This window comes from Eleginops maclovinus, chromosome 3 (genome assembly GCF_036324505.1).
Source record: "Eleginops maclovinus isolate JMC-PN-2008 ecotype Puerto Natales chromosome 3, JC_Emac_rtc_rv5, whole genome shotgun sequence".
Taxonomy (NCBI): domain Eukaryota; kingdom Metazoa; phylum Chordata; class Actinopteri; order Perciformes; family Eleginopidae; genus Eleginops; species Eleginops maclovinus.
The window spans coordinates 18,155,748-18,227,836 of record NC_086351.1 but is presented as its reverse complement, the minus strand read 5'-3'; the positions used below and the strand labels follow the sequence as shown (position 1 = coordinate 18,227,836).

Sequence of the window (72,089 nt, the reverse complement as noted above, 5' to 3'; positions counted from 1 at the left end):
ATATTAGTCTGATCACCCACCAAAAGGTGCCAGGGAGAGCGTCTCAGAAAGAGCTACTCATCCTGTGATTAATCAGCGGGGACTAGATATATTGTCCACAAGGTGCCCAAGGTGTCATTGTGCGTGGGTCTCTCCAGTTTGGAGCTGTTATGTGTACAGAGACGTACCATTCAAAAGATGGAATGAAAACATGATACTTTAGAGACCAGGCAATGGAAGAAAGAGAAAGGGGGATGGATTTAAAATCAAAAAGTACCCGGGGGGATATAGGTACAACGATATTGCTGCAATTTGTTAAAAAATGTGAGCTGAGCTTTTTTTTAATTAATGATGACTCAAGACCTCATTCTGTTGAAGAGCACGACAAGCATTAGTTTGTCGTTCTCCATTGACTTTGTATAACGTGAAGTTACCTCAAGTGATGTTGCTTGGTACACACCCAAAAGGACACTGTAAACTATCAACGTTTGCAGGGGAAGCACCCTATCTTTGCCCTGATAATCGGAGGTGTTTGATTTACTTGAGAGGCGGTATGAACAAAGAGTGTGTTATTGCGTGACACAGTTAGATACCCATACCGGACGCAGCACTGTGTGACGTGTCTGAACAGTGAAGAGCTCTGCGGCGTGGCTCACTATCTGCAGCAAGTGTTTCTGCGCTTGTCAGATATATTTTGTCCAAAAGCCTATCTCTGCCATTTGTGATTGTGTACCTTAAGTCACAGACTTATTCAGGTTGTTTTGGACTGGCTTTAGCGAGCCAGAGAGAGAAGCCAGGAATCGGACAACGCTGCTTACAAGCAATCGGTGACAGGCCCTAAGAAGTTCTGATTTAGCACCATTTAATACATTATAGTAAAATGTGTTTCAAGTGGAGTGGATTAGATAAATGAACATCATAGATAAAACTGCTTAAAAAAACCATAGCACTAAAGGAGTCACCTTTAGTGCTATAGGGTTCTCCTTCCCTCTTATACATTACATTATGTCATTATTATGTTTGCAGCCTAAATGATAGCAGTAAAATGTGCTTTAATGAACTATAAAATGTTATATTTTCACAAGTGTACAGTATACAAAGTCTAATGATTTGCTTTGCACACATACATCGAGCACTGATGCATAGATTATACAGCACTCTGCTGTGTTTACTGTCCTCTCTCATCTGCCATAAATAACATTGAAATCGTGTGGATAGATAGTATACGCTGTTCTCAAGTACACACACACACACACACACACACACACACACACACACACACACACACACACACACACACACACACACACACACACAATAACACAAAATGACCTTTGTGTAACCACAAGGATGAGATTTGCTCCTGCACATACGCACTGTACACAAGATGCACTTAGTCATACATTGTCTTTATAAGTAAACGCTCACAAATCAAACACTGTTATCATCCGTGTGTATTTATTGGTCAGTCATCATAATGCAGATCAGCGTTGAATGTGAGTCATACGATCAACAACCCATTGTTTCTCTTTCCTTTATGTAATTTGATAGAGAGCAGCTGGATGAGCAGCGCAAATATTCCCCATGATCTGCTCTCATGATGAATTAAATGTTTTCGTGATGGGTCAGGGCTGTTCATTCAGCATTTACTCTCTTATCCTGTTTTCAGCTTTAGTGATTTTTTTCTTTTAATCAAAGCCTTACATTAAGTCAACCAGGGGGCCACTAGCTTAGCTACAGTATTTAATTTTTGGTTGTGTTCTATAATAGAACTTCTATTTCTTGTCCTGCTGTACTCATATCTAGAAATGGCATTGAGCTTCTATTCTGCAGCACAATATTGAGCTATTCCTTTAAAGTTATCTGCAAGCTTTTATAATTTATTTTTGTATAATTTTTTTTCATTGAGATTTAATTCAGGGGCCAGCCACTGACAAAAGACACATTTGTATGCCCAGTTCACACAATGAATTACCTTTTTATATCCACTCCCAAAAATATATATATATTTGAATAAAAAAGTACTATGCTTTTATTAATTATTTTATATAAAAAATGAAATCTCACTTCAAAGTGCCACGTTTCTTATGCAACTATTTCTTATCAGTTAAACATGTTAAATAAAGGGTGTATCTTAAAGATATGTATCAATGTCTTTGCACTGATGGATTTTTAAACCTTTATTAATAAGAAGGAAGAAAATGAAAAAGATGACAGAAATGTTGACCGCTCTGGACTCTAATTGAAAGCATCTGGCTTTTGCTCTCTGGAACATAACAGATTTACATATATCTGTCACGACTGACTGGGATTTGGCTCCAGACATGCACAGGCGTGAAATATTCAGCTGGTATGTTTACCAAACTTTATTAAACAAACCTGTTTATCAACCAAAAGAGTCATTTATCTTTCAAAGTATATAATTTGTATCCTACACTTCTGGTTAAAGGCTTAATAGAGGCCGGATTGCTGGTCCTATTTCAGAAGGTTTACAGCACACAGCCTCAGGCTCTGATTGGTGAGATGGATGATTGGGGAGGATCAATGAACTTAGGGACAGTGAGGGGGAGGGAGGTTTAAGTGGATCTGAGTCACTCTGTAGAGTTACTTGTCTCTAGAACAAAGAAACACTCATCTGACACACACACTTACAGGGATTTAAAAGACACTTGCACACACACTGCGCTAAAATCATTGCTCTGCCACCCTAAATTGGAGCGACCTTGTTTGTCTTTCAGTTTGACTAACAATGTCTCTGAGCGTCAATACAATCTGTCTGAGGATAATCCTATTGGAACAGAAAGGCCAAAAATGTTTCCAATATTTAGATTTGTTTTAATTCAGATAATCTGTGACCAATTAGCTGATAAGTTGTTTAGAGGACAAAAAGAAAGTTGGAAGTTATAGAGAGGCTGAAATAAAACAGAGGAAGAGAGGGGAGTTCAGTCAGGGCTATTGAAAGAAAGAATACAATAACACTGTCTACATTTGTAAAGAAGAAATACAGTCATAAAGTGTATTAGTCGCCTGCAGGCATAGTGTACGTGCTGTGCAGCAAATCAATAAGACGATGGTAGATATACACTTCTTTACAGAAAACACACAGACAAAAGTTACAATGTTGCTTGATTGTGCCAAGTGACACGATCCATGTACAGTGCAGAAAATCCAATAACACACAAACTCTACAAGCATCAAATGGGTTATTTATGCCAAGGAGCCACATACTTTATTCTAAGCAGGTAATTAGATTACTATGTTCACAGTAAACAAGATAAAATGAACTTAAACCAGAAGTAGGACAAACTAAAGTAGATGTTTTATTTTCTTTATTTATTATCATCTGGAAAAGAATACATATTCCTCTTACAGCAAACCATTCAAAGGACATAATGAAAATATTGTCATTTAAATCCTATTTCATACAACTCCAAGTAAGCTAAAGTAAGTGCAACAACAAATTATTATTCACAGAAGTGTCGGGACTTAAACGTACGCAAGTGTCCTCTTGAGTTTGTAAAGATTTTGTACTTACAAACGTGAAAGCATATCTTGGCATGATGGTATTTCTAATGCTCTACCACATGTCAAATGGACAAAATGTAATTTTAGCAGAACAGACTGTGGTCCGGTCATCCTGCTGAAATGTCGGGGTTGTACATATTCCGTAGCCAAGAGGAATATCATCAAAACATATAAAACTTCAACATTACATTTCAATCACAATGTCCTAGAAATGAACCAAATGTTTTTTTTATTTCTATATAAACGTGTTTTTTTTTAAAGAAACCACTTTTTGGCTGACAGTCAAGGTGGTTGCTGTTGTCTCAACACAACGTAACAATGACATTCATTTTTTGCTCTTTTCTCATGGACTCCAACTAAATGCAAGTAATTGTCCCTCCATTCAGCTCTTACCACCTGCCATCTTCCATGACATATTATGATTCCCTATTAGCAACTAACAGGCTGCTCTTCTCTGTTGTTTTTCTTCCCGCAGAAACCATTTTTGCTGTGGTTAGTCTCGATGCTGTTGGTCCCTGACAAGTGAAAACACTTTCATTTAAAAAATGTTTTACACATTGTTACATGAAGCAGCTAATGTTAAATATTTAAACAGAGATTAAAATCAGTAAAGAATCTTAATCTCTGTACTTGGAGTGGCTCAAACTGATTTTGATGATGAAATGGTGCAAATCATCCATAACATAAGGCGTGTATGTAAATGTTTTGTCTGTTCTGAATTATTATACAATTTATAACTTCTTTCCACTGAGCTGTTGAAAAGTTTAAGCAGAAAACCCATTACCCTTGAGTAAAGATTTCAGCCAGTATATTTCCTATTAAGATGTAGATTTACTCTGCTAATCCATCTGTGTGGAACCAATCGTCCGCATCATCCGTCCTCCCATTTGTGCATGTTCCTATCGCTTTCCCAATCATCATCCATCGGCCAGCTCAGCGGATGTGTGCATCCATATCAAAGCTGCTAGTTTGGCACGTTTAAATGCTTAATGTCACATTTGTTTGACTCTCTGTGTGAAAACCAGTGAATGCTGTTCACTTCACTTAAAGAACAAGCCCAAATTATTGATCATACTTATTCAAACCAAGAGGAAATGTTTTTTTTAAAAAATCCATTACATTAAGGGAACCTAATCCTTTTAGCATGGAAGAATTACGTGGCTTGGTCCTCCACCAAGCCACGTTTTAAACTTTGTTGTTTAGTGCAGTGGTAAGAAATGCATTGATTTAAGTTTTACCAATTCAGATTTAAATCCAGCCCGACACAGTTTATTTTATTATAGCACAAGCACTTCAACCTGAGAGCAAACAAATAATGAGAAGCCCATCAGAGTCCATTCATCACCAGGAAACCTCACAGAATTGATTTAATAATTCCTGGTCTCTGCAGGCTGATTAGTGGTATAGTTTTCCCTCTGTTAAACTCTCTGTGGGGACCATTGAAGTTTACCATTGCAGTTTATCAAGTCCGGGGGTACCATAATCCATGTCAGTGAAAATGACTTTAATGCTACTGTAGATCAATTCTTTCAAATCTATAACATTAGACCAGAAAAAAACTAAGGCTTTCACAATGAAGCAATTTAGGACAAAGCAGGCAGCTAATCGGATACAATGAAAACTTTAATAATACAACTCTAATATTCAGTTAGTGTACTTTTTACATGTTTTATAACAGTTATATATTAAATGGAGGAGTGCACAGTCTGGCAATAGACAGGCTGTCACATTTTCTTTGACAGTGCTAACCCGGCCATCATAGTTGGTTGCTGATGTGGCCGGTTATATTCCTTCAGAATCAGAGTCACTTCATCTACAATAAACTTCCAATAACATCATGAAAATGTATGAATATATAGAGAAACTAAATACTTAAATATATTTTGGGACAGGAGCATTTTAAATTCATGTCATTTCCTAACCTATCACTGAAGAAATCTCAGTGACCCAGATACAATGTTTCAGGGTATTGAATAAAATTCAAACCACAATTTAACAAATGATCAAACCAGCCAGTTTAGTTACAAAATAATACAATAAAATCTGCTGTTTATTTTAAATGCTGGGGTGAGTTTTCAGAGGACCACTAAAGCCCAGGTAGGTAATAATAAAATAATAACATTTCATCTGTTAGTCAGTAAGTAAAGCCTCCTATCAGCAGATACACAGACACAAATACATGCACAGGTTCCCGTTGATTGGAACTAATTAATCACAAAACAGGACGATAATTGTTGTCCTTTTACAAGTAATCATAAATCTTCAGCTCCATCCATCACTCAGCGTACTACCCTGCTAAAAAAATCAAAGCTGCATATTAATGGGAACCCACATGCACACACACCACACACACTTCAGTACCTGCTGTTTCCTATGATTATGACCATATTGGTTTCCTGTAATAATGCTGTGCAGCATGATGGGTACTGGTCATTAGTTGCACATGTGGGATCATAAATCATGCTTAACTCTTTTGAACTTTTCATTAATGGTAACAGCATGCAGAAAATCAAAAGCGACTGCATGTGTTCACTTATGCAACATGCCTGGAGTATTACATAAAAAAACAGCTGCAATTTAAATAAACAGCTGGAGACAGGATTTCTTCCCAACCTTTCATTGGCACTTTACTGCAGGAATGGCATTATAGTATAAGTATAGAGGAACTTTCACTGAACCTGCCCATCTATGATATATCCCATTTTAAAGGAACAGTGGACCATATATTCCTGCATCTAAACACTGCAGCTTATACTTTATTTTACCTGCCTCAAATGTTAAAGATGTGTTAATGATTCCCACACTGGGCACATTGAAAGTCAACACGATGACAGCGGAATGATTAATCGCACAGACTGTGTTCAGTAAATACAGTATGGGGATTATATAAATGTATGTTGTACATTTATCAGATGTCTGACAGCATGAGAACAAGCACAGATTCATTCAACAACTGTATCAATGTTTATAATTGCTGTGGTAATGTTATTAGCAACTACTTTAGCCTTTGACACTTTAGAAAATGTATTGCCACCCTTTTTGATAATTGATTCAAATGCAAAAAAGGTATAGATTTGGTGTTTCTAGCACCTAAACGGTCCCGACATCATCTGCAAATGAAAAATGTTTGGGTTTTGGAATGTAGACTGAATGCAAACTCATGCATTTATTTGCATATTACTTACTTTTTAAAGATAGATAAATTGATAATGACGATGAGTTAGTTCTTAGTAGTATTCTGTTGGCATTTGCAAAAGGGTATACTTTATATGCACATAACATAGTAGAAGTATTGGTAGAAAAAAAGATATGCATACTGGGTAAGAACCATCTCGCTTTCATAGAAACAAAATTCAGATTTGAGTTCCTGCCCCCCCTCTTGACTCCTTTGATTCACAGTGTTTGTGATTCATTTCCTTTCCTAACCTTTAATCCATTATTATAGTCACATGCAATATTAATATTAACACAAGACAGCTTGTTCCACAGTTGGAAGGTCAACTGAAATGTTTGTATAATGTATGAGGCTCTGCCCAAACCACAACAAAAAATCACATGTGATGGAAAATGTATACATTTTAGTTCTCTCTTATCCCTGATGTATCCCAACCGAATTGGATTCTGCTGCGGTATCTTTTTGAAGATGACATTTTGATTTAGCCGACCTCTCAAAACTGAAATACTCTTTATTCATAGGATGTATTAGGACAGTTAAAGTGGGAGCCACTTCTGATTTAATAGCAGCAGCAGAGAAAGTGCAGACCCCCTGAGCATCACACTGAGGAGGGTCCTGTTTGATTAATCCCCTCTACTGAGAAATGAAGAAGCTTTGTCTCATTTACTGCTGGACCGTGGATAGAACATTATGAACATTTTAGCCTTTCAGCACACAGTATGACTAACAATCTCATTTTATAACGTCACTGTTTCGACTGTTTCACCAAAAACTTCCCAAGCAAAGGAGAATAAGTGGACCGATGCGGCGTGTGGTTGTGACCCACCCTGTTCTTACAATGGCAGATGGAGACAAAGAGAGTCCACTCATGATGTGAGCGGTCCTGATTAGCAAAGCAGCGTGCCTGTGCATAATAACAACCGTTGTGAACTAAAAGTCAAGTGACCACACCAAACAGTCAAACCAGCAGCAGCATGTTTGTGTGAGTGAGATTCATGGGAATGCATAAAACACATAAAAACAAAATGAGTTTAAGTGTGTGTGGTTTATCTGTTTGTGTGTGTGTTTGAGTTGTGTATGTGAGGCCGGGATTGAGTGTGTTGGCGTCAGCAGCACGCTGTTTATATGAACTTGCGTTGCTGATGATGTCATGATATTTGGTACTAGGGGTTCCTCTGCGGGAAACTCACACAGATGTTCAAATTAGTGCACCCTGTTCTATTACTTATAATAGAATAGTGCTACAAAGGAAAGACACTGCTACGAGTCTACAGTCATGTTCAACTATTGCTGTAAAATGTTTTTCTTTAATGCTTTGATCTTTATTTACAATCTTTATCAGAGTATGTGGTTCTTCTGTCAATGGGAAGTGTTGAATTGATATGGGGATATTGGCTTGATGTTGCTCAATAATTACACATGGGACATTTTTTATTGGAATGCCACTTCAGGTTAGAGTCGAGCATCCTGAACATGGTAATCTTGTTGGCAAAACTCATCACGGAAATAGTCCAATAACGGCTCCAGCTCTCAACAATTAGAATCACTGTATAAGGCCTTGGAGCTATTGTCTGACAAGACACACAAATACGCACAAACGTGTATTATAAAATAGATGATAATAGATTAACGTCTGTGTGTATGAATATGTGACTACAAGGAGACCGTATTAAAACGTTCAGCAGACCCTGCATCAGTATCACTTTGATGGCTCTGTCTACTGGTGTGTTACAATTCACTGCTCACACATCTGCCATAGCTATCTTCAAAAAAAGAAGAAGCATATTGCCAGAAGTTTTATCACAACACAATATTATATCAAGTCTTTGGACCACGATATGCTGTACATCAGAGTCTACCAGGATACAATGTTGATTGATTCAGGGGCCTGCCGATATATTAGAACATATCATTTGCCCTTTTAACATAATCAGTTACATCTATATCAACTCACAGGACATGGGAACAAGAGGATGATATGTATATATTTTTTTAGTTTGTATCAATTATATTAAATAGAATTGATCAATCAATCCAGATCGATAGTCACTGGCAGGTTTGTTTCTCTCAACAAATGAGAGACGGGTTGTTCTAAAAATATATAGTTTCAGGGCACCAACGTCACTTCCGGCCAAAATGATTGCATTGGAGTGGATAATAATAGTTACTTCATGTCTTCTAGCTGCTGAGTCATATATTGCACCTTAAATAGCAAATAAATCCAGAGTTACGGTTTCTTTACTCCCTGTACAGAAAAAAAGGAGAGTAAAAGAAACGATCTGATTCAGAAATCACAGTTTCAGTGTGAGCCTGCTGTCTGCCACTCGTCCACCGGCAGACCCACCGGACATCCATCCCCTATTTATTAAGAGCTCCGTAAAAACAAAGCTGTCTATGCCGTCTGACGGTGTATTTCACACGGTTTTCATATTTTTGGAGAAATTATACAGTTTTTGATGAACAGAAATATTGTTTTCCGCCATCACTTTAAAATTTTACTTTTTGAGTAGTAAGGCCGCACACTGGGGGAAGGGGGCGCAGTGCCCCTATTACCGAGTGCAGACAAAACCCTGAGATCATTTCTGACTTGGTTTTTGTTTCATATTGTTATTTCTTTCAAGCTAAACTGAAGCCCTCTCTATGTTATATCTGCTGCTCAAGATAAATACATGAAGTATTTGTCAGCAGTTGCCCTTCAGAGCAGATCTCTGATTGGTTACTTTATACATGATAGGTTCTGCAGAGGCAAATGCTGAACTCTTAACCCCAAAAAGGTTATGTAAGACACCCACGGAGCACTCTCTCCTTTCTCTTTGCGTGTTCCCCTCTCCGCCCGTCCATCACTTCTTCTGCTGTTGATGACCATTACAAGCAGCCATAAAGACATTAGGGCATAACCACAGGAGATGGCAGCCATAAAACACCACACTCACCCAGAGTCAAATGTGACCCTAATGTGTATTAAGTACACAGAGCAGCACGATTTATCTGATATCCGAATGGCCGGAGAGGAGGCCAGATAACAGCCAGCAAGCTTCAAGTATTACCATATGTAGTGTAGATGTAAAATCTGTGAGTACTGGTGGTTTAATAAAGGTTTGCAATAAAAATATCCCATTATCATAATTAATTAGTCAAGTTAGGATTTATTGAATGCAGTTGAGCTGTCACAGAAATTGTATGTAGTCATTAACAACCATTTTTCATTTAATTTTCCTTGGTCAATAATGAGAGAAAGATTGTGGATGATTCTGTAATAATGAATATTACTTTAAAAACGAGAGCGACATTTTTTCAGGTCAGTGATATTTAAGTTTATTTCAAATATCTAATAAGAAAATCATTGACAGTGATGATGATACAAATGCATATGAAGCTTTTTAGGGTTTTCAGTCCATTTAAATGTGCCTCTCATGGTGTGAGTGGGCTCAGTTGGTAAATGGATGGCACCGGGTTACACGGGTACTGTACTGTTGTGTAGTCACAGACTAATAGCAACAGGTGCATATGGCCATTTAAAAAAATGGAAAACAATTGACCAACTTTCCAGTCATTTAAAACACGTGGGAAATGAGAGAAAAAGTACAATTTCTTGCAAAATGGTTTCATATGGGCGTTGGGCATTGTTGAGAATTCGAAAACAATGAATGGGAGCCCTACTGTACGTGAGTCAAACATCAACTAAATACAATATGTTATAGCCGTATACAGCACGTCTTTTAAATGAGACAGAGGAACATACCAGTGTACGGAGCCATTCTTTTCTGTCGGATCAGCTAGATCATCACTGAAAAGAATCCCTGCAAAACATAGCGGAAACCTGTTTACTCTGACCTACAGCTGCCTGAGGGTTTATTTGACAAGGTAACAAAACATCCCTGGTTTACACTTTTGACCATCCTTCCCTTTCTCAATTTAATGCTAATCAAGCAGACAATATGTCAGGAATTACAGATGTTCTTACAGTGGGAGCAGTGCAGCTATAGATCCTACTCTTTACTGTCCTGTTGTTGTATCAGAGTAGCTTACCTGCTGTGATCACAGTGACATCAATGCGACCTGGCAGCTCTAACAGCACAGTGAAAGCACAGACGTGGGGACATGTTTAGAAAGAGCTGGAACTCTGGTTTAACAATTACTGTACATAGTTATTTGTTTGACTTTTAAGTTTATCCAATTTATGGCTACATTACAAATACAAAAACATGTATTAAATAAACACAAATGAAATATTTTAGTTATAATAAACAAAAAATGTCTATGGCAAGATAGACATGCTACCTTTAAACTGCCCTAGGTGTTTTATATTACTCACATCTGCTTCTACTCACATCTGTTTATAGTACACACATACATATATATTATACACATCTGCCATACATATCTGTTTATAGTACACATATCTATATATTGTACATATCTGCCATATACATCTGCTATACATAATATATGCATCTGTCCATACCTCCTCATTCAACAGTGTAAAGTATTTAAATACTTTCAATGTATTCCACATATGTATATATTTCACATCCTCAAATCTTTATTGTTAATATTGTAAATATTCTTCTCTCTTTTTGCACTACTTTATTTATCTTTTGCACCATGCATGTTGAGTTGTTGGAGGAGCACGCGACATAAGATTTTCATTGCCAACATATACGCTGTATCTGCTGTGCATATGACAAATAAAACCTTGAAACCTTGAAACCTTGAAACCTTATATGGGTAATACAAATGTAAAAATACAAATTTGACATGTACGTATCATCCAGGTATGGTTCCTTAGCTGAAAATAAATGGCAGCACAGACGCAAACTATGTTTTGTTTAAGAACAAACATAGACAACTGAACTAATAAACAGTAAAACAGTTAAATATTACCTAGAGCATGATACAAAATGTTTCTTGATACTCAATTCTGACAAATGGCATCCCACACAGACATAAATAAATAAAGGCCACATCCCCGTCTTCATGTCATGTCATCTTGTTCTACGTCCCACTGATGACGCAGGTGATACGAGCACGGACCGCTAAAAATAACTTTGCACTGGATATGTCATCAGTGTCACATTCATAAATAAAAACTAAACTGGACTGGACATTTCCGATGTGTACTATTTATTTACTTTTGGTATTATACTTCAATGAGTAGCTATGTATGTTGATGACAAATTCCAACCCAACCGTGTTTTATTAAAACACCAGGGAACCAGAATAACAAGAAACGGCAAAGAGAGGGGTTTTACGTCTCGGTTGTGTTTTTCTTTTAACAACTAAAAATCATAGTTTTCTACATTTCATTTATTATATTTGGTAGTCAGTTCTTCTGCAAATAAGACATAGGATTCAGGTTGAGTCATTCCATCTGCATTATGTTTTAATAATGTGCTGCGGCCCGGTCACGGGTGTGATTTTCTGTTTTATGAGCACTCCTCATGTTATTTGAAAGGTGAATGGGCACACTGCTCTGAAGTGCAGCTAATGTCACTTTCTAGGTTCAGCGTTGTTTGCTGTACCTGCATCCGCCCCCCCCCCCCCCCCCCCCCCCCAATTTCGCTGAACATTTGAATAATCTTAAATAGTATCAACTTCCTCTGTTTTGATTAGACCTACTGTATACAAATAGGGTCAGGATGTAGATGGACATAGTGTTAGTCTTTTCTCAATAAATTAATACTGATTTCAAGTATTCTGAATGTCATAAACAAATGTCACTTCACAACTTTCTAAGGTCCAAAGGTACATTTTCAAACAGCTGGTTTTGTCCAACCAACAGCCTAAAAAACTAATATATTGACAACAAATATAAGAAAAAAGAAAAAGAAAACAACATTTTTGGCAATTAACTTGAAAAAGCACTTATGACTTTAGTTTTGAGTCAATCGTCTGAATTCTAGTGTATTGACTTTATTGATTGCGCTATACATTTACAAAACTACTTTGAAAGACAATAGTAAATGACATTACTTAAATTTGGTCTTAAAAGTTTAATAAACTCCCTTTTCTGTAAGTTTGAAATAAATGTCCCAGCTCTACCTTGTTTGGTTTGGAAATAAAGATCATATTATAATAATCTTTTTTAATAATTGCTGTAGTAGCCTATTGTTGTAATTCAGATTCAAGCTGTTGAAAGTGTCAAAGGGACAACAAAAGGATTTTCACCCTGATGAGGCATCTGATGTCGGCTTATATTTTTTTTCCCGGCGGCATAATGAGAAAATGCAATTCTGCTTCATTTGACTTGATTCAATTTGTCATCTGGCAAATTCTAATAATCTATTGTAAACAGAGCTTGAAGGTCACAATGACGCCGTAATGAGGAGAGCATCTAGCATTCCCACATTTCGTTGAACCTTCAGGACCTGCTTCTAATCACATGAAGGAAATTGTTGCTGAAATGAACAACCATGAAGATGGTTACCTTGTGATCATACTCAAACAATCCAAATATTACACCTAGAAATGTTCTCAAGCTGCAATTGTGTTTTTGATAATGGCTTATGTTTAGGATATCAGTACGAAAACCCATTTACATTAACTTTAGCACACAAACCAATTCAAGAAGAACACTGCAGAGCAATGTATGGAGGACAGGAGCTGCCAACAAATATAAAAACTATATATATATATATATATATATATATATATATATATATATATACAGTGGGGCAAAAAAGTATTTAGTCAGCCACCAATTGTGCAAGTTCTCCCATTTAAAAAGATGAGAGAGGCCTGTAATTTTTATCATAGGTATACCTCAACTATGAGAGACAGAATGAGAAAAAAAATCCAGGAAATCACATTGTAGGATTTTTATGAATTAATTGGTAAATTCCTCGGTAAAATAAGTATTTGGTCACCTACAAACAAGCAAGATTTCTGGCTCTCACAGACCTGTAACTTCTTCTTTAAGAGGTTCCTCTGTCCTCCACTCGTTACCTGTATTAATGGCACCTTTTTGAACTCGTTATCAGTATAAAAGACACCTGTCCACAACCTCAAACAGTCATACTCCAAACTCCACTATGGCCAAGACCAAAGAGCTGTCAAAGGAGACCAGAGACAAAATTGTAGACCTGCACCAGGCTGGGAAAACTGAATCTGCAATAGGTAAGCAGCTTGGTGTGAAGAAATCAACTGTGGGAGCAATTATTAGAAAATGGAAGACATACAAGACCACTGCTAATCTCCCTCGATCTGGGGCTCCACGCAAGATCTCACCCCGTGGGGTCAAAATGATCACAAGAACGGTGAGCAAAAATCACAGAACCACACGGGGGGACCTAGTGAATGACCTGCAGAGAGCTGGGACCAAAGTAACAGAGGCTACCATCAGTAACACACTACGCCGCCAGGGACTTAAATCCTGCAGTTCCAGACGTGTCCCCCTGCTTAAGCCAGTACATGTCCAGGCCCGTCTGAAGTTTGCTAGAGGGCATTTGGATGATCCAGAAGAGGATTGGGAGAATGTCATGTGGTCAGATGAAACCAAAATAGAAGTTTTTGGTAAAAACTCAACTCGTCGTGTTTGGAGGAGAAAGAATGCAGAGTTGCATCCAAAGAACACCATACCTACTGTGAAGCATGGGGGTGGAAACATCATGCTTTGGGGCTGTTTTTCTGCAAAGGGAACAGGACGACTGATCCGTGTAAAGGAAAGAATGAATGGGGCCATGTATCGTGAGATTTTGAGTGAAAACCTCCTTCCATCAGCAAGGGCACTGAAGATGAAGCGTGGCTGGGTCTTTCAGCATGACAATGATCCCAAACACACCGCCAGGGCAACGAAGGAGTGGCTTCGTAAGAAGCATTTCAAGGTCCTAGAGTGGCCTAGCCAGTCTCCAGATCTCAACCCCATAGAAAATCTTTGGAGGGAGTTGAAAGTCCGTGTTGCCCAGCGACAGCCCCAAAACATCACTGCTTTAGAGGAGATCTGCATGGAGGAATGGGCCAAAATACCAGCAACAGTGTGTGAAAACCTTGTGAAGACTTACAGAAAACGTTTGACCTCTGTCATTGCCAACAAAGGGTATATAACAAAGTATTGAGATGAACTTTTGTTATTGACCAAATACTTATTTTCCACAATAATTTGAAAATAAATTCTTTAAAAATCCTACAATGTGATTTTCTGGATTTTTTTTTCTCATTTTGTCTCTCATAGTTGAGGTATACCTATGATAAAAATTACAGGCCTCATCTTTTTAAATGGGAGAACTTGCACAATTGGTGGCTGACTAAATACTTTTTTGCCCCACTGTATATATATATATATATATATATATATATATGCTATTTAATGTACCAAAAGTAATTATAAAAAATGTTGGCCTTAATAAATTCATATTTCTCTTTAATTTGCTTCTTTATTTATTTATTTTTGTATTTATTTGCCTATTATTTTACTTTAATTTGAATATTACAAGTAATATTTTTGAAACATTAAATGGGATATTTATTTACTATTTTATTAATTTTGAGTATGGCTTTGGTCATCCATAGAAAAGAAGCTGACTAATGAATGTAAAGGACCAACCATCAGTAGCCATGATGCAATCATTTCTTGTAGGGCTGCAGTTTGGGACCAGCTCAGTGTATGTGCCCAAACACTAAATGAATACAGCAAACAAGAAAATGTTATTAAGGATACACTCTCTAATAACAGAGTGCTGCTCTGTACTACTCAAGTTTTTTTTAAATTGATTTCCATTTGTTGTCAATAGGAAGCTCCAGTAAGTGGTTGGATGATCCATGGTCTGCTGTGAATAAAAGATGCTTCGTGCTGATGTAACCTCACTTAATAAATGGTAATCCACTGCAAGATATTCATGATAAATGGTTGCCCAAAGGGAGCAAAAAATTGTCTTAAAAAAAATAACAGAGTGAGAAACTTAAAAGATGCATGTCCGCACTGCAAGTTTTCCTACGAATGAGATGGAGGCTCTGACTGCGGTTTATTACCATGAGATCTCATCACTATTACATCTGATATGCACACCAGCACAGGGGTAGGGCTGTGAAAGGGAATGCATGTCAAGTTTTTAAATGAACTTCAGAGTCAGATGCTGCATTTAGAGAGTCAGCTGAAAGTACCCAAAAGCCACGGACAAACACTAGTCAGGCTGTGCACAGATTACCATGTTTCTTTGTATTCTTCAGAAGTATCAGGCATGGGAAGACCTACTCGATGACCTGATACTCAATAGTGTTATGGACTTTGACTGAACTATTTTAAAGTACCTTGGAAAAAGACACAAGATTACAGTAAAAATGTGAATTTAAAGGCAATTTTCACACATAGTTACTTGATCAACAATAAGTCAGCTCACACATGTTTTCCAAATATGTGTATAGTAATAATTTGATCATATTTTCATACTTGACAAATTGTAGTGTAAAGTGACATGTTGTATTATCTGTTACAGAGTGACATTCAGTTTATTCATACTGTGTTACATAAACAATGCATTGCACTGAATCATTAGCATCACTCAAAGAAACTTAGCGTGTCCCACAGTTTTATGACTTCCGGTTGTCCAGAGAACATATGTTAGATTTGTTTACACTGGACTAGAAAAACCTCTAATGGCTGCACTTTAAACCCTTCAGCTCGTGTGTGTGTGTGTGTGTGTGTGTGTGTGTGTGTGTGTGTGTGTGTGTGTGTGTGTGTGTGTGTGTGTGTGTGTGTGTGTGTGTGTGTGTGTGTGTGTGTGTGTGTGTGTGTGTGTGTGTGTGTGTGTGTGTGTGTGTGTGTGTGTGTGTGTGTGTGTGTGTGTGTGTGTGTGTGTGTGTGTGTGTGTGTGTGTGTGTGTGTGTTAAAGGAAATGCGAGAACGAGCCATAGAATCAGTCTAACAAATAGTCCCTGTTAGTTGTTTTAATGAGCTAAATAATTGGTGTACAGTCTTTACACTCATTGAATTTACTTTTGTAGTTTTTATTTTAATTATCTGATATCATTATTTAGCAGGGGACGCTAAATCCTTTCATTCGAATCAACACAAACACAAGGCATTCACCCATTTACTAAACAGTTTGACAAAAGATGGACAATGTAAACAAACTGCAGTACACATTCAGTTACCAAATGCTGGCAGCGTGTGTGCAGATTACACAAGCAGCAAAGCCCTTCTTCTGGTCATCATGTGAGTTGCTGAAGGACGTTGGCTCTGCAGCCCATCATGGTCCCCCTCTTGAGGACACCATCACACTTCCTGTCTCTAAAGTGGACCTTCTTTCCAAGCTGCTGTTAATTACTCCGTGCCTAAGAGTCTCATGAGCCATCTTTTGCTTTGAAACATGCACACAGCTGCTAAAGTAGAAGAGCCAAGTGGAGATCCAGACTGACTTCCCATCAGCATGGGTCAGGTCCTATAAATCAGGCAGTAAATGAAGCACATGCATGTTAAGATTTAAAGACAGTATTGATTTCAGCTTTAATCTTAAAGTCTGCTACGTTCTTGTCGCTCAAACTTCATTCACAGATGACGAGATACAACTGAATTCCCAAGTATTAATCTGCACAGACAAACAGCATCTCTAGATACGCTGACCAATACATGCCAGGGAGAGAATGTTCCCTCTCCTCTATCATCCCATTCTTGCTGCTTGTCTTCACTTCTCTGTCCTCACTGACTCAACTCTGCAGAATGTTTCATTTCCCCTGTGGGATCACACACACCTGCTAGTCCTCCACTCAGCATCAGAAAACATTTCAGAAGCAGGCAGTGCTTTCCAACTCCATCTGTCCCCTCTCTAAACGGTCATCTCCATCTCTTCCTCCATCCTTCAGGTTAAGAGGGCTTGGCTCTCAGTCGTCTGAGTCGCCTCTAAATCCCTCTCACTCAGTCTCTCTGCTACAACTCATCAATTGGGAATCAGTTTCTTGCTATACTTTGATAATTAATTCTAACCTTCAAACTCATTTTGAACCTTAAGGAGAAAACCCTATTTGCTTAGAGTAATCAGCATTAGTTTGAACAGTCTTAAAGACACCCTGACAGGATTGAGGCGAGGCCTGAGAGAAAGTTCTGCTGAGCTTCATTGTGAGTCCAGGAGGGCACATATGGATTTGCTAGACCAACATTTGCATTTCTTAATCTTCCTATGCCGGCTTAGAGTTGGCCGTGGTTTGTGTTTACGCCAGCTGTCACGTCTGTTCTCTGAGACACACTGCCTCACTGTGGAATAAAACTGTAACTGGCACAGAGCTACAAAAGTTGCTCTGTAGTCTTCAGTGCTTCACATTCACAGGGACAAATACCACATCAAAATACAGTGTTGATTCTTTACTATTTAAATGTTTCAGGGTAAATGTCATTCTCTTCTTTCACATTCATCGCTCCATGTTGTTGACCCAAGCACCAACTGTAGGATCTTCCAGTTTAAAGCAATTATTAGTTTTGCCTGCAATCAATCAATCCAAATCCTTTGGTTCTGAAATGAAGTTTAATATGTTGCAGAGTCAAAGGGTGAAGGATGTCATTTTTGACAGTTTCTTAACTGTCAAAAATGCACAAATGAATGCAAGCTCTACATCGGGCATCACCAAATAGCAAACCCCAGACTGCGGTTCATTTTATTTACATTTTAAAAATCAAGCACTTTATTTTAAAGATGCACACTTTTCACAAAGCTTTTTTATTAATTTGGTCTATTTTATTTTCAAATGCAGCCCGAGAAGAACATTAGACATATCTACAGTATTATATGTCTGTATAGTTCAATGTTAACTGTCAAATGTTTTTTTAAATTGTACTTTATTTTTCAGTCAGTTGTCGATTACATGCAGACATTAATACAGCTATTAGGTTACTTCAATATATATCTCTAATTCATAACACAGGATAGACATTATGATGTTTCAGACCTCTGCTTGCTCTAACTGGACCTCGTTGAATTTTATTTGAATACCCCTGGTCTACATTTTCTCAGGTGTTGTGAATGGTGGTAGTAAAACCTGAGAGGGGCCTGGGGACAAATGAATGGAGCTGAAGGACTTCAGATGGGAAGCATTAATACAGTGGGTATCATATTGCAGTGGGGTTGTATTGTGATATTACGCATTTACAATATTGCGGCAGACAGTATATTGGATAATTGTTCTGGTTAATGTGGAACTATTTTCCCACATATCACCCAGCCTTATACTAGAATACATTCGTTGCTACATCCCATTACTTTACATTTAGCTGATGACCTACAATAAGTGAATTCAACCTTGGAGAGAGAAAAACTTCCGATGATCTAATAATCATAAACGCTTCTACATTGACTTAAAATAAACAAAAAATGGCTACTTGCATAAGTAAGCATTTATTGTATTTCTTTTGCCAAGGTGCAGCTTTCAGTCTACATAATATTCACTGTTCCCAGACCTGTACAGCAGAGGGAATCTGATCAACATGCTTGAAGCAGAAGTTTATATGCAGTTTAGGATGAGTAAAGTTGACTCACAGTACACAACCTTATAGGATGCTGAATGAGGCAAACAAGTCAGTCTTCATGTTTTTATTTTTATTGACGGCACAGTCTGTTCTGTAGAATAGAACACATCAGTCCCTGAACAGAAAAGTTTATTTCCTGCTTCACTAATCATGAACAACTTAGTCCCTGTGTTTTTGTTGAACTGGTATGCATTTCTTTTAAAAAAAAAGTACGCATGAATACATGTGTTGCATACATTTACAATGTAGTAATAGCCCTCTGTCTGAGGTCAGCAGAAACTGAAGAGAAATCAACATCCTGTACACAAATATATGGCCCTTCAGCAGATTAGTGTTTGTCATAACTTACATTCAGATGATTCAGTGGACACACAGAAAAGCAAGCACACCCACACACACACACCAGCTCCTCGTTTCTTCAGTCTTAGCACTTGGTATCATAAATACTGTAAAATGTGCCTTTCCAACTGTTGGGAAGTTATTGGGCAGCGTTGGACAATGTGCCATAGAAATGTTTCTATGAAGTAATTTTAATAGCGCCAGTGAAATGTTAAACATCGATTCAAAATGTCAGTGCGACCGTTAAAAATATAAATACAATCTGCAAAAGTCCCTTAACATGTACAATGGACATTCAGTAATATGCGTGCTTCTAATAATCCAAGTTTAATAAATATAATTTATAATCTCCCACTCATTAACATTGCTAGTTTAACTCCTTAATTATTAAGGATTTCAGCAGATCACTGCCAGCATCAGAGCCACACAGTTTCAAAAATCCATTCACTGACTCGACAGTGGCCCAATCCCAATGTTTCCCTTCAGACTAAACTGATACCTGATCAGCATAATATCCATCACATTTCAATAATGAAACTCATAAAATAGTGTAATGAGAATTGCAGTGAGTACGCTAGATGTTTGGGCATCCCGAGGGTGGACACTGGAACTGGGTCAGTGATAAAAAAAACTTCCCTTTAGCAAGCAGTATCTCGCACCACAAAACCAACATTCAGATATTTCAAGTCACTCCATTTACAGTTACATTCAGAAACAAATGTGTTTTATATTGCTCATTTTTTAAACCCACGTGCTTGATTTTGACAAAACAAATGACAAGCTGTCAGTATGTATGCATGTGATCCAGGTTAAAGGAAACATGGGGGGGAAGTGAATCCGACGCAAATGTGTGTTCGTCACAGTGCTTACCAGGCGTGTGTTTACCAGCGAGTGTTTGTAGCTGTACCTGTTAATGCTGTCTGCATTACTGTGTATGTGCTACATGTCCCTGTGGATGAGAACATCGACTCAAACCCATTAGAAGATGAAAACAAAAGGCCAAAAAATAAAAGCATCCTCATTAACTCTCTCTACTGCATTCCAATCATAAAGGTATCAAATTGTACAATGACATACAGTATGATTTTAGGCACGTAAGAATAGATCACACATTAAAGCCCCAATCTGGATTAATCGTATACATATATTAAGCGGGAGAAAAAAAGAGTTGCTGGTAGAAAACGATCTCTAGTGCCGATACCTCTACATGTGACAATATATCTTCCATTTTATTCCAGTGCAATTAAGGGTTTAAAAATGTCACCTCGGCTCGAATATAAGATGACAATGGTTTGCATCAAGGGAGGGAATTTAACCGTATACAGCAAAGCCTCTTCCCAATGGTAGAGAGGGTTTTTTTTTCTCTTCCTGGTTTGATTTAGCATTAGCTTCAAGCTCGAAATTGTAGACTGACTCCAAAAATAACCATTTGCACTTTTTCAAATATGTTTTCAAAGAGTACAGACAAGATGCTTTCAATAGATTTTGGATTTTCAGTGTACAAACTTGCTAGCATCCCAACATGATGACACAGGACTTTTTTTAAAGTGCAGTAACAGTAACATCTGCTCAGTGAATGTGTCGTCCTGAAATATACATCTCACCACTTCCTCATAACTGATGTTATATTCTGGCCAGTACATTACATTTTAAATGAATATAATTTTTTCTAAATTATACTCAATCAGGTTGAATATGAAAATGAGAAGCTGTGAAGTACTTTCACCAGATTGGGTCTTTAATAATATACCTTGTATGACAGTATATTGCATGTACAACATAAATGGAGTACAATGGACCCAGAGGAAGGCAACACAGCATTAGGAGTCTGCTCTGACAGTTTGTGAGTAGAACACAGTGTTACAGTGTCAGACACGGCAGCATCTCATTTCACGTCTACTGATTGTAAATAAATGAGTCGGAGTTTGGACTGGTTAGGAGTACAGATGAGTGTTTGAGGACTGCTCTGTTCATCACACTACCTTCAGGATGTCTACAGTCATGTAGGGGTATTTGGCTTTGCAATGTTGTACGCGTGCACATAAAATGCTCGTCTCAGTGTGTGAGTGGACACACTGAGCGCTTCCCTTTATGTCCCACTGTAATCGTCACCGGGTTGGTCGTTCCCTATTAACTGCCACAGCCCGTCGTTGGGCCGGGCGTGTCTCTGCTTTAAAGTCTGCATTGTGACTGTTTCCACTTCCTGTAGAGTCTGTGGTGTGTGTTTTGCCTGTGTGTAATTGGTTTCCTGTGTGGACAGTGTGTGTGGGGTTTGCATCTTATGTGGTAGGACTATTTCTGCGTTCGGGGGGCCTCCTGGGTCCTTCATCGCCATACTGGCCCCCACCATGGCCGGATAGCTTCGATTCCTCCTCAGCCCAGCGTTCAGTCCTGGAAGCCCCCCCCCGCCCAGTGCACTGTTCCCCAGTCCAGTTGGACCAAAGGGGGCTAGCAAAGTACTCCCAGATGAAGCAGAAGCAGCATGATGGGGGAGCGTGCGGAAGCGTTTCAGTTTGTCCACAAGTCGCAGGTTCAGCTTCTCCGATTGGCTCTCATCATCTGTGTCCCCTGCTCGCTCCCTCTCCGCCTCCCCCAGTACCTCCCTCAGAATGGTGCGAGCTGGCTTTGAAGCGAGGAAGGTGTCGAAAAACGGCGGGTCCTCAGTGGAAGGGCTGAACTGAAAAATTGGCCGGGTGTTGGTAGAAGAGGCAGATTTGGAGCGAGGGGAGTTGGGCGGGGTGGAGGGCTGCAGGAGGAGGGAGTCCGGGCGTTTCAACACTCGCCTGCGTTCCGGCTCGGGAGAATCGGCGATACTCCGTGTTTGTGCTCCTCTCACCGGTGTCGAAGCGCCGCTGGTGTCCAAACCCCGGTCCCAGCTGCACGGGTCGTACACTGAGGCGGAGATCCCATGCTCCAGCAGGAGGTGCACCAGGCCCAGGGACGTGCTGGTGGTCTTGGTGGAGTCTCGGAGGTTGGTGGAAGACTCGGCTAGTGAGAGGGATAGGGAGAGGCGGCGTGGGGTGCAGCAGGGGGTGTAGGAAGGTGTATGTGGTGTAGAGGAGGTGGTGGTGGTAGGGGTGCTGATATAAGCACTGCTCTGACAGGAAGACAGAGCTGAGCTGAAGATGGAAGAGTGAGGGAAGAGAAGGGGGAGGAAGGAGAGGTGGAACAGGCAGGTGTGCATGGAGAGCGGGTGATGGGACATAAACATGAACAGACATGAATTAATAAGTATTAACACTCGACTTTTAGTAACAACTAAGACTCATTAATAATTAAGTCATGCAGGAATCAACACTGTACAGGCAGCTGAGGTGTGTAGCTCAGTTCAGGCCGCATCAGTCCAAGGTATCTGTTGGCCCCGATGTCTTTTCAAATGACTACCAAAGTCCGGAGCATTAAGGCTTGCACACACATGAGATTCTTCACGGCACAATAAGTTAATTATAAGCATAGCTACACCGGAAAAGATCAGAAAGAAATCCACTTAATCCTGCAAATAGATCTGACTCATCGGGCATCTCATGACCTTTATATGGACCTTTGGTCACATGTGTAAAGTGGCCATTTACAAGGAGGATCATTACCCCTCCAGCACCAGGCAATCCCTGAGGCCAGCTATGAATTACTCTACCCACTCCAAACTTGTTACCCACCCTCCAAAAGACTACAGCAAAGTGACGTGAGGACACCTGAGCCATGAATAAAGAGGCTAGATGTGGTTAAACGCTCTCATAGCTAGGGTGTGGATCTCTGACATCAGGTTATTATCAGAGCATCCACGCTCAAACGCTGACACAGTTAGATATAATCAGTGGTTGGAGTCCTAGCATTGTGTCAAAAGCCATTAGGAAAATATTGAGAGGTAGCATTAGAGGCTATCTGAATGTAGGTGTAAAGTTAGGACGAGCTGTTATTGTGGTTTACACACACACATTCTTAGGAATGCACTCCCATGCATTGCCTCACCCATGTACACCTGAGTGGGTGCACTCAATGGGTCTGCTCTACGCCGGGCATGACAACCACATCATACAACTCCACTTCATCTTCCTCATCACATGACCTGCCAAGGCCAATCAGACAGCAGGGACACAAAGTATGAAGTCAGCCAGGTGCTGAGGCATCAGTTTCCCTGCCTCAAAATCTATCAGAGGGGAACAAGAGGGGGTTCGCTCCTTGGATGAGAGGCGGCTATTTGATTTACAGTAGAAGTGGAGACTGTTCAAGAAGCCCTGTGAGGCAAGTGGGAGAAAAGATGAACTCTGGGTGATCCATTCCCTGAGGGTGATCTGAATTGCTTTCTCTAAGACACTCAGGTTTTCCAGAAAAATCTTTCTGAAGTTTTCTTTCATCTATTTCAGGATTATTATTCCATCTAAAAGGGTGTTATTGTAATTCTCATTTTGGCCTCAAGAGACAGTAGTGCACAACTTACTTACACAACTTTCTAAATTGGACTAAATTGATTTGTGTTTTCTTCCAGGTGAGTATTATTGTTTACCTGTAAACATGTTATATTAATGTCATGTCTTTTTGGCGAGACATTTTAATTTAATTGGTTCTTATCTGCCATTAGGAAAAACACATCAATAAGCATAGAGCAGTAACTTGACTTTTAGATTTTTCTCCTGGCTTTTTAAAATGTTTTCACCTGATTCACAGATGTAGGAGCTATGAAATATTCTTCTTCTTATGGCACCAGTTCTCAGCTCATCAGCACATGACAGGAAACATTCATATCAGACCTAGAAAAGGGATCTCCAGATTGATTCCTCACTTGTGGTCTCTTTACCTCTCTGGGCTTCCGTAGCTAACCTTGTCAGACATATACCGGTTACTACAGTTGGATGCCATTATTTTCTACTGAATGCTTCCTTTTACATCAGACGTAGCAGCAGCTCCTTCTCTTTATGGGCTATTTGGTAAAACATTAATGCAATAAATGACTACAGGTAGAAACATTTTCTACCCTCATCATTTGTCTATAACAGCACACTAAATTCATATAAACAAACAAAGGACTAAACAGTAATAAAAAAGGTCTGCAATTGAAGATATTTACCTTTGGGATACAGAGGTCAGCTGATCAGAGGGGTGGAGAATCCTGCAGGTGGTGTAGGTGTATGTAGAGCTAGTATGGGAGATACACTTCCCTGGGAAGTTTACTAGAGGAGAGGGGAGGGGAGGAGAACAGGAGGAGGCCGTTAGTACTGAGACAAAGGGTACCAAGCATCGCTGCAAATATACTGTACATAGAGTGGAGAAAATATAGATAATGATTATAGTAGGAGCCCCAAGCAAAAAGCACCAGCATTTACGGGACGAATGATTGAAAGCAAGAAAAACTGTAACTTTTTGTACACTTTGAGGCAGAATTCTTATTAAAATAAAAAAGGCAATGTGTAATCACTATCCCCTTGAGAGAAAGCTACACTGTTACACACACATTTTTATAGATGTTTCTTATTTCATTTTTAGTGATGTCATTTGTGATTTTGGAAATATTGTTTAGTTCTGTGGTTAATCCTAAAATTGTAGGACTAAATGTTCAGCAGGTATGCGCCCCATCAAAATTCATGTCCGAAGGTGACATACCATTCACCGGAGCTTCAGGTCAGCTCTAATATAAACCCACCGTGGGTGTCATGTGGTCATGTGACTTGGACAGCTGCACTAATAACACCTGATATACACCTACGTGCTCACATACTGGAGCCAAGCCATGGTATTTCTGGGCGTGCGTGTTTGTGTGGTGCTCTAGTGTTTTAGTGTCGACTGCTAGAAGACATTAAATAAGCACTAAATTCTAAAAATTACACCTAAACAATAAAACACTATTAGATTGTATTTATAAAAAGCGAAAGACACCATATGAAGTGGCCAAGTTGATGAAGAGGATGGTTATGGGCAAAGAGTAAAAAAAAAATTGTGATTGGTTGGAAAAAGCATATGTGGCAGCTAAAGAAGGTTTGAAATGAGAGGAAGAATATGAGGAGTTTAATTAATAAACAAAAAACATGTACTCTGTCCTGATGGGGTTTGATGGCTGCACACACAAGGACTGCCAGTGGGATGGGTGGGGGTTCGTGAGCATGAGCGTGCAGGTAGGGACGTCACATGGGGGTTGTGAGATGTCCGGTGAATACATCCCCAATCCCTTCCCCTCCCCCACCTCCCCTCTATCCCTATGCTCCAGGGTTACAAGGGTGGGTGCAGTGACCTCAGGTAAGTGCTCCCTCACCAGGCAGACGGTCAACTGGGGCGGCCTGTTGGGCCTGGAGCTCCTTAAGATCCACATGCCCATTCATCTCTGAAGAAGAGGGGAGAGGGGAAGAAGAGGAGCAGGAGAAGGGAAGGGGCGTGTCTGCAACATGTCCATCTTTTATGTGAATGGCTTCTCGAGTCCTGCACATGTCTCCCCGCAATGTTTCTGATTGGCTATTCTCATCATTGTCTTCAGTTTTGTTACAGCAGACGGGGGGAGAAGAGGTACAGCGCAGCATGTCCATGGGAGCCGAACTCTCGCCAGACAAGACAGAGAAGGAGTCACATGACACTTCGTCCTCCTCTGGTTGGTCCAGCTGCCAGCCCTCTTCCTGTTCATCCTGCTCTAAAGTGCGGAAGCCCTTTGTGACCACACCGGGCCGATGATCCAGCAAAGCGCCCATGTGGGGTTGAGCCAACTGCTGCCAGGCATGGAGAGTCGCAGAGCCTGGGGAGAACAAGGTCAGAGCAAAGCAAATAATGTTATAGAATTATATCTATCCAGTAATGCTCATCAGAATGATAAATTCTCTCCATACGGGGCAGTGTTGGGTTTAATTACAAGATCTGATTCAAATGTTATTTCAAGTTCCATCCTAGCAAAGAACTTTTATCTTAGGTTAAATGTTATCTAACAATCTGTATTTTGTTATGAATACTACACAACTACAGTCTTTATAATCCTTCACTGAACTTAAAACGACTATCCAACCTAAATTAGATCAGCTTCACATTTTATAAGAGTATCAGATTCCTTCAGTAAATGTTATTTCTATGTTTAAATGTGTACACATGTTCTCCAGCTGTCTCCTGGCAGACGTCCTGCATATTACCCATAGCCACACATTCCATGTCACATACACGTGTACTCAGACAGGAAAAGGCATTTATTAAACTCTCTGCACCTAGGCACATTTGTCTCATTTCAAGTCCAATGAATGCTTGTTTTATCTCGCAAAGGGGAAGGTTGCGTGAGAAATGTCAGTACACAAACAAACAAAATAAGAGTAGCCCAAAAAGGAGGAGGAAAAAGGGAAAGGTGAGAAAATTAGTAAGATTTTATTCAAGAAATCAAAGAAAACACACAAGTTGAACAAAAAGGATGTAAAGTGCAAAAACAAGACAAAACCAAAGTGAGGAAAAGGAGTGAAAAAGATGAAAAGTACATACAGTAGTACGGCACAAATATAGCAGGATGGCTGTTAAAATAGCTGTCTCCATTCTTGTTTAATTTCTGTTCATCTGACAGCATAATTACTATGTATTATTTTAGTATGAAGGCAGAACACTGACAAAGAAAAAAGAAACATAAAAATCTGAGAAAGCCTTTCAACCTACCATCATTAGACTTGAAATTAAACATTGTGTTTAGTTGACTCTTCTTCTGCCCTGCACAACATTTACCTGTCACAGCGTTACCATGCACCATGAGTGCTGTGACAGAGTTTGAAAACTAGGTGGTGCCAGTTAACAGAAAGCACCTCTATAACTGCACTTCTCACAGTCTTTTAGTGGACAAAATGTTTAAAGTGATAAACGTTTTACGGCAAAACAATATTGAAATTATTATGGCTGTTTGACCAACTAAATAATATTAGATAATGAGTACTTAAGGTACAATTCCCCCCCATATTCTATCATTGCATTATTGTCCATAACCATTACAGTATGAAAAAAAAAAAAAAGCCATTTAAAGTACAACATCCTACCTCAATGCAAAAACAGTAAATACCCCTTTATGTTGTGCTATACATTTTTAAATATCTAGAAGACCTGCTTTGAAAAAGATAAACAGCACAAGTCTGTGTGTAAAATATAAAGCGGCGTTAATGGCTTGTGGAAGGTGAAGGTGTGTTATGGATGGGTTATAGGGGAGGAGGTGGGGGTGCCGATACAGCACAAATGTATTATTTCTCGTAGTCTACATTTCAAACCAGCAGCGTGGCTGTGTGTGTCTGAAGTAAAAGGAGTGCTGGAGATTTAAAGGGCCCTCCTGTGGATCCAGCACCTCTAGCAGGCCTGTGACTAAGGCTAGTGGAGCTACGACGGGGGGCCGCAGGATGCTCAGGTCCGACAAACTGGAGCTCCTCTGCTGGCCCTTAAGGTCCTCAGAGGCTCTCACAAAGATTTGAGACTGACTGCTGCGTTGAAAACTAAGATACTGATCCTGCTGCTGGCTCTGAAGGGACGGGCTCTGGCTAGTGTGTAGGAACCTGTTTATATTGTGTGCTAGGCTCAGTTTCTGACTCTGCTGAGGGTTATCAACATGTTCCTTTTCTTTTGGTGGGGGGTTCTGATTTTGACTCTCTTTTTCCTTGTGTGGAGGATCGGGGGACTTGTGGCTCTCAGAGGAATAATCACCTTCTAGCGGCTTTACAATCTGCAGCTTATCCGGCAGGTAGGACCTGGCTGTGAAAGAGTACCCTGACCAGACGCTTCCGAAGGAGGGATGTGAGCACATCGACAGCAGGCTGTCTGTGGGCGTTCCCGGGCCCCCGCTGCTCCCCTCGCCCCCCTTTTCTTCATCTTTGGCCAGGTAGGCCAGCTTTCTCTCCCTCTCATCCTCAAAGAAGCGTTTCTCTGAGAGGTAGTTGTCGCGGCGGAGGGACAGACGTCGCAGGGCTGCCTCCAGGTCCCTGCCGCCCGGCGTCCCTGGGGTTCCAGGGGGGCGCTTGTTAGAGTCCTCAGACCTGGGGAGGAGAATGTAGTTTACAGTGTTGAGTTTTTGTGATGATTTCTAACATCAGGATCTCGGTTTTGTTAGTCACCTGTTGTTCGAGATTATATTTAAAATGAAGGAGCTGCTGAGGATTGAAGTCTGAAACTTACGCGGCAAACGGATATAGAAACTCTAACATTACCTATAGAAACACTTAGAAATGTTTCCAATAAACTAAGAAAAAAAAATGCCAAAGAAAAGTACGTCAGGTAAAGTGGAAAAACCTTTAAAAACCTCCAAGAAACAAAGAGGAGTGGATCTGTCCGTACCCGTCATCCGGACCCTCCATGATGCTGCCTGTCCTGTTGTCCAGGATGATCCCACTCCCGGTGTCGTTACCATATAAGGAGTTGCAGGGAGGGGTGCCCACCCTGCTTGAGCGCCCTGAGGTAAGGCATGAGGTCCGATTGGAGCCGGGAATGTTGAGGGAGGAGGCAAGGGATGAACGCTGCTGACGCATCAGGTTCAGATTCTTCACCGTCTGGAACACTCGCTTTGGTTGCATTCTGTAGGAACATGATCACATACATAGTACATTTAGAGGTAAATAATCCAAACTGAAGTCTTGTTATGTTTCCATAAGCATATGTTTCAATAAGTAAACCTATAAAATGTTCCTTAAATGGCAGACCTCTGCTCTTCTACATCCGGATCATCATTCTGGAGCTCCTTCCTCATGGTGCCCTCTATTTCTGCTGCAAGAGAGTCCTGCAGAAGACAGGGTAAATGATTTTGTAGCAACTGAGAGCATGGTGCTGTGATACTGACGGACGTGTTAATGAGTGTCAGCTCACCATGGGGAACAGACCCAGAGAATGGAAACGCCTCGTTGTGCTGAGCGGTAGAGTTTTATTTCTCAGGTTCTTCAGCTCCTCCTGAGCCTCGTGAAGCATCTCCATGCACTCTGCATACTTATCCTGTAACTCTAGCAGCTGGAGGAAGGGGGAGGGAATTATGAAAAAAATTACACAATTCGAATTGACTGGGCTAAATTTCATCATGGATGAAATTGCACTTAGTAATATAGGTTTTGTACCTGGAGTTTTGGTATATAGAGGTCTGAAATGTGCGCAAATAACTATTTCATACTGGATGTATCCCGTGTTGTGCTCCTTTCTTAATTCATGGTTTTATTTATGGCGTTGGTGGCTGGCAAGTTGATGATTGCCTTACCTCAGCAGTGAGTTGTCGCTGGGCATCTTTGGCTGCACCTAAGTGCTGAGTCAGCTCCTCGTTCTCCACTGCATACTACAATCAGGATATACAAAAAACATGCAATGTATTCTGCCTCTGCTTTATAAAACTGCAAGCATATAAATACAACAAAACATAATCAAGCAATGTTTGTATAGTCTACACATATTAACGGAAGATATTTAACATCATCAGTATGAAAGATGTCATTTTTTTCTTACCATCTTGGCCTTCCTCTGGAGGTCTACTATCTGAGAGAGGAGGTGTGTGATCTCCTCCTGCTGTCTGGAGGCGTCCTCTGTCTTTCTGGCCAGATCATCAGCCAGAGAGGAAATCTGCACGTTGGCATCACCTGGAAACATCACATACATTTAAAATAAAAATATCCATATTACATAACGCAAGTTTAGTCAGACCAATACTCACGTAGTTCTTTGACACAGTCATTGACAAGCTGCAGCTCTTTCTCCTCATAAGAGATTGTTTCTGTCTCCAAATGACTTGCCTGAAACAACAAAAAGGAAATTAAGTATCAGACATCACACAGTGGACATAAATGATCAGCCTAGTAACACATTTCAAGAGCTTGTAGTCGGGTGTACCTCAGATCGCAATGATTTGTTTTCCTCCTCCAAATCTTTAAGTTTCTTCTGCAAGGAGTCCAGGGGGAAAAAAATTGGAGTTGACACATTGTTTTCACTGGGACGCACACTGTAAAAACACACACAAACATACATGAGAGAGAGAGAAATGTGATGCAGAATCCATCCTGCAATTCTACAGAAAATGTGAAATGTCCATATATTATATAACACATCATTTATCACATTTGTCTTCACAAAAAGACTGAATTCCCATACACAACCGCACTGCATACTGTTCTAAAGGAGTGGTGTATGAAAGGAGACTCACGGTGTGGAGGTGGTTGACTCCCCCTCACTTTCCTCGGCTGCGCTGGTGTAGAACTGTAACAGCTCATCTTTCATGGACAGGTCGTGACGCAGCTGAGACACCTATATGTGTACGGAGACAGAGAACAATAGAGATGAATCTGATGTTGCACTGCTCTGAACTCATAGAGACCATAACAAAGCTCCAACCCCTGTAAGGCGGTATAAAACTGACAGTGACAAATGCGTACCTCCTCTCGTATGTGCTCTACTTGCTCCTCCAGCAGCTCATTCCTCTCACTGAGGGTTTTGTTTTTCTTCAGCAGCGACTGTCCGATGCGAGCCGCTAACTCCAAGTCGCGTTCTTTCTGCACCGAGATAAGAGTTTCGTTTAGCGTTCTCAGGTCAAAACACGACATCTTAATAAAATATATGTTTAACCACTCCAATAACTATTCCGATTGAATGCTTGCAGTGTGCATTCGTCCTACTGGTACAAACTAAGGCAATACAGTAGAAGTAATTACAATAATACCTCAACATGGTGAAATTAAGAAGTAAACAGCAGAGGTTAGAAACAAAACAAGGTGTCCACACAATACTCATGACAATCAAAATTTCTTGAACCCTTAAATGGTTTCTGTTGTCTGAGAGATACAGTCATCTGACAGGCTCTGCGCATGTTCAAAATGGGTTTAATATTGGCGTAACATGGGTGTAATAGCGGTCTACTAAGTGTAATATGGGTGTATTCATGTGTAATAGTGTTAAATTGGTGTAATGTAAAAATAGCAATCAATTATTCTCCAAAATATGTTTATGTGATTACCCCTTTGAAGGTTAAAATCCTCAACACCGAACTACAGTATAATTAAAGCTTATTATAAATGTGTACAAAGACTGCCAGGCACTCCTGTTTCTTGGAATGTCTGGTTGCGATCAATAACAATCACCATGGCAACATAGAAGTACACAACTGTTTAGAACACAAGGATTATTAATTAGTGTACAGTTACAAAAGTCTGCATAGTGAATGTTAATGCTTTCTGAACCAAAGTAGTTAACTTCTCACAGCAGTGCAGGTCAGTACCGTGATCTCTCTCAGGGTCCGTTTGTTGATGATGCAAAATCTCTGAATACCATGTTTAGGTAATGGCTGGCTCGCTGGCTTTTGAATTTCATAGATCATTTAACAATGACAGCATTCTGTTTCCACATTTTTCATTAATGCAGATAAAGCCGTCTGAGCTCCTTACCAGCAGCTGATGTGGATTACTTAGATTTGAATATCAGCTGCTGCCAGCAGCTATTTTATGATGCCATGAAGCTCATAAAGCTACTTATGATCAAACCACATACTATACAGCAGTAACAACATTTAAGTCTGCGTGCACCGCACTCCTTTGTGTTTGTTTCAGCTTGAACTGATCTCACCTCTTCCAGCAGTCGAGTGACAGCATCAATGTCACTGTAGGTCTTCGTCATCTGGCCCACTCTGTCAGCACACAGCACTGCACACAAGGAAAGACAAGGGCATATAAAGGCTCAATACAAAACTCCCCAAAGGTAACTGAATAGTTGATGGACTCAATAATAAACTACTATGTATGTAAAATGTGTGACCTCACCACATTCATCCCAGATTTCATGGTTTCTCAGCTGCATCTTTAGCTCCTCGTTACAATGTTTTAGACTATACTCCCCATGTTGGAACACACCCCAGATGTGTTTAAGTTTTATAAAGCAGGTGACAGAAAAAACCCTGTAGTGGCATATGATGTGTTACTGCTTCATGCTTCATTCTTTAAAATGATGGATCTTTTTTTAAATAATGAAACTAAAGTAGTCTTCATATAGACACCACTTTACTAGAATAAGGTACACCTACCTCAAGCTAATGCAGTCTAACGCAGCAGCCATTCAAAACAACCCTATCTTTATTAAATTCCGAATGTTAGTTTTTTCTTTTAACTGTTTTACAGATGTTGATACGATGGTTGTATTGCGTTATGGATGCGTTTCCAATATTTACTCTTCCGTGTTTGATAAAAAGGGTCAACTGAGGACTGAATTCACATTACCCAGCTCAAGATAACTCAAGATTCTGCTAACACGCAATTCTGCTACGTGACAGATAACATACTGTAGTTTAAATGATTGAGAAATAAACAGCCCCCCCTGGTGCCATGCTATCCATATTTATTGTTCCTAAGAAGTATACGCCCATAATGATATACCTTTCCTCCACTATTCATACCCCCTGGATTCAGAAAAGATAACTGACTTAATGTGAAGACAAACCACACGTACACAAGCACGGTCATTATCAACTCCTCCCCTTGATACAAAGCTCAGACTTTAAATGAATCATTTAACGATCCATAAAGGGAGATTATTTACCTCAGAAGTCAACATTAAAACAGGGTGTTGTTGATAGTCACACATAACTGTATGTCTCTTTTTGTGGCAAAATATCGATGAAGGGGAATTCTGAGGAAAAACACTAAACTAAATCCTCATCCCAAGAGTGACTTATTTAATTGGTCTATTAGATAATGTGGATTGAGTTGTTCTAGGTTACATTCTGGGTTGGGATATTTATTTTTGTTTCTTTAGTCACTTTTAACGCAGTCAGTTGGAGAGAGTGTATCGTCCAACATCACATGATGTGTCATACCAGGAAGCACAGCCAGATAATATGATCCACCCGTTTTCACAGATATAATAATTAACTTCAGTTTAGAAGGACCAATGTTATATCAGGCTACACAGTGGAGCTAATTCCGAGGCCTGGAATGTAAAACAGCGTCAGCTAATGCAAACAAGAGATTTTCATATCCTCTTTCATCACAGGCAGTGCACTGTATGGCAGCTCGACACAAGGCCTCAGTCGACTATGCTTTAGTTACAGATATTTTCCATCATTATCATCCATTATTTAATAAGCTTCTATTCCACACAGACAAGGTCCAATGAGCTGTATGACACAGAGGCATTTGTTTCATTAAATAAGGGCACCTCATGCATTTTTTCCCCTTAAATACCGACAGGATTTGAACAATTTCCCGTCTAAACCCAACACACTCAAACATACTTAGGGGTGCTAAAGAAGAACTACTTAAACAAGAGTCTACACTAATCATCTGCAGCCAAGCTAGGTCTGAGAGGCTGAACCTAAACGCATTTATACTTGCTAATGCTAAGATTAGCATGCTAAAATTCAGCTTTTTAACTGCACAAAACTGCAAAACTCTTTTGTTTTGTAAGTATTTCATTAAGATACAGACAAGGTAAATACATACAGACAAGTATAAAAACATCCACATGTATAAGCTTCTGTCCTGGGTAATTTGTTAGAGGGCCATATAGTGTTACCAAGGGAACAAGCAGGCATGGGAAACAACAACCAGGAAACATACTTATGTGAACATGCACACACGTACACAAAGAAATGCACTGATAAAAGATCTCTTTGTTTTTGACCTAATGAAATCAAACACTTGATAACACAGGGTGCAGCCTGTTTACCTGTCACACTGTGCATGTGCGAGTGCACTCTTTCTATACATCACCCCGCTACTTTATTTTTTATTTCCATCATAACGCCACCAAGTTAGATTAATAAGAGGGAGCAACTAAAAATAATAAACATTTAAGCTGGCATGCTAATATAGAGAGCCTTTACAATGACGGTGGACGTCTCCTGTCTACTTGTTGCTGTGTACAGATGCAGGTTAAAGGAAGCAGAGTTACTGATATCAGAGCAGGTCGAGTAGAAACAGCGATTAGCTATGATCCTCAGCAAACTGCTACTTATGAGTTCCTGCTATACTATTTTGTTCGTTTCATTTTATTTACTTATTTATTCCACTGTGGTCATAAATGGGCAGGTGAAAAGGACAAGACAACAGGTTAGAGGAGGCCAATGTCACCTGGATAGCATTAAAGGAAATGTAACTTAATATTGGAACGTGATCTGGGTGCTTTCTTGGTGTTTTATACGCAGAGCAGGTAACTTAAGATACAGCCAATCTCTTGCTCCATCTCTCCCTCCCTTTGTTATTTTTTCCAGGAATGTTAAAGGAGGGGAAAACTGTTTGGTTTCAGTCAACAGTTCCAAATGATGTCCCAACAAGTGTAATGTGTGAGTTGAAATGTAATTAAAGCTCAATAAAAGAGCCATGAGCAAAGCCAGGAGCCAGACGTCTACAGTTTGGCTCCATCAGCCCCCATGTTGCTACTGGGCAACAGACAACACACAGGTTCAAGGCCAACAAACAAACACCAGGACAACGGACGGTTAGAAGCCCCTGTTATTCTAAATCAATGCCCAAAACACAGCCAATGTTAAAATGTAATATAAAATATACCTCTTAGTGTTCCTTATCAGACTCGGATTGAACTTTTCTTCATGGCCAATATAAAACATGTTGGTGCCTCATATACATGTCATGTATCTGACCCCGATACTTTATGATTATGTAGTTTTTAATTTCAGGTCACCAGATGACTAAGAAGTCTTGCAGCTGTCTTCCTCATGAAGTCTGTATAGAGTATAAATTCCCAAAGGGATTATGCACAAGTGAAAACACGTTAATATAATGTAAGAAGCTTTGAGCATTATTTAACAGATTTACAATATATCATGATGCCAATGCAATTACAGCTGGAAAGAAAACAGCCCAACCCATATTTGAACATGTCAAATCAGACCAACATGAACATTAGGGACTGCACCAGCAAGATCAAGCCATCACCCATAGGAGACAAAACTCTGAAGGGTTACACAAGCATATTAATCTTCTTCAAGACCCTCATAGCTTCAGGACTAATCAATACTGAGGACTCAGGTAGCAAGCAAACCAGCAAGAACAACTCAAAAAAGACTACCTTCAAACAGAACCTGTTGCTCTTCATCCATCTCCTCTTCCTCCTGCTCTGTGCTCTCCTCACCGGGATGACACACATACTCCTCCACCTCTTCTTCTTCTTGTTCTCCTTCTTCCTCCAGCTCAGTGCTTTCATGACTAGGTAGACTAACATATTCCTCGTCCTCCTCTGGCTGCTGGGAGTACTCCATCCTCCCCTCTGGCACTGAGGCTATCCTCTAAACCGCAGAGCCTGCAGGTGTGCCGCCATGGCTCCTACCTGTTCTGTGTTCACTTCAGGGTGTTTCTACTGCTCCAAGCAATACCTAATCTGTGTGTGCCAAGGACAACAGCAGGTGTGTATACAGTAGCCACTGTACATGACTGCCAACGTATGTCTGTGTATGTCTGTCAAGTACCACATCATGTCTGCTGACTGACTTTCTAAAAGTGTGTGTTTCATTTGTTCCCAGAGTTAGCCCCATGAGACAACCTGATAACCTGACTCCTCCCCTTCTCCTCTGTGACTGGTCAGTGAACGGGCTGTTCCACTTTACCACAGACTGGGGGTGGACACAAACGTACTGTTTATAAAAATAATTTACTTTTTACAGTCAGAAAAGTAATTTTAACACAACACATGAGAGCTTTGACAGTAATCTGTGCTATTCATCTCTGACTTGCTCAACCTGTTAACTAAATGTAACCTGAAGTGGTTGAGGCTGGCACCAACAGAAGCAAATCCGGGTCTAGATAGAGAGACACCAGTTTCTCAGGTTGTCTTTAAAGCTAATAAAGGCAAGTCCTTTTACAGCACAATCCCCCCTCAAGTGAATCTGACTTGGTACGTTCCATTCAGCCTCTGTGGTGACAATAGTGCATAGCGAACAATAACAGACGTGCACCTGTTTCCAGGGCGTGCCAGTCACAGTGAAGCATTTATAGGTGAAAGTGTTGACACAAACCTAACCTGCCACTTGTGTCATAAGGTGAGAATCATTGAATAGTTTCAACTGGGCTGGAAGTTTGGTAAATGATCAAAAAAAATTAAGGGATATTCAAAACACATTTTAATATGCACCACACTGGGAAGTAATGCTAATGAACAAACATCTATAAAAAGGGACAGTTTAAGCATTTCCCCTCCTCCCAAACACTCATCAATAAGGATATCATGTGAAGGAGGAAGTGATAGCAAAACAACTCCTATTTTATTGGCATCCATGATTTATCATGTTATTAGTACCCATGTTTTCTTGGATTTACCAATTTTTTCACACATTTTTTTCTTCTCTTAGGTTATAGACAATATGATGTGTTTGAGTATTTTACTGTACATGTGTTTTGTCTTGAAATTCCAATAATTAAACAAATCTGTATAAATATAGGCTGTTAAACATGAGCACTGAAGACGAGAGAGACATTTGAGGGGGATCAGTAGCAGATGTTGTTACAGAGGCAATGTTCTGAGACAGTGAGTAGACACATCTTCATGCAACTACAGCCCTATAAATTCACTGCACACCTTGTGTACTGTACAAACTGGGGCTGATTTCACCCATCCACTCCATTCCCAAATTGGAATCATACAGGAAAGTGGATGCTGGGAAGGACTTTTAAATTATAACAAAATTATCAAACAAATCCAATTCAAAGACTACTGCCCTAAAACTGGCCCAGAAAGACAACCTTAAATGCAAGAGAAAACTAAACTGGGTAACATTGACCAGAATATGCCATGGCTTCAATAGGGGTTAATAAAAATGGAAGCTAAAGGAAGAATCCAATAGCAAACTTCCAAACCCGTCTATAAGCGTGTCCAATCTTTGAAAGTATGGAGCAAAAACTACTTTGGAAAATACAAAACTAGACCTTTTCTGACTTAAATTTCACAAGAAGAACTGAACAAATTAAAATGTATGTCAATTTGATGTGTCCACTTCTCTGCTCATGGGTCACTGCTCAAGTGTTAGAAATACTGTAATTGGTTTAGAAATCTGATGCCAGCTCACTGTCCTGCATGCTTGAGTAATTCCTTACAATGATCCTATGGAGACCATGACAAAGAAGCAGAGGACAAACAGCGCTTAACGCTTCTAGGAACTGTTTACACTATCCCATTGCTTTTCCGGTCACATTCACTCTTTACACTCCACTTGTTTCTCCCTTTCATGCACTCCTGCTTTTCACCACATTTCTTTGTTCAGTCTCTGTTGACAGACTGAGTTTGTACAGTAGTTTGGTAGCATTAATTGGACAAGTCCTTTACACTTATACCATTTAGACAGCTGGATGTATAAACCTGTTGAAATTAAGATATCCACCCAGCTAAAACAACAACTGTATGGCTCAACATCTCTTTACAGTCTTATTGGCAGAGAAACTGAAGCAAAATACAGCGGGACCTTTTTGAGTAAAAAGCAACAGAAAATCAAATCATTCTTCCAGTGAGGAATCTAGACTCCAAAAGCAAATGCAAACATGTGTGATGTAGGGGAAACAATTCCCATCTAAAATCTAATACTCATTTAAAGCTTGAATACGCACAAGCAATTTGGGATGGTTTCTCAAACCACATTAAGTACTGGCACACAAATCCATGCTTTGTTTCCCAGCTCCATTCTTGTTTCCTGTGATTATCCCTCAACCCTGTCACCCCGCTCCCTAGAGGAAGATTTTTGCCCTCTCCCAGCCCCTCTCTGTCCTCCTGGGTGCCCTCCATCCAAGGTGCCAAAGAGTATTTGGCAGGATGCTATTGACAAGTGTGGTTTAGAGCAGCATGCAAATCATTGAGCTAAATATAAGCTAACCTACTTCCGCATCGCCCCCATGCAAATCTCAGAATAACACAGAACCAGCTGCTTTCTATTTCTGCCTCTACGTTACACAAGCACCTTTATCAAAGAAACGGCATGTCCCTCGCTCATTCAGCAGAAATATCTCATTGTATAACCGATAGTGAGTGTAGCAGGACACATTTCAGCAAAGACTGGTAACCAAACATGTGTTAGCAGCTACGGCTAAATAACATTTCAGACATTTAATCTGCAAAGCTCACACGGGGTGGGGTGCTGACAGAGGCGTTCAAACTGTTATGTAAGGATCTCACAGAGCATCCCTGACACACATGCATAACATAGTGCACATAACAACTCTTAAATCACATAATCTCCCTTGAATCATTAAACCTTCACATTAGAGCACATATCAAAATATACAACTGTAAAATACACAAAAAATGCACCTTTGCTCAGCCAAATTGAGAACGATTATAGCAGGTTATATCTGAACTTATTTAATGGATTATGTAGATCATTAAGATATAGACTATAATAAAGCTGCCTTACAAGACAAGGGAGGAGAGGGCGACAAACGGAAGAGCCAGATGCAGCACCATCAGGCCTGTAATAAACCGACCACTGCTTTGACCTGCTATTAGTCACACATGTCACATGACCTGGTGCCATCAGCCCTCCTCATACCTCGACTGTGTGCGTGTCAATCTGTAGAATCATTATCCACAAAGGCTAAATACTGCTTTTAAAAGAAATGCAGGAACATTACAAACGTGCCTGTAACTTGACAGAAATCCACAATAAATATGTACATTTGTATGTGTTTTAGTTTTATTCATTTTGTTTTACCTATGTGTTTCTATTGCTAACTATGTTTTGTTACATTTGTAGGCTTTCTAACGTTTGTGTTTTTGGCCAGTTTCTCGCCACATTTGACAGACAGAGTGTAACAAAATATACAGACATTAACACAAGATGAAAACAGACGTTAAGGTTAAAATATGGATCTTTTTTGTGGGGGATTTTTCCGCCAATAATCAATCCTTATCAAATGGCATTTACATGTCATGTCAGGCTATTTCACTGCTCTCAATATCTCCCAACAAGCGTAACGTCCTTTTCTCTCAGCTACTTTGTCACTACTTTGACAATCTACCAACAGCCTCCCCCTTTAATACATTGTTCTCAACAAACAGCATCTGCCACCACTTCCCATACATCTCTTCAGCTCAGCTGGTATCTCTTTATCAGCAGCTGTGATACGCAGGCAGCTGACATCAGCATTATACCCATTCACTACATGCACAGAGGAATCAAAACTCACCACTCAAACCCTGCTCCAGCCACACTTCCTACACCTACAGCTAGTCATATGAGCGACTATTTTAGAAGCATCACTGACTCAGCGTCCACTGAGCACCTGTTACAACACCCACTGTATCCAGCAGACACTGCCCGCTGATATCTGCCGTGATATTTTATTTAGTCCTTAATGCACAAGGTCAAATTCTGTGTTCTCTCACATGTAGATGAAGACGAGTAGGAAGAAGTCAGTTTAATGCGACTCCACTAGGGGTTTATTTGTGAGGACAAGTAAAGGATTTGATCTTTTATGAGTTTAATCACTTTATAACCCACCGTTTCTATGTTGATGGGATAAATGTCTACCTATCACAAAGCTTGTTTAATATGAACTAATCCAGCTTGATCCTGGCACGATCTCTCTGCCTTAACGTCACTGTGGGTCAGCAGAGGACATGTTATACAATCTGGCCAGCGGTTATCAAACAACTCTACAACACAGACAGGTTATTATTAAAGCTTTCAATATATCAATGAACTTTAAATCCAAAATGATAAAGTCCAGGAGGTACTTTCTAACACTAAATCTGATTCAGTTTCTGTTATTATACATTACACATACGTGGAGATCTACATCTAATTGATTGTGCGGCTCACTCGAGTTTCTCGACAGCTTGTATCTTGTTTTGATATCTCAATGAGGTGATTCAGGTGAATTACCCTTATTGGGATATTCATGAATATCGACACGCGACTTGGGAAAGTTGTCTAGCTTACTTTCAAAGTAGGAAAATGTGAGATAGCTCTATTTAAAAAAAATAATTAAAAAAACATACAAGAATAAGAAGGTAATAAAGAACAGAATGATTTGATTAGATTTTAAATCAAATTTAGCGTTTATATAAAGAGTAATCCTAGTATTTATGAAGTGATTCCAGTGTATGGTACTGCCATTTTGAAAAAGTACGCTTATTTGGAAAAAGATCAGGATAATATGGTTGATTAGACCAAGATACTTGGGATATTTCACACAATTACCAACAAAAAGCACCATATTGTGTATAAAATCCACCTCTTATCATGTCTACAGAGCCAGTAACATGAGCGATGAGCAGTCAACTCTTCAACAACAGGTCAGAGCATAAAAGTGTCTTACCATCAGCACACTCGTCATAGTACCAGTCCAGCTCGTAATAGTCCCCCCTCACAAACCTCTGCCCTCTGCTCTGGCCTCGTCTGTTCATCCTCACTGTTTCCAATGTCCCAGCATGCTTTTTGAGACAACCAGTTGTGGCTGGGGTCTTCCGAGTTACTGATAGTGTCTGTTACTCAGTCAACTGTCCAGTTCTGCTCTCCCAGCATGCTTAGCAGCTCCCAGCTGGCACACAGTCATTATTAGTGACAGCCTGCCCATTCTGTTCATATGTCCCATTTCTGGCCGACACTCATTAGCAGCAAAGTGTCAGCGTGTTATGCTCCATATTTCCCATTTCTGCATGTCATCCCACAAAACCAGTTATTGCGTCATCAGTTGTCAGCAGAAAAAACACATAGCCACTTTATCATCCTTTTTTTCCATGGTTTGTTTCAGCAAATGTGTCGCTTATTTCGAATCAGTCGGTGTCCTCTGGTTTCTCTCCATTTCCCGTCCCATTAGTTTCCCTCTGTCACTCCAGAGCTTCAGCATATGTGCCAGACTCTATCCTCTCACGTCTCCATCCATTAATAGCTTCCTGTTAACTCATCCTCCTGTGCTGCTGGCAGTCTGTCCTCTGGCCCACTCTATCGGAGGTCACACTACAACAGTTGTCCTCTCTTTTGTAACGTCCCTTGCTCAGTCACAGCACTATATCTACACATGCAGCACCGCATCTCTAACAATGACTCAATAAACACAGGGATTGAGAGAGCAGCAGCAGCAGCAGTCACGGGTTTTGCAGCAGAGGTGAAGAAAATCATGACACAGTGGAGTGGGCGGGATTACAGGATGCCCACAGCCAATCAGAGGGAGCACTATCACTAGCCTGCTCCCGCCCTACATTCGTAACGCAAGCATCGCCCCCTCCTCTCCTCTACTTTGTCCTTCTGTGACGTTGCTATAGTAACAGGCTCAGACTCCCAAGGCCTGGTGCTGAGCAGCATAGCATGTAGAGCAGTTAGCAGCAAAGCAGTGCAGTGTTGGCAGAGGTGACGTGGCCAATCCAAAATGAATGAACACAATAGGCATTCAAGAGCTAGTTATTTTGGCTGGGGAGTGAGGGAATAAGCTCAACACACACCAACACTTCTAGGATGAAGCTTGCACAAGCTTACATCCAGAAGCTACAAGGCTAAAGGCAGAATGCTAACTGGGAGAAAGTTAGCTTTTATAATATGCCTTTATGATGTGTAAAAATGGAACTCCTGCTCGTAAAGTGACTTGTACACTGTTTAATGCTATTGAGCAAGAGAGAACATTTTCACTGCTCCACATACAGTGAAGTTACATAAGAGATTCAGCTACAGTTCATGTGTTAATCCTTTATGCTATCAAGGTTACACAAGTATAGGATATGTATTCCTTTTTAGATTGGGTTTTTATTATTGTAAGGTTTTGGTTTGATTTATTTTCATTTCTTTCAGTTGATTAGTTAAGGATAATAACCCTGAAGGGATACATGTATAGTCACTACTGAACGACAATAAAGTACATATCCACACTTTGTAAAATTAGAAATACAGTTTACTGGAAAATATTATTAAATCCCATGACTATTTTTAGAGGTAAATTATCAGTTTGTACTCTAAGATAAGACAAATAATACAAACTAAATAATCTCCATAATAAATTCAGATGTATTATTGTTGTTTGAACTGATCACCAGCCACAATATATCAGTGGTGGCTAAGGGAACATTTATCAATGACCCGTTTCCTCTAAATGTGGCTGTGATGCACAGATGCCTCTGTGTCCTCTTTTCTATCGTGTCTTCAACAGGTTACATGCTTAAATAAATAAATCAACACCTCTGATGTAACAGTGTGCACATGACCCTGTTCATTCATAAGGTGTTATGCAGTGAGAGCTCCAGGTAAAGATTAGATGTGTCCAGGAGTTTCATCACTGAATGTCTGAAAACAACTACCCACTGTGTGCGTACGGCTGTTTTAAGACGGGTAGTATGTATTTTATCAAAGACAAATACCCCTCGACCTCAAAACAGACAGCACCAGGGAAATGTTATGATCAGGATAAATCAATTTGAATGATATGTGATTGTTGTTTTACTCCTCGATTTTAATCTGACTTTTACTTTATTTATCTGTTGTCTGTAATTATTATTACCTCACTCCTTATTCATGGATCTTAGGATGTCAATACCCGGAGAGCTGTTGAGGCAATATTGAGAGGCAATTTGCCTCCAGGATAAAAAAAACCAATAATACTATTTATAATGTAGCGCAGAAACAATGTGGAAACATTCAGCACAACTTCTCATGCAAGTTGTTTCTTATGCAACACAACCTTGTTGTTGCCTCATAGGCTCTGATGAACGTCAAGTCCAAAGTGACCATGTCAGCATGGGGTGACAAGGTGAAGTTACAGTTCTCCGTTAAGCCTATTTTGAAGACGTTTGATCTATTTTTAGTCTCTGTATTTTACCCTGAGTCACTTCTTAAGTAGACGTGAAATAGTAATGAATTATTGATGGTGAAAAGAAAAAAACACTCTACGTCTCCTTGATTTATCGTGTTGCGTGTTTTTATGTGAGTATTTGCCTCTGATTGTGTGCAAATAGTAGTGTGTGGTTTACATCAGGAGTTGTCGTCAACCATAGAGTAGCTCTTAGTCTGATAAGATGAGAGCAGACACGTGCATGGATACACAACACATGGCTGAGTGGAAGCAAAACATCCACCAGCAGAGAGAGGGAGACACATCAAGTATGTTTGTTGTGGCAACCGGTCAGCTGTCGCGCCAACACTGATGGGCAGCAGGCCATCTCTTGTTCTTTGATTTCTACTTGCTCAAGGTCAGAATACAGCTCAAATTTCTCTCCTATCAAAGTTAAATCCTCAGTGTAACAGTGTCCTGGAGGTTAAATCTATAAATCTACTGATCTGTTCACTAGTGTCTGACATTAACTATTAAAGGGGCAATTCAGCTACATCTCAGGAAATATGATCACAAGTTGTCTTTGTCTGATGTGACAGATTTTGGGTTTGGATCGGTATTGTTAGTTACATTTCCTTACTAAAAAGACTAATCCTTACGTCAACAATCATCACCATCATATTTAGAAGAAAATGTGACACTTTTTTGTCACTAAATCATCTTTAACACACAGTATGTGGTGAACTTACAGAAGTATTTAAGGGTCTCCTCTATCTGTTCAGTAGTCAGCTCGAGGGCAGAGTTGGATTCCACCAGTGGTGTGTGCAGCCAATCATCTTGTTCGTAGCCGAAGACGGTGTCCGCCCTCAGCTTGTAGACTGGCAGCTGTTCCTCCAATAGGCTGATAATCTCGAGCTCCGGCAAGTCAGTACTGTTACACACATCTGCAAAGAGGGAAACAGACAGTTTATTTCTCTCAACGTAAACAAAACATTTCATGTTTGATAATATTGGCTTATACGGGAATGAAAAATGAGGCAGAGTGCTATTGTTATAAAAAACCTTGGTATTGTAACTGTAACAATCACTCTCCTCATTTTTAATACGTTGGTCCCAACAAGACATTTCATCAGACCATTACAGCTGAAAGTATATGCTGCCCTCTAGTGGTAAAGGGAGGCCCATACTATTCATTATTCACAAATCAAAACTGAAGGTCAGATTAATTTTGTATCCTTCCCCTTTGGTTGCATTGCAGCAAATGAAAATAGACTGCAATGTGTTGCATTATGGCTGCAATTATGCACCTCAGCCATTATTATTTAGACCTATTTTGTCTCAGAAGTAAAGCATTCTTAAAAAAGTACAGAGAAAATGTTACATTTCCGCCTACAGAAAAACAGCCTCTGATTCTTTTGTTAACTCCCTATGGGGTTGAATAATAAAAGTTCTGCCGCTATTAAGTCATCACAAGAAGTCCTCTCTGACAAGGCAACTAAACCAGTCCACAGACTCTTTTAACAAAGTCAACAGCAGCCTCCCACTGAAACCGCTCTGGAAAACTAAATAATCTGACCTAAGCTTTCAGCTATGTGCCTCTCTGGTGAAACATCAGGCTAGTGTGCTTAAAGGGGTATCCGTTTAGGACTCTGTTAGCATACTCTCTGCTCACACAGAATTTACCTTTTCAACTACTTTTCTACACAATTTTGAATTTAAAAGCTTCGAGAAGTAGCATCGAACCAGATTTAAAATACAGTAAAAAAATAATGTCCTTTGTTTCGCTGTCTCCCTCTATTTCTGTCTCTGCAGCTCTCTGCCGTCTGTCTCTAACAATGCTGTCTCTCACAGTTTGCTAATCCAGACTGAATGACTGACTGTGCTGAAAAAAGAGGAAACACACACACACACACACACACACACACACACACACACACACACACACACACACACACACACACACACACACACACACACACACACACACACACACACACACACACACACACACACACACACACACACACACACACACACACACACACACACACACACACACACACACACACACACACACACACACACACACACACACACACACACACGTTTAGCCACTGGGGTTTCAACACACAAGTAAGTACTGCAATGCAAATCCAACCAATGCCAGCCATTAGGAAAGACATTTTACTGTTGATTTAACTTTTATAATAATGTGTGCCATCGCAGAATAGCATTATGACTCAGAAGAGAGCGATATTATTGCATTAGGCTAATTTTACATTTGGTTGGAATTTTTCTGTCACAATACAAAATAAACACAAGTTTGAGCCTACCTACTGGGTAAATACAGCATGCATATCTTTTCTTTTTTATTTAGAAAAGCAAGTCTTTTCATATTGATCTGATTGTATCTAGTGTGTGTTTGCTGATTTTGGGAAAACAAACATTGTTTTCAAATTGCAACTTCTCTGTTTGAGCCACTTATTACAAATCTTTACACTAATTTAGTTTTCAGTCATTCAAAGATTACTTTCTGTTATTAAATATAAATCACAAAGCTAAATAAGTTGCAGAGATTGCAGTGAAAGTTAACCTGGACTGTCCAAAGGGTAGAGTATACAGACAGCTGTGTTGTTGACTTTCTGCTTTGAGACACTCAGCCATTTTACAGACCACTGAGCAATGCAAGGACTACCTTACGTCTAGCAGGAGAGAAGTACATTTATTATTTAATTGTTTTACTAAATAAATGTATGAAAGTAGTATTTTGTAGATATCCATTTGAGTTTTGTCCTTTCTAAACATTTCAAGTTATATTTAGGATCAATAGGCAAAGCAGATATAAGACCAAGAGAAGTTCAATTCCATGTCCAATAATCAAATTTAAATATAGACTGCTGGCACAGAACACAACGCGCAGGGTCATGGCAACATTAGCAGCAGCTAACAGCCATCAGAGAATGAAAGTTCAAGTGCAAGAATAGAACACTGTCAATATGAGCCTAAGCACACATGTCAACCTGTGCAGGGGACACAGAGTGAGAAAGAGTGTCAGAATCAAGCGATCAAGGCATTCTGTAGAAATACGCTTATGATAATCCAAAAAAACATAGAACTTGGTTTAAATCACAGCTAGGAATGAATGAAAACAAACAAATAGTGCTTGTGGTAAAAGAGAACTTGCTTACTTGTCTTACCTAACAGTTAACCCACACTAGGTCAATGAAGACAAGAAGGGTTTATACTTTAGGAGCACAAAGGATGGATTCATGTTGATAAAATGTTGCTAAACTGAAGTACAAATGTAAAGTCCAACACCTCTTTTGTCCAACATGGCTGCCTCCTGTCAACTAGTACAGTACAGAAGGGTAGGCAAGGGATAGTTATGGAGCCAAGTTGACCTTTTTACAATAAACTCATTCTAAACTTTTAAAACATTTCATTAAACAGATCATTTAAAGTTGTATGTTCTCTGTTGTTTAAACAAACATAAGCTTTAAAAGTTATCTAAAATGAAAGTATAACAGTTAACCGAATCCCTGCAGCTGCGTTAGCTTCACAACAGCTGATTCTCAGACAGAAAAAAAGACAAACAAACAAAGGGAACACAGAGACAGAGAGACAGCGAGATAAGACCTATGTCACCGTTTCCATCCAGGTTTTATCCAGGCTCGTGACTAGCGGAAAACTGTCAGAAACCCACGCTGTGCACAGTGTACTCACTCATGGTGCCTGAAGCCGACAACCACCAACTCTGCTGCCCCCAATCACATTTTCCACTGAACGGGGAGAAGGCAAGGTCGCAAGAAGTAACCCGGAGAGGAGAGAGAGTGTTGGGAGGGTGAGAGGCAGGAAGAACTAGAGAGAGGGGGTGCTAAAAGTTTTAGAGGACGACACTGGGTGGAAGAGTCAGAGAGAAAGACAGGAAAAGAGGGAGGAGTGAAGAGGAGAAGAGACCCGAGCCAAACTGGTTCGTCATGCCTGACATGCCAATGACGATAGCCACATGGAACGCCCTGCAGCTTGCCCCCCACCCCCTTTCTCTTCCTCTCTCTGACAGCCAACAAACCCAGCTGGACTCTTCCTTCGAGCTGTACACACACTCTCTTTCAGTCCTGCTGCTTCAGTATAAACAGTTCAGCAGCAGGACTGAAGCTGCTCCTGCAACAGTTTGTCTTTCTAGCTGCCCCACAGTCCATTTCAAAAGGTAAATGGAGATACCTGATGAGAGGTACTATGTAATGAAGTAGAGAATTAAAACAGTTTATGACTGCAAGATCAACAGGTCATGTGACAGATTCAGCCCATTGAATGCCATAATCATGAACACCACAAGCAAAGCTGCAGCAAAAGAACTGCCAAAAACACACTCAGTTCTCTCCTTGTAATCCTACAGATCCCAGTGTGTTTTGCAATCAAATGCACCTGATAAGTATGTTTGTTCCTAAGCTTGCAAACAATACTAATCAGGTTATAATTACAAAAAATCCTGTTTTAATAGGTCAGGTTATATCAAGTTCATACATTTAAAAATTGCAATGTAATCGTTAAATGACTAAAAGATGGTTTTAGAAACCATAATAAAATCAGTTTTGGGTCACTATTCTTTAATGAACTTGTGCTTGGATTCATCCATCGCCGCTGGTGTCTGGGTGTGGTAAAAAACATCCTACTAATTCAATTCAATATTAACAAGGCCAAACAAGGTACCAGAAAACAACATTCGAAGAAGCTAGAGGGCAGAAAGCATATATCATACAGAAAATAGCCGTGTTGAAAACTAACTAGAATTCTGTTGTTCAATTATTTTGAAAGTTTCCTGGTGAGAAGTTTATTTTGTAAAGGATTCAATGTATGAAATGGATTGGGCACTGTATGAGCGTGCATGCTGCTTTCCATACAATCTTAGAACATTTCATAATAATAATAATAATAATAATAATAATAATAGTAATACATTTTATTTATAAGTGCACTTTTCATTTGAATAAACAACACTCAAAGTGCTACAGAGTTAAATGGTTGAAAAAAAAGGAAAAAAAAGTAAACTGACAAAAGTCAATAAAAACAATGGCCAGACTATGAAATGTAATCCACTAACACTTCCCCCGGTATTCCCCAATGGAGACATTCAAACCAATACCTCAGTACTGTTTTAAAAGAGCTGCAGCACGACCCTGTCCAGAATTACACCGGCTGACATTTGAAAGCTGCCGCTGGTCACAGAGGTTAAGTGAATGGAATACAGGAGAGTACGTCAACGTGGTCAAATATCACTGGCAGCCTACAAAGTGTAAGTGTAGGGGACCATACCAAGGTGTTTAAAGGTCACTAACCCTATGAAGCTTAGAGTCCAGTAAGAGTGTCCTTCTTGTCTTTGCTTGTGAAAAAAAAATTACCACTAATAATCCTTCAGTTGCACAAATCCTGATGCAGATCGAAAGAAACCCTTTGTGATTATGTGCTTGAACTTGCTGGCAATTCTGTTAGTCGACAACTTGTAAGTTGTTTTTTACAATTGTTGCTGTAACAAGCTCATGCTATGTAAATTCAGACCGATTCAAGAGTTTGAAAGGAGGCATGGACATGACAGGACATGTGGCCGAATCGGATATGTAAACATGCAACGTCACAGGCTAACAACACCAGCTTTATGAGCCAGGTAACAAAGAGAAACCGAGCAGGTATTGTAGCATAGATGTCTTTGTCAAATCTGTTGTAGGGTGGGGTTCTTCTGTACGAGTTTGTCACAAACCCCCCTGGAAAAGTCTTTTGATTTGTTATAATCAGATCCTTACACTAAATCATTTCCCATTCAGCCTGCTCAGTCAAGTTCAGAGCTAGCCATTCTCCTTGCTTGTTAATTCTTTCTATGTGTATGTGATTCAGCTTTTTTTTTGTACAAAAAACACTGTATCCATGAAAATACTGTCAGATTCACACCCAAGGTTTATTCAAAATCCCACAAAAGGACTGCCTCCTCCCATAAACTCAACAGCATGAACAAACAAGCTTCAATTGCTAATTTATCCAAACACGTCGAACATTAAGACACATTTCCTGGCTCTGTCTCTCCTTTGTTTCTGTGCCTGTGTGTGTGTGTGTGTGTGTGTGTGTGCGCTTTGATGAGTCAGGAAGCAGACCCAGCAATTTGGATTCTTCTCCGTTTGACCACTTACGTAACTTTGCTTCTGTCTCTTTCCACTTCTCTGTCTGGTGGCTCCTGATCTCTCTCTCTCTCTCTACTAACCAGCATCCCATAATAATTTCCACAGTTACTCAACTCCTTACATCACTGCTGGCTGGTAACCATGGAGAATTAACCCCACGCCCAGGAACTGCCCCATGGCAATGAACTGCTCTATTCAGCTTTTTTGTGTTCATTCATCCTCAAGGCTTAGTGAAATGATACGCACACACACACCACATAGACTTTCTTTTTTGGCAGGGAAGTATTCAACTAGTTTGTTAGGCAGCAGACGTGCACCTAAAATGCAACAGGTTATAACAAAATATTACGTTTTTTTAGTAATCCTACATCCCAGCAGATGGCAGCACTCATCTGTCCTGCTCCAAATGACTACAGTAGATGTTACCACAGAATGGTATTTCAGCATCTGATTTAGAAAGGTCACACTGTTAGCTGTTGCACCAATATGTACCATCCATCCATCCATCCATCCTCTCCAGCTTTTCAATCAGGGTCGCGGAGGTAACAGCTCCAGCAGAGAGCCCCAAACTGTCCTTTCCCGGACAGTAGACAGAGAGTTTTGCCTTCTGGCTCAGCTCTCTTTTCGTCACAACGGTGCGGTACAGCGACTGCAGTACCGCTCCCGCTGCTCCGATTCTCCGGCCCATCTCATGCTCCATTGTTCCCTCACTCGAGAACAAGACCCCGAGATACTTGAACTCCTTCACTTGGGGTAAGGCCTCATTCCCTACCTTGAGAGGACAGTCCATCGGTTTCCTGCTGAGAACCATGGCCTCAGATTTGGAGGTGCTGATCCTCATCCCAGCCGCTTCACACTCGGCTGCGAACCGATCCAGTGCGTGCTGAAGGTCACAGACCGATGAAGTCATTAGGACCACATCATCTGCAAAAAGCAGTGGTGCAATCCTTAGCCCACCGAACTGCAGACCCCCTCCCCCACGACTATGCCTTGAAATCCTGTCCATGAATATCACAAACAGGATTGGTGACAAAGCGCAGCCCTGGCAATATGTACCAATCTGTGTCAATCCAAAGTTCGTCTGACTGATGATGCCAGGTTGAATTCACGGAAAATGACTGCAAATGGTTGAATGTGATCAGAACATTGTCATAGAATACTACACAAAAATTCAAAAAGATAAACAACATTCATCTGGAAATCTTTAAATAGTATCCGCACCAAAGAATGACTAAAGTGAAACAGTGACTGTGATTCACTGACATTTTTTGCACTATTTTCTGTTATGGTATTGACCAAGCGATTCATTTGGCTGATTATTGATAGTAAAAAATAATTGTAAGTTACAGCATAACACTATAATGCAACAGAAGCTCAAAGATCTCTAAAACATACAGCATTACACTTGAGACTTGAAATAATATGCTTCAAGGCCACTGTACTTGCAACACAAGTGTTCCTTATACTTTGTCCCCCATCTGCTTATCTAATCATGGTTGAACAGCATGCAGTAGGAAGTAGCCATAACTGCACTAATCCAGGGACCATAAAAACAGTTAGCGCCCTTTCCAGTCATTGTATGGACTTCACAAATCTACACACAACATTAAGCCATTGCTTCTCATGAAGTAACTCTTGCAAAACTGTTGTTGTGCTAAACTTCAACAGCGTCTCCATCTAGAAGGAAACCAGACAGGAAATCTGGGTGCTCTGGTGTCCTCCAATTGGTGACCTGACAACTCTGAACTGCCTGTAGTGAATGTAGCTCTGCTGATACCCTTTCCAGAAAGTATCCTGGCTCTTGCTGACTGTATGCCAGTGTAGGACCTTGTGAAAATAATTTGCACACTGAATAGATGTAGAGACAGTGGAGACACGGTGAGAGACTTCAGATTTTTAAATGCCCCGTCTACACTTCTGTGTTCAAATAATACAAGGAACTAAGGTCATGGTAAGGGGTGGGAGGGTGTGTGCAACAGGAAACCTCAGAAGGAGCCTATTTTCCTGTTTGCTGTGTGTAAGAGACTGCCAGAGTCTCAATCTGTTCAACTGAATGATTAGTCCGGTGCTGTACAATACATGGGAACCCTTGTTGATGTGGCTTTTACCAGGTTGTATTAAAGCTCCCTTTCCCTTTCCCCGGGCCCCTTTCCTTACTGTTCCTCAAGGTCCGAAATGTTTAGTTAAATCGAGGCTTAGCCCTGCTGAAACTTTGGAGTTGTCTTTAAAGTCTCATCACAAGACATCATGTCTCTTAGTGTATTTGTAGTACAACGTTGTAAGCTAGTCTGTCCAAAAACACATTATAAAATCTTTTTCCTGTCAGCAACTTGGTCGAAATGAGTTGGGCCACCGCAGAGCTAAACTTGTGACCACTGAGGACAAAACATGAGTGGCCCTCTACTCCCTCGGAGACAAAGATAAGCGGAGGAGGGGAGATGAGTGAATGAGTTGATGGAGACCCTCCACTGGGAGCTGCTCTCACATGCTGGCTTGTATACAGAGCTGAGGCCCCCTGGAGCTCCTTCACTGACAGGATGTGACCACAGAAGAAGGGTCAGAGAGAGTGACCCTTTCTCACAGCTCCACATGCCTCAGTCTCACCATCTTTCTCAGTTTTATCCAAAACAGACCACAAACTGAACAGTGTATATCAATTACTCACAGTAAACTTGAATTCAGATTTTTTTAACTTGGGTTGAATTTGACTTGAAGTTTCTTTAATACCCAAGTGTCAATCAGACCATGCAACAAGATGGATATTTACAAAAGGAGGGCATAGTTGACAGCTGTATTTTATATGCATGCATTTAGTGGTGATTCAACCCAGCCAAATGGATTCCAGTAAGTTTAGTCTACAAATGGTTATAGCATATGCTTGGTACATTACCAGTAATGGTCTCTGCATCTCTGTAGGTGGCTGTGAACTCCTGTCGTGCAGCGGGCCGACACAATTCAATGCCATACTCCTCCTCTTCCTCCTCCTCTTCGCTTGCCAATCGGAGCCCAGAGTCGTGGAGCCGCGCTGTCTGATCTGAAGACTGTTGAGGGGGTGGGGCAAAGGTCCAGGTGAGGGGAGGTGACGTCTTAGCGTCCAGCTTGGCGCTGGGTGGTTACCGATTAAAAACACGTCCAGCCATGGACGAGACTTGCCAAGGCAGTAATGGGACAAGAGGCAGAACCACAAACTTGGATGTACGGAGATAAATCACTGCATACCTGAAAGAGAATAAAGGGGGATACAGAAAAGAAGAATGACCCGATTAAAATAAGCAAAAACATGGCTGAAAAATAGAAAAAGTAGAAAGAGATTAAACACAATGTACCGTAAGCTGGGTTTGACAGTCTTTCATAAGTTTAATATATGAAAACATGTTGCTATGGATATAGGATAACAGAACGATAACAGTGTCCATCTGGTTTAATGATCAAATTTGCCAATCATTTTTCTGTTGATCTTTTAATAAATTCTTTTGACCAATGATTTTAGCTCTACTATCACATTGGTAAAGAGATGGACAACATAATAGAAAAACCTTGGAAACCCATACAATAACACTGATACGGCGTCAAATTACCACAGAATTTTAGCCGAATCAACACCGCTCAGATAACCTTAGCTTAAAGTTGTATTGTTAAGCATCGGTTGCCCCTAATAAACTTCTCCTTATCTTTACTATTACCTTAGAGGATTCAATGAGTAGCAAGTGAATAGAATTACCCACAGCACATGAGCATCACATTAAACGCGTAATATAGCTGGAGCAGATAACCCCCTATTTTACAGTTGTATTCTCCTTATTGACCATTAATTGCCACACACTCCTGTTGAGTTTGTTCCTAATAAGCACATTTGGTGAGCTACAGATTGAAAAACAATAAAGATTTGGCTGAAAAGCTAAAAGACAACCCAATCATATCACTCAGCAAGCTGCCAGCCCAGCATTAAAAAGCAACGTTGCTAAGTTTCTATTAATAGTCAACCCTTCAAAACCATCAACACACAAACACACACCCCTGGACTGACTCTCCAGCTGTGTTTTCTATTACTTTCCATGTACATCTTCCCCTCTCCTGTTTTATCTACTCTGTGGTCTTTTTTTCCATCCCAGCCTCTTCTTCGACATATTGACTCAGATCCTGGTGCCTTGTGGGAAGCAGAATTTAGATCATACGGTTTCCATTATTTAGGAGGGAGGAAATCCAAACACTGTTGCTAATGACAACAAGCCAAAAGACATGTTTCTTCTACACGTACGGTAAGGAGTCTTCATGGACTGAAACAGAAGTACTTGTGGGATCGGGGCTAGAACAGGTCAGACACAAGATTTGAAAACCTAATCTGCATTAAAGCCTTTCCAAAGTAATAAAGAGACTTTTTAAACAGAACCCCTTTTAAGCCAGGTCCCTAAATGAACAATGTCACTATAGCTGCAGCAATGTTGACAAAATATTACTTAATTATTTCCAAGTTAAAGTTCAGCACTACCAGAATCAACTATACCAGCATCTTAAATGTTATGGCCACAACATCCCCACCCTCCGGCAGGGCTAGAGTCACAGGGGTAGGTTGAGTTTAGAGGAAGTGGAAGATATGAATGGACTAACGGAGCTGGTGCTCAACAATAACAGAAACAGCAATTTCATCTTTTTACATTTGTCATTGGCAAGGACATTTTTCCAGACCTTTAATTTGTGTTTGGTCATTGTAACTCACTTCTGAACTGGGGTAGGGCATGAAGACACAGCTGATGCATACTGTTAATCAGTTACTCCTGACTGTTCTTTAACCATATGGACATTACAACACAGACCACAGACATTCCTTCCCAGATCATAAAGAAAACCAATGCTGCAGAAACAGCACCGACAACTCTTTCCATCCACAGGTAACATCAAGATTCAAGATTCAAGAAGCTTTATTTATCCCGAGGGAAATTGAGGAAAGAGAGCGACTGTTGCTGGCTGCCGCTCGTAGCAGCGCCGGAACCGGAACAGATATGACCCTAGCAGGACCAGCTCAGTGTTTTGGTGTTGCAACTTGATCTAGCCTACTTAAGACCTTCTGCATAATAAGATGGTGTCATCTCTCAAACTGTAGACACAAGTCACAGACGTCAAGCAGCACAAACAGGTCAATTTCATTTCCATGTGGTTTCAAACACTGCAATGCATTTTGATCGATTCAAATTAGGCTCAGCTGAATAATATAGCCTGGGCTTAGTGTTTGTAGCCAGATGCGGAACAGTTTCAAACATTAGCCTGTCTGCTGCTGGGTGCTAAGGCCGTCAATACACCAGTTCACAAGCTGTGCCTCTGCCGCACATTTTTTGCAGGTTAGTGCTAAAGTCTGTCCCTGCTAAATGGGGTTTCCTTACTTACAATAGCTAATAATTTAGATTACTCTGAGTAGTGCTGTTCAATAAGCATGTGTGCTCCTGGCTAATGGGTTAAAATGACATGCTGGTGGATAACGGTTTATAGTGATTATCTGTCTGCCAGCAGGAAAGCCACATGCTATGACTGACTGGCTATAAGCTGGAGCAGGAAACACCAAAAACAACTTCCCTTCAAAACTTGGGACTCCCTAAACGTTCCGGTCTGCTCCGAGGAACAGGTCCGAGTGTAATGGGGACAGATGGGTGACAGGGGCTCCATAATCCCACTCGGGCATTAGAAATGCCGGCTGTAAACATGTAAAAACTGCCCCTATAAAATCACTGTGGTGAGAAGCCCAACATATGAACATCTCCTGCCATAAAACAAACATGTATGAGAGACTGAGACAGGGACCAGGAGAGTACACGTTGGTTGCTACAATGTCAATATAGTCCTGTTTGCAGAAACAGTGTAATTACACAGTATAAAAAGCTTCAGGTACTGTTTAATTAAAAGGTTGAAGTGTTATTATTCTCAGCCTTAACCTAGTGGCTTAGATGACCTGACCTGGTGGGTCCCTCCGGGGCTCAAATTACTCTTTAATTCCCTCCAGCTCGATAGGGTTTGGTTTTCTTTTACCTTCAGTCTTTTCTCTCCAATCAGACTGTAGGAAAGCCCCTCAGTCTTGCCAGCGCCTTCTGTCAGCTCACCCTACAATAGATTTCTACAGTATGAAAAGGAAATAGTATTTTTAAATCTTAGTATTTTCTTTGAAAGCTTTGTCCTGAAATGGTTTGTTTATTTTTTTAATAATGTAACTTGCAATAAAACACTTTTAAAAATGGTTAGGTAAGATCACACAACCATGTTTTATGTATTTAAGAACTATTTTTATCAAAAAACTGAGTTGAAATCCAACAGCATGAGTGAGTGAGGCTGTGAATGAAGGTCAGTCCAGGCTGCAGGCCTTCCTGTCAGCCACTATATGATAAATGGATCTGATCAATACTCCAATACTCCTCTGTTTTACCAGAGATACAATCAATATTTGTACTCAGGAGTAAAAGTAAGATTAATATGAGAATATGAATAAATTGGTCATACAGAGCTAATAGAAAAACCCTGCTGTGGCAAAGACTGATTTGCTTGGTGGTTGCTTGGTAATGTCACTATCACTTTGTCTGGCTCCATTCATTCATGAGAGTGTCTCTCTCTCATTGGCATTCAGCTTACAATGTCTTGAACAGTATATTCACCTAGAAAAAGAGGGGCCCTGCTACAAACACAAGCCAACATGCATGCATGTCTCATTCTCTCTCTCTCTTTCCTCTTCTTTCAACTCAGGCTATCTTGTACAAGTTGGGCAGAGGAGAGATTTTGCTCACTTTTTAAATATAACATAATAATCTTGACTTCCCAGGGCTTTCATTTTATTGGTCTATTGGTATTTATATTGAAAGGCTGTGATGTTTGGACATATGCTTGATTGAAATACATTCATATAGATGAATAAGACTATATTTTGGTCAACAAACATTGGCCAAATTGTCATCTGCAAAACTGATCGATGTTGTTAGTGGTTGTATTGTTTTCTTGTACACCAATGGTCTACAGAATGTCCCATTATTGCCCCATGTGGTTTAAAATGTAAAATCACTTGCAAAGGTTGAAAAACATTATAGATTATTTAGTGCCCTTTGGTCTCATTTGATCGTCATTATTAGTACATAGGTTCAAAGCGGCCTGTTAGTACTTTTGTTCCCATGTGGGAGCACATTACAGATCTGCTCTGTCCTTTCAAGCTTATTTAATCTCTAAAGCATGTTTTAATACCTCAGTGATGACACTTTTTTAAATGTTATATACTTCTTCACTCTCATAGGCACGCGTCAACAAATCATTTGTTTTCTTACAAAAACAAAAATCTACCAAGCTTTTTGTCAGGTAATAAATCTGACACCATTTCTGAGAGACACGCATGGTCTCACTTTAGCTGTTTCAACAGGAGGGAGAGACAAACAGGAAGGAAAAGAAAGAAGTTAAGATGAGTTTAGGAAAAGAAAGCTGCCAGTACATTTCGAAGTTAAGTCACATGATGTGTCTAAGGAAGGTGAGCCATCCTTTATGAACACCTTTAAACCCAGGAAAAAGACAGATGAGAATGAGGATATAGGAAGGGTGAGATAGAACGAAAGAGCAAGATTTGATAAGAATTGTTTCTTACTTCTGCATGTCTAACAGAACTGACCATCTTGGAGACTGTATAGAAGTCACTTTTTTTGTTTTGCTGAATAAATGGCAGTGGTAGTGTTTTTAGTATCAGTGTGCCAATATCAGTACAGTCCAAGTTAAAAACAATCTCCTCAACCTTGTAAACACAAACTCACTCTAGCCCTCACGTTTGCATTTTACTCTGCTTCACTATATTGTCTTTCCATCTAATAGTGTTTTTTTTTAATTCAACATGGATCTCAGCCAGCCATAAATCAACAGAGCTACGCAGACAGAGAGCAGTAAAATATCTTTGAAGTTAATATTAATGGCTTCATTCACACATAAAAGCAACCTTTGGCTTGTGCGTGGTTTCAGAGAAATTTCTATACTTGGTGTGTGTGTTTGTGTGTGAGAGAGAGAGGGAGAGACAGAGTGAGAGTGAGGTCAGATATAACAAACACCCCCCACAGCCCATCTGTCAGTCGCTTTATCTGTGGGACATTCGAGCTATCAGGTCCAGCTTCTGGTAGTGTGACTGTTCTCGGAAGTGTGAGAGTGTGTGTGTGTGTGTGTGTGTGTGTGTGTGTGTGTGTGTGTGTGTGTGTGTGTGTGTGTGTGTGTGTGTGTTTTTTAACAGTGAGGCCAGCTGTGTGTCTGAGCAGTGAGACAGTATGCAGGCCTTCCACAGATCATTTGCTGTTAGTTGGCAAAACCAACTGGGACCTTATTTAGCTTTCTCTGGAGTGGACTATCCTCAGCAGAGTATAGCTGAAGTCAAATGAAAATCACTGGCCCCTTCATACTTGTCACAATGAGTTTACAGTATTATGTTGCAGCCCCAATAAACAAAATCTTAGTTAAGCGTCAAAAGCCTTATTTAACTGGTGCATTATCTCAATTTCCTTCTTTGTGATTAAAGGAGGAACTATTTCAAGTTTAAACGAAGGATGTCAATACTGGATAATTGGTTTAACTTGACCCAATACAATTGCATTTAAAGTAAAGAAACAGATATACAGTAAATGAAGATATACAACAAAAAACAGAATAGATCACTATGCATGGTGTCAAAAGTTTGTCAACACTCTCTGAGAGGTAGATGTAATAATCTGCTAAATGGAGTCACTTTTAATGATTGGAGTCAGGTTAACTGTGATAGGATTAGGCCTACCTAAGAACTCTTAAATCGATCTCATTAAGCGTACCCACAAGCAGCTGCGATAAACTCAACAGGCTGGACATTTTCACTTCCACTTGAGTCTGACAAAGTGAGGGCAGAAAACAGATGTAGTCTACCTTCAGATCAGACAAACGGATTGTTGTCATGGGAAAAATCCTTCACAATGTTCATCTATTAGGCTACACAGCTGAGTAAAGCACATTAGATAATTAAAGATATCCGTTTTATTGACGCTTAGTTAAAAATATGCCTTTTACAAAGTTACTGAGAAACCGTTACAAGTGACACTAGGTCCAAGGCCGTATAGTGCGCTGCACCTGCTCCACTATCCCCATATTGTAACAAAATAATACATCTGAAAATCAAAGGTTTCACAGAAAGTTTCTTACCTCTATAGTACATCGCGCAGACTTCCCTGCAGAGTCAGAATAATCCCGTTTTCCGTGTCTGGCGAGAGACTACTCAACCAGGCTCTGTTCTCGTGTGACAATGTGATACAACCAAAATGCTACCACTCGACCGGTGTGTTGCATCGAAGTCTGTTTCCGAGATTAAATAAGGCTCTTCTTTCATTGACCTGAACCTAACCGTCCTCCTAATTAAAACATCTCGTCTTCTGATATGTTAGACCCGACAACCACTCCAAACATAACCTCTACCCAGTTATCTCTGACACGCTTTACCTAACTAAATCCCAACTCAGACCAAAGAGAGCACCCCCATCCCACAGGAAACAGACTTCGACACAGACCAGAGTCAGAATGTGTAATCACTATCAGGAGAAAAACAAGTGGAAGTGAACGGAAAATGCAAAATAAACTAAACTAAACGAAACTAAAACTTTGAAAATGTGCTTTTTTTCGCCTTCCTCTGCAGGAGTGATTGACTAATTTGGTGGAAACATAGTTGCTGAGTGGAGAGGAGTCAAGGCAGAAAATATAGATCAACATCCGGTGTTTGTAATTTCAAAATAAATTAGATAGAGTTTTTTTTATTTTTAAGTAGTGTTCTGTTAAACTCACGATACACTTACTAAACAACACGTAACACTGCATTACCCTCAGTGGTGTTGGGTTAAAATTAAAAACAGAATCACTGCAGGTGACACTTTCTACAGGCTTATCCAGGCATTTCTCCAATACAGGCCTGACTCCTACGGATAACTTTATCAAATATACAGTAGACTAGGCCTTTTTACATCAGATCATGGGACAGATTCAAGTTCCAACAGAATCAGATTTTTAATTTTAATTTTAAATTGAAGGACATCTTCACGTACGAGGGATGTATGTGTGACGATGACTGTATACCCATTAAGTTAATGTACACATTATGTGGTGTCTTAATGCATTAACACAGTAAGAAAAAAACAAAAAGAATAATAAAGAATATTTTGTCATTATTTTTTCAATGTTGAAAACTGCAGGACAGCAGACCAAGATGCTGTTAATCTAAAGACAATGGAGAACCAGATACAGGATTGGGGTCAGTGCCCTAATCCTGAAACCCGCAAAGCTCTCTATTTACATGCATTTCTACGTATTTATAAATTATCTGTGAGAGTGTTTTCCATAAATGGAACATTGATTTGTGGGAGACCCCAGGCAGGGTTGAATCAATGCATGTTTCTTAAAATAATTCTGTTTGAGATGTTACACTTTATATCTTCCAAAGAATGTTAGTTACTTTGATTCAGATGTTATACTTATTACCAGTAAAACACTAGATATTTATCACAAGGTAATTTAAAAGTAATGGAAAAGTATCAAGCACAAATTAACTTGCAATTTCTTTGCTTGTTAAAATTTAGGAAGGCTGCATACGGCCACACTTACAAAGAGTCATCACATTTGGTGGACATTTGAACATTGCTGAAGGTCTTAAACTACAAAGGTAACTAAATAAATAGGTTATTTATATGCATACCGTTTAATGTTGGAAAATAATGAAAATTCTAAGAGCCTCTTTGAGGCATATACAACCAGACTGAGATCCATATTTGCAATGTAGTTTTAAAAAGGTCATACATTGATTTTGATTTGGATAATTGCTAAGGCCATGCGCTGTCTGTTGTATGCACTCCTGTAACCTAGCGACGCTGGAATATACCATTTGAAGGCTATCAAGTTAAAGTAAAATAAACACATACTTTACAATTGACATATTTCTTCAGATTTGGGTATGTAGAAGCATTTAATGAAGATAACAAATATTCTTACTACACATGTAATGACTTAATTGAGTAGATTTAGCTTTAATTATAACTGAAGAAATCCAGACTACCCTTTTGCAGTTGGAATTACGTTGCCCATTACACTTCCGCCAACAAACTGCGGGGTGAATGAAGAGGTAAGTTTTAGGGTAGTTTTTATAATTTAGTGTGAGGAAATGCAAACATTTTGAATGCTCGTATTTTGTATATCCATGTATAGTTGCTTCCAGTTTTAAAGTTAATACGTTACTTTAACTCTTGATTGTTGTCTTGTTACGCGAACAAACCTGCCTGTGCTTCTGAATACACGATAAGGTTAGCGGTTGCTGGACCTGTAGAAACCAACCGTTAGCCCATAACGTGACAGTTAAATAAGCTATTCTCCTCCTTAAAGTTAGATATATACTGAGAGAATATTGTAATATATATTTGAGTTATTATACGTTCTAGTGGGCTCTATTTCTTACCTCAAATTCTTCAAATGTATTACTTTAAACCTTTGATGTATTTTCCACAGTGGATGGATAACTTCATCCTGTATGAGGAGCTTGGGGCAGGAAGTAGCTCTGTTGTCTACAAAGGGAGAAGGAAGGGCAACCTTAACTATGTCGCTATCATCTGTGCCGACAAATCCAAGAAACCTGCGATCACTAATCATGTAGGATAGTGGTAGACATCTGTCACATTTTCATTATTTTTATTTGATTAGTAAAAAGGTTTTATAGTATTTCTTTTCTTTCAGCTGGAAGAGCCATGACATCTCTTAACTATGAAATAATGGGTTAATGTTATTACAACTTACTGTACTTAAAATTATTCTATCTTATAATTGTCTTACACTTAAACAATGTTTTTGAATTGTTAGCGCTGTTATCATCATTAAACTGCTTTTCTATCTATTAATCACTATTTTTTTTAAAGATATAATTTCACTTTTTAGCATTGCACTTCAAAATAGCTACGATAAATATGTCCTCTGTTTATTCCACTAGGTACGTCTCAGCCAAGATCTGGACCATCCGAACATTGTTAGCTTCTATGAGTGGTATGAGACAAGCAACCACCTCTGGTTGGTGGTGGAGCTCTGTACAGGTAGACATATTTCTGCCACATCTGATAGATAAGCACTCATGCACTATTAGATGAAATAACTTGCTTATTGTTGATTTTTCAACCATCTAAACATTTGGAAAGAGAAAAGCATCTTATAGCAGCTTAAAACTGATAGGATTTCACAGACAATAGTTAATGCCCTTATATTCGGGTTTGTTTGATTAACAATTTACTTTAAAGTTTAGATTGTAAACTTGAATCTACTTCATTCAACATGAAATGTTGTTTTTTAATTTTTCTAGCAGGTGTCAGACTTGTTCTTTCATGGTGTATTTGCCTCTTTCAGGCTTGCTCTCTTGTTTCTGTTTTTCCACTCAAATGGTGATGTGTCTCATTTCTATTTGTCAGGTGGTTCCCTGGAGTCTATTATTGGTAGTGATGGATGTCTGTCAGAAGATGTGGTGAGGAGGTTTGGCTGGGACTTGGTCAAAGGACTGAAACACATCCATAAATTAGGAATCATCTTCTCGAACTTGAACCCTGCTAAGGTTTGCATCTACATTCATGTGTATGTAGGACTTAAAATAGAACAAACATGTATGATCATTGAATGAATAAAGTATCTCTCGTCATGTTACCCATAGATCCTGCTGGATGGTAGTGGCACTCTGAAGTTTGGTAACTTCTGTCTGTCCAAGGCAGATGGAGAAACACTAGAGGATTTCTTTACCTCAGTCTCTACATCTGAGGAGGTCGGGGAAGGAGATGGCAAGGATGACTTTAACCACACGAGGGAAACATTACATGGTCTGATTACTTTTTTTCCTTTTTTTCATCATATTAATTATTTACAGATTGCATGGTTGAATTGGGACATGCGAGCCAGTAGATTAGCCAAGAAGAGTGGCAAAAAGCTTATACAGTATAATATTCAGGAGGAAGAACAGACAGAGGAATTAGAGGAAAATCTAAAACAAAATTTAGGTTACATCCAAAACAAGTGGGTGAATATTTAGGGCAAGATGCAAGGAAACTAGACCAAATGGGATCAAGTAGCTGTTTCTGATACATGGTTATCAAATATAAACTAAATGCTGAGAAATTACGGGGAAATAGAACTGAATAAGAGCTAAGTCTTCTAAAGTGGTCGACTTTTAAACATTTGGATTATTCTTTACAATTGTCTTTGTGATGACAGAGAATAAAAAATATCATAATCATATACTATATTTTGGATAGAATTCATTGTAAAATACATGTTGTTCATGATAAGGCTGACTGTCTTTTACAGTTTTTGCATTTCCTAATGACTGTATTTCTTGGTATTTTTAGGTCCTCCAACTTACACAGCTCCTGAGGTTTTACAGGGATCAGAAACAAATATGGGCTCTGATTTCTGGGCTTTGGGTTGTACACTCTACTACATGTATACTGGTACACACACACACACACACACACACACACACACACACACACACACACACACACACACACACACACACACACACACACACACACACACACAAAGAAAACATACAAACACATATGTAGACAGGCTATATTTAAATAGACATGAATATTCATTAATTTCATCCGACCAACAACAACCTCAACATTCTCTACAAATGTTGGTTCTTTTCCAGGTAAACCTCCATTCTATTCGGAAAGCTTCACAGAAATGACAGAAATGATTTTATGTCAAGAACCACCACCTCTCAGACAGACAGGTGATACTCCCTTTCTCATATACACACATAGCTGGTACAGACAAGAAAACACAGTCAATGTGTGTTTATCATCATTTTTATGATATGTCTATGTCTGTATCTTCTGCCTTGTTTGTTACAGTGATTTCAACCAGTCCTCCCAGCGAGGACCTCCAGAGTCTTCTGAAAGGCTTGCTCAATAAAAACCCAGATGAGAGGTCAAGTGTATAGACACACACACACACACACACACATACACACATACACACACACACACACACACACACACACACACACACACACACACACACACACACACACACACACACACACACACACACACACACACACACACACACACACATGCATGCATGTTTAGATTATTGTCAAGTTTCTGTGTTGTAATCTTTTGTTGTTGTTTTTTTTGTTTATTAGGATGGACTGGCCGGAGTTGTTTGACCACCCTTTCTGGGCACAAGTACTAATGGAGGAAGAGGGTGGAGAGGGAGAAGAGGACGAGGAGGAGGAGGAAGAAGTGGATCAGGAGGAAGACATTAGCTGTGAGGGGGTTGATTCAACTAGTATGAGGTGTGTTGATTAATAATATTTCTATTTATTTTAAAGCCTTCTGCAGACATTTTGTTGCAACCATCTTACTCCATTCAGATTTGCTTTGTCAAAGTATTAATGAACACATATAGGTAGACGTAAAAGGCAAACATTTATTTACACCCACTTTAGTATCTTTTTATCCTTTCCATATAATGCAAGCAATTCAACAGCACACCCCACAGCCTGCAGAATAACCATAAGATTTAGTCTAACCAGTTAAATGCATAATTATCCCTCAGGAGTAGTTCATCTGTTTTGTCAATTCCTCCCCAGACACACAAGGATTGGTGACCCTTTCCCTCCAGAACCTGCAGACGAGCTTCCCAGCAGCCATTCAGTCATCACCCAGCCAGCCCATAGGATCTCTAAGAAACTGAACGCTTTACAGATCACAACTGCAACCACCTGCAGACCATCTGACAGAAGAACTGATTTCCAACAAGCTGTCAGACACACAACCTGTGGAGCTTCAAGGAACAGCAAGGGCTCAGATACGGAGATGAGGAAGGAGAGAGGAACTGAGGAGAAGGCAAAGACCGAAGAGGACCCCGAGCTAGCTGGGCAGCCGAATAAATCATTCATACTTGGTAAGACATTCCGTGATGTCTATGTTTATTTGTTTAGATACTGTATGTGAGCTACCTGGACACTACAGGCTATGCCCTTTTATTATGCACTAGTTTATAGTGCATAATGTCATCACACCACCTAACAAAACTGTTTCTCAGCAACAGCCTTGTAAATTAGAACCTTGATTTTGTTGGAAAGCTTTGACAACACAATTTCTGCATAAGCAAAGACTGTTTATTAAGGCTTTTATTCCTTTAATGTTTGTATGTGTTTTGTTTCAATGATTGTCGTTTTCTGGATTTTTTTTTTAGATAAAGCTAATTTTGTGCTGTCTTGTTCTTTTCCCCTGAACGACAGACATTTAGATTGTTTTTGTGAGATAAGTCTGCTGTAGTTGGTGTAATGTAGATCCCTCCCTGTGTGGCCTTAACTAAGCATGATTCTCACACTCTTGTCCTAATAAGTTGTTGTATCTTTTTTGCCAGATAACGTATCGGAGCTCAAGCCAAAAAGTGGTTTGGATGTGGACCACACTGAAGCCATTTTCCTGCTCAGGTATTTAATGCAGTTTATCCGCTAGGGTTTGCCTGGGTTGCAGGGTTATGTCAGCCACAACCTGTTCTATACCGGTTTGAATCATTAAGCTAAGTAATGGCCTCAAAGAAAACTGTCAAACTGAAATGTTAACCTTAGTTTTTTGTTCATGACACATATTCCATCTGTGTGCTTGGATTGGACAAATTCATCTGCAAATACTCTACAAGAAATAACAATGTTACCACCATGGTTACTCTTACAGTATATCTATCCCTAGCCAGACTGTGCTTTACAAGGGATCAACTTCATGCACTTTGATATATTGACTGGCAATAAGAAAATGATCTCTGTGATGTTCTTCTAGCTCCAGTGCCACCTCAAGGAGAGGCTGCAGTATCTCTGACCCTCCCAACCAGACCGCTCCACTTCAGGTTAATGCCAACGAATATTCTGATATCTGCAACAACATGTGAATAGCAGAGACAAGTGTTTCATGCTAATAATACACCACAAGTAACTGTTAAAAAGGCGACGAAACAATCACACTATTCTATTCTAAGTCCAACATTTAAGGAATGCCATCCCCTGCTTCCATCTGCTGTCTGCCCTCTAAGGTCCTCACTGTGGTCCTGCTGAGGTTGATTCTCTTTCGTATTTCCCTAGGCAAGTACTGGTACTGACATCCCATCCAGTGTGAAAGCTCTTCTTCACACTGACTCTGATCTGACTGTCACCCAAATCCTGGACAACCCCAAGGTACAAACATTCAATACTATTGGACACTGTCTATAGATTTTGGGGTGTTTTCAGTTACTGTAAATGCATCTATTTAACTTCCCCTTTAAGAGTCATTGTGAGGATCCTTTCTTTATAACCTCCTCTCACAATGCAATTGTAAATGTTAAGATAAGCAATATAAAAAACCTTTAAGTTTATGTAAGAAGTAACGATATAGCAACTTGGTGATTGTGATTTGATGATCAGACAGTCACTCTGTGGTGTTCACTTTCTTTTTGTTTCAGATTCTTAAAAGTCCTCCTGTGCGATTTGATCCCAAAAACCTTTGTGTACCAGCTTATTCAGGTACTGTGGTATATTTGTTTTTGAATCCTTATTAAATTAGATTTTATCAGTGTACTATAAAAATGACATAGGATCTGTGGATTGTTTGTTCATTGGCCCCAAACTGTCTTGATGCTGACTTTACCCACCCCCCTCCAGTCGAGAAGCTGCAGTCCTTGAGTGAGGAAGAGTGGACTGTCCTCCTTTTACAGTTTTGTTCATCTCTTGAAGAACAGCACCCCTCCACTGCTCCGTCTCCTCATTCCACAGCCACACGCTCCAGACTCAACCTGCTGTGCTACCTCTGCTGTGTAGTTGGACACAATGCTATTGCTAACAGACTGATAAACTCAAAACTGGTAGGAAGAGACATACTTACTTTGGATCCCTATTGAGATAGGGTCAGCTGATGGGTTTAACAGGATCATTTTGCAGTTTGAGGGAATATATCAACCTATTTGTTTACTTTTAAGACAGCAGTACTGCTAAAACATGATATGCTTGTGGTTGTGGTTCTTAACCTTGTTAGCCCTTCTTATGTTTTCTAATCTCCTTCCTCCTACATTCAGCTTCCAGTATTGACTCAGCATTTACGACAAGCTCCCAACTGGGATGTGTAAGTACATTATGTATGTTTTTTCTCTCTAAACCAGAAAGCATGATGGTCACCTTGCATTAATGTTAGAGAAGAAGTTACTTCCAATACACAGAAAACATGACAACTGAAATAACCAGTGGTGGAGCTGAAACTCTGAAACCAAAGATGCAAGTGGACTTAACTACGTAAGAATAGGGCTGCACCAAAGTAACAAACATGAGGGGCAGAGAAGCACTTGGAGGACAGCATACCAATAATGATGTGTACTCACTAACTCTTTTTCTCTTGCAACCATCTTTCTCCCTCTCCACAAAAATGAACAGTTTTCACACTTTTACTAAATGAAAATAAAAAAATGTTTTCCAGACGGAGCAAAGTTCTCAGAGTGATGGGTCTACTGGCGCTGCACTGCACTGAACTAGGACAGGACAGCCCTGTTTCTGAGGTCTGGAATGCACACTCACACAAACACTCCACAAGGAAACGAGAGATAATGAATATATAAATATATGAATTCCCCAAACCTGGCAAAAAAAAGTACGGCCCTAAAACCTGCAGTACTAGATCACACCATGAGGTGACACTAAATACAAGCAGATGTACAGAAAATATGAATCTACTTTAATGCATAAGAATGTAACAAATAGTGCAATAATGCATACAGTATCTCAAGTTGTTTCTTTTATCTATAATTTAAACTTGTAACTGAAGATGAAGGGAAAAATCTGCCCTAAAACAAGATGTGGATGTGAATACCTGTTTAGTCCTGACTAATTTTGTAAAACTAGTGTACCAGCAGGTGGCATCAAAAACCTACAGGACAACACATCCTTCAATAGATTCAAAGATACTGAAAATATCAGTCAGTCAGTCAGTCAGTCAGTCAGTCAGTTTATTGCTTTTGCTTTTAGATTTCAATTATGTGTTTACTTACAATTACATATTCAACTTTTATACTGTTTACTTTATAATTCTTACAATGTCCCCACAATTGACTCTCTTTGTCCAAGCTATAATAATGATGCAGGTTACACCTGAATAAATCTAATCAGTGATAGTAAAAACTTTAGGGGTACATGGGTGATTTGCTTTGTTGTGTTATATAAATACATTTTCTTGACTATTAGATTTAATTATTTTTATGTATGTGAACCTAATATACCTGCAACTGAGTGCGTGTTGCTACAGTATTACCCCATAATAACAATCAAGAAAAGCGCCGTTAGTAATAGGATACACTTGTCTGAACACACATTTCCCTAGACAGTTTCCCTAACTCTAATACCCCTAGATGGATCTTGTACTTTTCTGAGCCCTCCATAACACACACATACACACACACATACACACACACACACACACACACACACACACACACACACACACACACACACACACACACACACACACACACACACACACACACACACACACACACACACAAACTAAGCGGTGTTGAACTCAGCAGCTTTTTATGGAGGTGAGATCCGGAGCCTCTTACTGTTATTTGAACATTTCATCCTTATCTTTTCTTTCTCTCTCTATTCTGTCGTCTTGTTGTCTTTGTCTGCTCTCACATCTATTTAATGTAATTAATTTTGTCCCTTTTTCCATGACTTATTCTTTGGTCTTTGGTCTTTCTCCACATGTTTTGACACTTAACTGCTACTGAATCGTTGTGGTGATTTACAAAATGGCCGTCTGTGGCGTACCCAGGTTTTTTCGGTGCACTTGTTGTTAAAGACAAATGGCGGAACATTTTTCTGCCACCCCCATTACCTCCCTAAAGCCACCGTAGGATGATAAAGTGTTGAGAAAAGGACAAAGCTGTGCATTTGTGCCATGTGTGTTTGTCTTTTTGTTTCTAAAACTGTGTGTGTGTGTGTGTGTGTGTGTGTGTGTGTGTGTGTGTGTGTGTGTGTGTGTGTGTGTGTGTGTGTGTGGTTGTTTGTTGTGGTTGTGTAAGTGTGCATGGGCTCTTTTGAGAAATGTTTGTGTGTGAACTCAGCGGGGGTCCTGCATGTGTAGTTTTCAGTTTGTCTCTGTTCTCCTTCCCTATGTGTGTGTATGGGTGAGCAAAATGTTCTGTGTTTGTGTGTATTCTTATGTTGTAGTATTCCTAACAGATGACCACTAAAACACCACATACTTTCATTTATGTGTGTGTGTGTGTGTGTGTGTGTATTGTCACAGCAGGGGTTCTCCTGCTGCAGTCCTACTGATTGGAGTGTCAGGGCTGGGCTTAGTTACCATGGTAACTGCTATATGTTCCCCCCCCTTCAAACACAAGTGCATGTGCGCATACACACATGCACACACACACGCTCACCTGTTGGTCTCTCTTTCTGTCTCACTGTCTCCTGTCTGTCTTCTTACTGTCTTCAAAAATACTGAAATGATAATGTCACTAAGGAAAGCTTGCTACGTTCTTTATGCCACATAGAGAAGCTGTGCTTTCAAAACCAAATAGATATCATGTTCACCATGACTTATCATTCCTAAAAGTTTTCAGTGGCTTGTACAGCGCTGTATCCGGTGAAGCTCCCTGTGCAGGGGGTTTCTGGGGGATACAGAGTCTGAATGCATTCTAAACCTCTCAGCAATCTCCAGGAACACACATTCACAGGGCATTGGCTTCAGGAAGACACTACTTGCATTTGTGTTGTAAATATTACAACATAAACAGTAAAAGACAACTAAGGAATGAAAGTCATGTAAATCCATTCAAAACCAACTGTACATAATATATTTATAGATTATTGTCAATTAGAAAATGATGCAATATTGTTTCCTGGAGCTAATTGTTGAAGATTTCCCCTGTACTCATCTATGCTTAACATCTACTCGATTAAGCGGTTGATCCATTAACAAAACTGTTCAACACAATGACTTTATGTGCTTTTTATATTTGAGCCAGGCATTTGTTGTCTTGTTTTAAAATATGACGCACCGTTTGTCATAGCTGCCAGGGGACACATCGGACTGAACATACATTTTGCAAATATCGATGTGAGGAGATCTCTGGAAATCTAGTATGTACATTTTGAAGGTTTAGCAAATGAAAGTGGAACACTGGGTACTTATGCATCTGAATGCAATACTTCAACCTAGCTTTATCACACTTAGCCTCTGTATTTGTCATACTTGCGTGTATGTGCAAAACTTTGGTGTGCTTTGTTGGGCCTGCTTTTTATTCTAGTTTTTTCTGCATGTTAATTAAGTGCACATGTTTATGTTTCCCTGTGAGCAGTATTTCATCAGAGGGAGTGTTGATGCTGAGATAATGATAGTGTGTTCTTCGAGGGAATACATTTTTACATTTGCTTGTGTTGTTTTCCTTTTCGCTCTGTCTCGTCGCACAGGGTTGCCTTCCAACACCCTCTGTCTAAGAGCAGCTGCGTGACCAGTGTCAAACAAACACCACAGTATCTCTGCTCCTCACTCAGCCATTTATGCTATTAGCGGGTTTAGCTCAGGAAGAGATTGAGGGAGAAGATCAGAGAGCAATAATGTGAGATAGAGGCAGAAAACCAAGAGCAGCATCTAAAGAGCCAAAAGCTGTATCATTCACAAACTTAGAAGTGACACAATGTGCTATGAGTTTATATTTTATGTATAAATATGCTTGAATTAGTCCAACTGAAATAAATTAGCTTTTCGAGTCTCAAAGTGTAATCTTTAGACCGACTCATGACTCAAAATGATACTGTACCATGCTCACTGATGGATGCACCATGGATCTCGGGCAGAAACAAAGAGAAAGAATAAAATAACCACTTCTCACCCCACGACGAGAAGAGGGAGAGAAGAGGGAGGGACGGTGGAAGCAACAGTGTATACACTGATACATACAGTACATAGAGGGCACTTTAAAGTAGAGCAGGAACAGACAGCACAAAAGTATAGCGAAAAACAATATAGGAAGGGAGAACAGAGGGAAGGAAAAAGTGGAAAAAGAAGAGAAAGGGAAAGATGGAGGAGTGAGGCAGAACTTGCATCAGATCAGAGAGGAGGGAAGCTGGCAGTAATCCTGATGCCAGCAAGCAAGGCTGTCTCTACATATACTTAACTCTGAGTGTGGTGTGCGTTTAATTATGATTGCATCAATTTCTGTACCAAGTTATTTCTGCATATACTTAAAGTGCTTGTGTTTTTGTATACATGCTTTCTTGTGTGTCCCTAACCCTTTATTTTGGTGCCCGTGTGTATGCTTTCTATAGGTTTCCAGGGATTTTGTTGATGATATTACCTAGCACACATATATATATATATATATACTGTATACAGCCGTGGAAAAAATCAAGAGACCACTCTCTTTTTTAAGTATTTATAGGTATGTCTTTAAGTTAAATATTTTTTATTTTATTGTATTTTCTAAACTACTGACAATTTTTCTGTGTTGGAATTCAACAGACATGAATGGCTGCCATACATTTAGAGATAAAGATTTAAGAACAATTTGGAGTGGTCTCTTAATTCTTTACGCGGCTGTTTATACAGTATCTCACAAAAGTGAGTACACCCCTCACATTTTTGTAAATATTTTATTCTATCTTTTCATGGGACAACACTGAAGATATGACACTTTGATACAATGTAAAGTAGTCAGTGTCCAGCTTGTATAACAGTGTAAATTTGCTGTGCCCTCAAAATAACTCAACACAGCCATTAATGTTTAAACCGCTGGCAACAAAAGTGAGTACAAAAGTGAAAATGGTCAAATTGTGCGCAATTAACCATTTTCCCTCCCTGGTGTCATGTGACTCTTTAGTGTTACAAGGTCTCAGGTGTGAATGGGGAGCAGGTGTGTTGAATTTGGTGTGATCGCTCTTACACTCTCTCATACTGGTCACTGGAAGTTCAACATAGCACCTCATGGCAAAGAACTCTGAGGATCTGAAAAAAAAAATTATATTGCTCTACATAAAGATGGCCTAGGCCAGGGATTCCCAAAGCGTGGAGCTGCCAGCAGGGGGTGCGCGAGATGAAACATGTAATGGTGGTCTGGTGTAAAAATATTACACAGTGTTGTTTTTTAAGTGGGATTTTTCCATAGGCTACAATAAAAAACAGGAACAATAAACATTTCCTTTGTTATCCCTTTTATTTTAAATCAAAAAACTGTAATTGGTTAGTTCTTCTACGTTTCACTGTAGCCTAGGATATATGCGCGCCAACTCGTTTCATTCATTCTTTCAAATATGATTAACTGGCTGAAATCAGAGAAACTGTCAAGTGGAACTTCTCATGACAAAGTCATGAAGGAGGAGAGGGACCAAGAGAGAGTGAGGATTTGGAGGCAACAGAGATGGAGAGAATAGGAACGAATCCGAGAGAAGAAAATGAGCGGGAGTCAGGAAATGATTGATCCTTGTTTTTATTTATTTTATCTGTTTCTGAGCCCATGCGCTTTAATGTTGTGGATCGTTGCAATTTTTCTTTGTTGCATTATATTGAAACTTTGTTGATGTTATCGTCACGCGTGTACTGGTTATTTGCCCATGAGTCTTTATTTGGCGATAAAACAAAGCTTTATTGAGTTTTTTAAAAGTTTTTTTAGTTTTTTTGGGGGGTGCGTCAACTCAGTTGGGACGTAGAAGGGGGTGCGCCGCAAAAAAAGTTTGGGAACCGCTGGCCTAGGCTATAAGAAGATTTCCAACACCCTGAAACTGAGCTGCAGCATGGTGGCCAAGACCA

At 39.8% G+C, this 72,089-nt stretch overlaps 2 protein-coding genes across 10 annotated transcripts in view; one reads left to right on the top strand and one right to left on the bottom strand.

Annotated features, from left to right (window-relative positions):
* Positions 1 to 19,179: 19,179 nt before the first annotated feature.
* On the bottom strand, positions 19,180 to 52,356 carry trak1a (trafficking protein, kinesin binding 1a). Of its 6 annotated transcripts, none has more exons than XM_063879084.1 (16): positions 52,160 to 52,356; positions 43,849 to 44,043; positions 31,974 to 32,050; positions 30,791 to 30,907; positions 30,562 to 30,662; positions 30,252 to 30,360; positions 30,076 to 30,154; positions 29,871 to 30,001; positions 29,629 to 29,703; positions 29,250 to 29,387; positions 29,087 to 29,163; positions 28,725 to 28,961; positions 28,098 to 28,426; positions 25,714 to 26,184; positions 24,535 to 24,637; positions 19,180 to 22,588 (listed from the first exon to the last, which is right to left on the bottom strand). In XM_063879084.1, exons 3-16 carry the CDS (start codon positions 32,022 to 32,024, stop codon positions 21,559 to 21,561), a joined length of 3,048 nt encoding a protein of 1,015 aa, XP_063735154.1. In that variant the 5' UTR covers positions 32,025 to 32,050; positions 43,849 to 44,043; positions 52,160 to 52,356; the 3' UTR covers positions 19,180 to 21,558. The 6 variants fall into 6 exon arrangements, with proteins under 6 accessions (XP_063735154.1, XP_063735150.1, XP_063735152.1 ...); XM_063879080.1 differs by lacking the exon at positions 52,160 to 52,356 and adding an exon at positions 46,823 to 47,028; XM_063879086.1 differs by lacking the exon at positions 52,160 to 52,356 and adding an exon at positions 46,823 to 47,028 and having other exon boundaries at positions 22,517 to 23,535.
* An 8,012-nt stretch (positions 52,357 to 60,368) lies between these two features.
* The window catches only part of ulk4 (unc-51 like kinase 4), a 67,600-nt gene continuing 55,879 nt past the window's right edge, over positions 60,369 to 72,089 (top strand). For 3 of the 4 annotated variants that reach the window (XR_010165399.1, XM_063878555.1, XM_063878554.1), the window contains exons 1-17: positions 60,369 to 60,391; positions 60,772 to 60,912; positions 61,247 to 61,346; positions 61,716 to 61,855; positions 61,952 to 62,114; positions 62,640 to 62,741; positions 62,951 to 63,034; positions 63,156 to 63,231; positions 63,449 to 63,601; positions 63,899 to 64,212; positions 64,681 to 64,750; positions 65,097 to 65,163; positions 65,396 to 65,488; positions 65,755 to 65,815; positions 65,954 to 66,153; positions 66,364 to 66,410; positions 66,759 to 66,837. Coding sequence is in view for 3 of the 4 variants with exons in the window: in XM_063878555.1 (XP_063734625.1) it covers positions 60,775 to 60,912; positions 61,247 to 61,346; positions 61,716 to 61,855; positions 61,952 to 62,114; positions 62,640 to 62,741; positions 62,951 to 63,034; positions 63,156 to 63,231; positions 63,449 to 63,601; positions 63,899 to 64,212; positions 64,681 to 64,750; positions 65,097 to 65,163; positions 65,396 to 65,488; positions 65,755 to 65,815; positions 65,954 to 66,153; positions 66,364 to 66,410; positions 66,759 to 66,837 (1,887 nt within the window). In the remaining variant the exon portion in view is untranslated. Of the gene's footprint in view, positions 60,392 to 60,771; positions 60,913 to 61,246; positions 61,347 to 61,715; positions 61,856 to 61,951; positions 62,742 to 62,950; positions 63,035 to 63,155; positions 63,232 to 63,448; positions 63,602 to 63,898; positions 64,213 to 64,680; positions 64,751 to 65,096; positions 65,164 to 65,395; positions 65,489 to 65,754; positions 65,816 to 65,953; positions 66,154 to 66,363; positions 66,411 to 66,758; positions 66,838 to 72,089 lie in introns of those variants that run through there. The other variant, XM_063878557.1, reaches the window with a different exon arrangement.

Bases quoted from the DNA above. Each gene is read 5' to 3' on its own strand.
- trak1a (XM_063879080.1), bottom strand. The intron at 30,361-30,561 runs GTGAGTCTCCTT...GTGTTTTTACAG, and splicing joins GAGTCAACCACCTCCACACC to TGTGCGTCCCAGTGAAAACA. The intron at 30,155-30,251 runs GTACACCCGACT...TTGTTGTTTCAG, and splicing joins ACAAATCATTGCGATCTGAG to GCAAGTCATTTGGAGACAGA.